At 46.2% G+C, this 60,948-nt stretch overlaps 3 protein-coding genes across 4 annotated transcripts; 1 reads left to right on the top strand and 2 right to left on the bottom strand.

Annotated features, from left to right (window-relative positions):
- Positions 1-2,694: 2,694 nt before the first annotated feature.
- On the bottom strand, positions 2,695-7,389 carry rgs7bpb (regulator of G protein signaling 7 binding protein b; the record flags this gene model as incomplete). Its single annotated transcript, XM_084324661.1, has 6 exons — positions 7,078-7,389; positions 6,297-6,469; positions 5,574-5,704; positions 3,483-3,627; positions 3,171-3,241; positions 2,695-2,786 (listed from the first exon to the last, which is right to left on the bottom strand). Exons 1-6 carry the CDS (start codon positions 7,204-7,206, stop codon positions 2,695-2,697), a joined length of 741 nt encoding a protein of 246 aa, XP_084180787.1. The 5' UTR covers positions 7,207-7,389.
- A 529-nt stretch (positions 7,390-7,918) lies between these two features.
- Positions 7,919-30,335, bottom strand: rnf180b (ring finger protein 180b). 2 transcript variants are annotated; one of them, XM_084324708.1, is made up of 6 exons: positions 30,247-30,335; positions 27,944-28,042; positions 24,435-25,424; positions 14,832-15,045; positions 12,515-12,640; positions 7,919-8,795 (listed from the first exon to the last, which is right to left on the bottom strand). In XM_084324708.1, exons 1-6 carry the CDS (start codon positions 30,325-30,327, stop codon positions 8,602-8,604), a joined length of 1,704 nt encoding a protein of 567 aa, XP_084180834.1. In that variant the 5' UTR covers positions 30,328-30,335; the 3' UTR covers positions 7,919-8,601. The 2 variants fall into 2 exon arrangements, with proteins under 2 accessions (XP_084180834.1, XP_084180835.1); XM_084324709.1 differs by having other exon boundaries at positions 27,944-28,039; positions 30,247-30,324.
- A 3,465-nt stretch (positions 30,336-33,800) lies between these two features.
- Positions 33,801-35,054, top strand: htr1ab (5-hydroxytryptamine (serotonin) receptor 1A b; the record flags this gene model as incomplete). Its single annotated transcript, XM_084324851.1, has 1 exon — positions 33,801-35,054. The coding sequence occupies one exon, from the start codon at positions 33,801-33,803 to the stop codon at positions 35,052-35,054; it is 1,254 nt and encodes a 417-aa protein (XP_084180977.1).
- Positions 35,055-60,948: the final 25,894 nt, after the last annotated feature.

Genomic DNA, 60,948 nt, shown 5'->3' with positions numbered 1-60,948 from the left:
AGTCAAAGTCAGCTTTATTGTCGCTTCTCAAGACATACAGAGAAATGAAATTGCGTTTCCCCCTTCCCACGGTGTGTATATATATGTTATATGTTATAGCCATACGTAATATATTTATGCATTGTATATGTAATATATTTAGGTTTCGTATCAGGTTGAAGGTTGGAGTAGTAGAGCATGACCGGGAGTAGAACTAACTATGCTTGTGGTGGTGTGTGTGTGGGGGGGGGGGGGGTAAGTGCACTCACCACTAGACCTCACCACTAGACCAAGCCAGATACAAACACAGTTTTTCCTGTGGTTGATAAGTACTTTATTTACGTATTTTAAGTGAGATTGGGCCGCAGAACAACAAGCAAGGGGGGGGGGGGGGGGGTGAAGCACAAAACATCAAAACCACAACGCAGGTCTTAGCATACAAAACTTTATTCACACTATAAAATGTCCCTTTACATGATGTTGATCAGCGGAGTCGCTACGTCGCAATATACACAACTAGACATGGCCTACTTCAAGCGATATTCATGCCACACACGCACTTTCTGCCAAAGACGATACAAAATAACTCAATGCAACAATTCTGACGTTCCACATTAGGGTTGTTCTAAAAGAAGAAGAAACTCCCTCTACGCACACTATTTGACCGATGCTTTTTATACATTGTACTTATATTCAATGAGGAAATAAATGGCTTTTTATATATACGGAGCGTCGTGAAGCCCTTGTGATGGAGAAACCGAAGTGGAGACATTTCCTTTGTCGTGGAAGACTGCAAACGAAGCGCGGCACAGTGAAGGAAAGAGGATGGCAGGAAGATCATCTAAAAAGGCCAAATCAAGACAAAGCTGTTGACTACCTTCATCTCGTCTGGCATAAAGATCTCATCTATATGCAAGGTTCTCCCTTTCTAAAAGAGTCCTGTATTGATTATAGGAACAGAATATGGTTATATAACATCATAGTTGGATTGCTTATTGTCGACAAGGAATTATACCACACAAAGTAAAGAGGCAAAGACTGACCAGTCATTCTAGCAAACCGAAAAGCCTCCCAAATGGCAGTAATAGACCATATTCACACGGCGGCCATTTTGCTCTTATGTCACGCTCCTGATCCCAACCCAGTAAGAGCAAAATGACCGCCGTGTGAATATGGTCAATATAGGTCGAAAGGAAATGGGTTGGAGAGAACTAAAATAGTTAGGACTGAACAATGACATGTACACACTCAAGAGACGAGACGCATATAGAAACAAAGCCACTCATTTGAGAGAGTTTGGACGTTGCCGTTTTCAGTGATAGTTCCATGATCCTGATCTATGGGTGTTGCTAAGCAACTGGTGAACGTGTTGACAGTTTCACTGGAATTGTGTTTCTAGGAATTGTGGTTTCCTCTTGCAGTGTTTGCCAATATCAACAGCTGGCAGAAAATCAAATGCAGCCCCTTTAGAATGTTCATGTTGTCAAGTTGAAACAGTCTATATGCCAGGACACTCCTACGCAGAGAGTTGGATGACTTTCCACTGTCAAACATCTCTGCCCAAAGAGGAAGTTATTCATACATTTTATTTCCCCATGACATATTGAATAAACAAGCTTATATTAATTGCCCCCCATATCTTTTTGAGTACTTTACAAATACGAACAAAACTCAGTTGAAAAGGATAATCAAATAAATTCATGGCGTTTGTACAAACATGTGTATTCACTTGTGACCATGGAAACGACAATGAACGCAAGCCATAAAGGTATGATTTTCCTTACGTAGAAAAGAAAAGTATTTTCTGATAACTAACTGAATTACTCTGTATATCACTGTTCAGACAGACAAGCTTAATATTTGGTTATTGGTGATACTTTGTATTCAAGCTATTCAAAATTACTGCCGCATTTCCTTTCAAACTAATTTGGTCGTGGTGATCAGTAAATTGTCCCGATTATGAGGAACTTGGGGCAGAGCCGTTTCAGTCTGTGTGTGACGTACAGGCGTGGTGGAGGCAGCTCTGCGTATGAGTGCCAGCTGATTTTTAGAATGTTGGTTATTTAAGTTTATGTTTATTATTTATTTATTTGTACCCAGGGATGATACACATTAATCAACATGTTCAGTTTCCACATCAATGTAAATGCGCTGGAGTTAGCCAACAAGCTATAGTTCTCACTTGTAGTCCCTGCCTAACATGCATGTTTTTATGGTGTGGGAGGAAACCGGAGTACCCGGAGGAAACCCACGCAGACACGGGGAGAACATGCAAACTCCACACAGAAAGGCCCCCTGCTGGGGTTTCAACCTGGGACCTTCTTGCTGTGAGGCAACAGTGCCACTAACCACTGTTCCACTGCACCATCCCTGTGACAGGGCCATGGAGATCATCGTTACATACTGGCAAGTAGCAGTAGGCTATTTCTTAATTCTATAGAAGGGACGGTGACACAGCATCCGTGTCACGACCCGGTCAAACTCTCTATGAATGGTTTTCTTTGACATGGGAGATGGAGCGCATACACAGTGACAAATCTAACTGATCTGGTCCATCTGGTTTTTTTTATACAGTGTATATAGGGTCTAGAAAATGCCACTGCACAGCCGTCATACCCCCAGACCAGTGTCTGTGTACATGCCATCATCCAGCTCTCTTCCGCTGGGCGGTGTGTGGGGCCGATGCGCTGCCCTTGCTGCTGCCTCAGACGGACCTCAGCCGGACACCACGCAGCAGAGGCCAGAGAACCGTCTCTTCCTTTGTATGGCCAGTGGGTACGGAGTCAGATTCAGTAGACTGCTGTCATCTGCATGCAACGGAGGGACAGGAAGAGGGCGTCAGGACTACGGCGTGGCGCCTTACTGCAATCCATCATCCCCACAGAATTCTCGGTTCAGGCAAACAACAGGCAAGTGCAATCAAACACCACAGGTGATTATAGTCAAATGACAACCATAAGCCAGTGAGCTTTGTCGTGGCATTGTGCCATTTTGGTGGGAAATGCACGACACGCACTATGAATATGCTACCCCTAGCTATGCGATACCATCTGGATTTCACAAGCTAATACTTAATATGCTGTAGGGGGGGGGGGGGGGGTGAGATTGCAGAATCACAAGGGTTATGCTAACTATTATATTAATTTGTCTGTGCATTAATATGCTCTAAAATCCATACAAACGTGACATACCTTGGTTTTTCAGCGGTAAAGGCATAGTGTCCCTGAGTTTGCTGAGTAGGTTTCTCATTTCACGCATATCTCTGTAGAGACAAAGAGAATCATTGATCACACTGATCATCCTGTGAATCCATCTGGAGTGGACAACATAGCCTATGGTGTCAGACAAACAGCTCTCATGAACAAATTATAGAAAAGGTGACATTCTATCAATAGAAAACAATACCTCAAGTGCGTGAATGATCAACTATGTCAATACAACTGTGCCAAAGATATGCAGGTCTAACAGCCAAGACGCTACAGTGTTGAGTGTAACTCCTTCACCTCTCAATGTTTGCAATATCGGTTGCCACCAGCCAGGCCTCCTGCGGGTCGTAGAGCGGCGAGGAGGAGTGCTCCTCCAGGATGGGGACGTCCGAGCTCTCGTCCAGCTTGAAGTCGACCTTGGGCTCTGGGAACGGCTCCTTTCCTGTGGAGGGCCACACGCAAACATGGACATTCAAATGTCCCCATCAACAAATGACTAGCGGTAAATAAATATTAGGGATGTCCGATATTATCGGCCTACCGATATTATCGGCCGATATTGGCATTCAAATGTAATATGGGAAATTATCGGTATCGGTTTTCAAAAAAAATAAATATATATATATATTTGTTTAAATTTATTTAGCAAGTAGGAACAAATTCGTATTTTATTTATTGTGAAAAGTATGCAAAATGTTGTGTTTTTTTGGGGGGGGGGGGGGGACCCTGCATATATCGGTATCGGTTGATATCGGTATCGGAAATTAAGAGTTGGACAATAATATTATATCGGATATCGGTAAAAAAGCCAATATCGAACATCCCTAATAAATATCAATATTTTCACGACATAATGGCTGAGAACAGAATTGAGACAAACACAAAATGACGATAACTTAAGGAAATTCCACAAGCCTGCACTTTATTTATTTTGAAGTTATTTAACCTTCATTTAACCAGATTCTTATTTACAATGATGGCCTGGCGAGAGGACAAAAGGTCCTCTCGAAGGGTAACAGGGAAAGGGGACAAAAAAATTATAAATAAAATAGAAAAGAAAATATGATAAAAAAACAGATGATACTACATACATCACAGAGGTAAGGGAAATAATTAAAACACACATAAAAAAAATTAAAAAAAATGACACAGTATTTGAAATAGAACAGTCAAGTTACAGTTAAAAGGCTGGGTGACTTAAATGGATAGTTCTGATTTCTGGAACCCTAGCCCTATTTGCTATACTTACAAATTATGTTGTTGATCGGTAGGGTCCTTTCTCAGCACAATCCATGCTATTCCTCGTACTTGCTCTTGCTAGTTAGCCAGTAGCCACACACCAAGGCAAAGTCAATGGCGTCAAGCTCATTCATTCATTCACAAGTGGATTGAACACAACCGAAATCTAACTCCGGCTAATATGAGAAACAGCGTGGGTTGTGCTGAGAAAGGACTCTACCGATCCAGGACATCATTGGTGAGTAGCAATAGGGCTAGAGTTTGGAAAAAACAGAACAATCCCTTTAATGGTAGAATCTGTAATGCTGCACTATAGGCAAAAGAGCCCCGCTTGGAATGGCGCTTCCTTTACATGTTTTGTTTTCATCTGATGTGTGGGTTTGAATTGAGTGGGCATAGATGATGGGTTGAGTGCAGGCTACAGCGCTGGGTCTGCCAACAGAGGTCTGGAGAAATCCATGCTATAATAAGTTACTAAACTCCAACCTACATATAATCAGACCAAAACAAAATGTGTAAACAAAGTGCAGTACCAAGCAGGGCTCTTTAGCCTAGAGGTCGCTGTTCGACAGCATTACAGATTCTACCTTTAAGGTTTGGAGATGCAAATCTATCGACACTGAACATTGTGTGTGGTGCACAACTGACCCGTCTCAAGCCCCACCCTCTGTTCTTGATCCTAAGAGGGCGGGGCTTGAGATAGGTCAATTCTATGGTCTGTCGGGAGAATTCCCCAAACACTAAAATCCAATACCAAGATGTGTAACATGTCATAAATCAAAGCAAAGCCACCTGACTGTAGTCTGCATTTTTTGGCACATAGAACGATGATAAATATAATTTAGAAATGAATATAGAAAATCTATTATATCTATATATTTTTGACCAATGACCCTCAAAATTATTTGGGGTCTAAGAAATCCTATACTGTTTAGAAACTCAGTAGTGTACTGCACAAAAACCTACTGAGAATCTGTATTGGAAGTGAGAAAGTGCTATTGGTGCATCCATAATTGATCTCATTACGCTGATGGCTAAGTGAGCCAAAACTCTGTTTGCATCGACCATCGTCTACCCTCCACCGCCCTCTGCTGGTACCATCATGTACGGTTATATTCTGGCTCCACTACAGTGGTGTCTGTATGGTACCTCTCCTGTGGAGCTGCAGCACCCCCAGCAGACACATGGACTTGAGCATCTCAGTGATGAACATCTCCAGGCAGCACTGCAGCTGGATGAAGAGCCTGCAGATCTCTGGGTGGATCTCTCCATCCTCTGGTCTATGATATGATATGATATTAGTGAGTGAGTGAAAAAATAGAAACAGAGAGAGAGAGAGAGAGAGAGAGAGAGAGAGAGAGAGAGAGAGAGAGAGAGAGAGAGAGAGAGAGAGAGATAGGGGTGCAGGTCAGGATTTGACAGTAGCATATACGATGTTAAAGCCCCCTTAGATTGTGTCATGAAATTAGATAACAGGAAACAAGTTACTATCAAACATAGCAAGTAGTCGAGTGTTTTTTCATAAATCAAACGTCTTCAGTTCCCAATGGCCAAATATCCAACAGGTGTTGCTTAAAAGTTCTATTTATCAATAATTATGTATCATCATTGCCTATAGAAATCTAAATGTACCATGCATAGCCTGTTTGATTGGAGTTGTCATAGACAGAGTTTATTAAACTAAAACAGCTTAACAACACTGCAGTCTTACAACACTTGCTGAATAGGGCGCAGACACAGCCAGTCTGACCGTCGACAGCACCGGACAGGTCTGATTATAGCAAACGTGATGAGTGACGTCAATTTGACAGCCATGCATGATCTCGTTATATATAGGCCTATATATATTCAGACTAGAATCATTATTATTACCCAGATCCAGATATCACGGCGAGGTCCTGGTGTGCCGCCAGTGCCATAGAGCATCCTTTGGTCCGTGTGTAGTGCATCTGAGCTCGTAAAGACGGGCAGTCGGCCGATATCTCCCCGACTGATATGACCTGTTCTCTGTACAGCGCGACGAGGGTGTTGAATTCCTGGACAGTCTGGAAACAAAATGGATCAGAGGTTTTAGGCCAGTATATGCTATAGTATAGATAGGCTATAGGTTAAGCTACGGCAGAATTTGTTTTGCAGTGAGAAATGTATGGGAACCCAACCTATAGCTTATACATGCTTGCAGCTAATGCAACGTGATTGATTGAAAACAATTGATTTATTAACAGATTGCAGAATGGGTACAATACAGTACGGCTCAATACACACAATTGTTAAGGGGATGCAGACCAGAGAAAGACTTTCGTCTTGTTTACATCAGGGTCCCCCATTTTCAATTCATCAGTAACCAGGCCATGATGGCATAGGTGAGATGAAAGATGCAGCTCCAAAACTAGGTTGCTGCAGTATATAACACCATTATGACGGGTGCTCCAAATTGTAATTATAAAAAAAAAAAAAAAAAAAAAAAAAAATGGGTAAATAGCCTTAGCACTTTTTTAGATTTATGGTGCATAATGTTCCATAAACAATGCACATTATAGTTCTACAGAGGAAGCTGTCTAAAAACACACAATTCCCCTAAGAATTAGACTACAGTAAGAACAGGTCTGCAGCAGCATGGGGGCCAGGAGGCTATAGCTGTTACTGTACTCACCATCCTGCTGTCCTCCACGGCCCCTTGAGCTTCCCGGCGCTCCGGGTCCGTCTGCGAGGGTTTACTGATCTGGAAAATGTTCGCTGCGGATCGGTGGCGTTTTTTACGCCCATACGGTGCAGAACACATGCATACACACCCGCCGCTGTACCCCTACTACTTTTAAACGCAGACTCCCTTGTTCTTTTGCGGTATCCTTTCTTCTATACCACCGAGGACGATGATGTCGAGGGACTGGTTGTTGATATGCCTGCTGCGGGGGGTTGGTCACCTTTGGGCGGCTGGGCAGCAGGAGAGCAACAGTGAGCACCGGGCTGGTCGGACTCCTCCTGCGGCTCTCTCTGCATCTCCTCCTCGGCGGCGGCGAGGCGAGTCACCTTCACCCCTGCTGAAGGCCAAGTCAACTGACTGGCTCAACGCGGTCTTCTTCCGTCGGTGAATTCACGGGGAGCCAGCAGCAAAACCATTCGTCATCCTCCGACAGCCCATTAACCGTTGAGGGGCACCAGTGGTCCAGAACCAAAGCTATCTATAGCAGCGCACCCCTTCTTCCAAAATAGCCAGTCCTCCTCTCTCCTAGCGCGCTTCTGTTCTCTCTATGCGACAGAAAAAGACCAAGCATCACACAGCCGCTGCACGCAGCGCCTGAAAACGGGTTTGAAATAATTAAAAGCTATTCATGATATTGATTCAAATATTATTGAATAGGATTTGCTTAAAAAGTAGGGACTCAAATATAATTTCCCTATCATTTCCGTGTATCAGATTTACCTGTATGGTGTGTATGTACCAACAAGATATTATGGATACGTTTATCAGTAATCAAACCAATTTATTGTCAGGGCTAGAAAACCTGAGGGCTCTCATAACATGAGATGCTGGTCAATCACAATGACAAGAGGAAAAGCACAACATCCAAATTATCATGTACGTTCAAAATAAAATTATGACATAAAAAAGAAATAATTATATATATTCTTTTGACATTTTTGCTTCCCCCCCCACAAAAGAGGGACATTCAACTACAGTTCTAATACGAACAGCAGCAAATCCTGTGGACAAAATAAACTTCAAAAGTGATCAAGTACAGATTCGGTCTTTATGACCATATGTTGTGAATATAATGCAATGAATACTGGCCTGAAGAACACAGTAGGCAAATACCTCGGCTTCCACAGGGCTTCAGTCATGTGTCGGCCTACTATTGATTCCAGTTTCAAGTTACTTGGTGCAGCCAGTAGGCACTAGCAAGCAAGGCACAGAACTCAACCACACGCAAACACCCTAATTATGCTACATGGCGACTGATAATGAGGGTATAATAGGGCACGACAGAGGGCACGACAGAGGGCACCAAACGCCAAACACAGTTGGAACATGGGTTGGAATACAGTTCGTGATACACGCTGTGGCATCCGTCTCCACTCGCAACTCCTCTCTCACTTCACCTGCTTCGTCAGAGGTGTGATAAACTCTCTACAACTCCTGGACACGCCGCCTCTCTCCGCTATTCAACCGTCTCTCTCAAGAGAAGAAGAAGTAGAGGAGAAAGCAGAGAAGCAGGAAGGCCAGGATCCAGTTGACAGAGTGGATGTAGATGATGACCAGGTCGATGTCGAAGAGCCAGCCGCGCATGTCGGCCAGGTCCAGGGCGTCCAGGGTGAAGCCAGCCGGGGCGAACTGCCAGCGTCTCCCCGCCGCCGCCTGCCTCTGGTAGCCTGTTGGGGCACACGGGCCAAGGCACGGGGTTAGGGTGCATACACGGTACATACTATATGTTTCATTATTATGTGATGCGGTCTGAAGAACCACCAGGGTGCTGATCCCACACATGACTATGGGATTACTGATTCAGCACCGCCAAGCAACACGGTCTCATCAGAAAACTTAAAATAAAGTACTAGTAATCGACCACAGGAAAAAATGGTACATCATGTATGTATCAAGTAATATATTTACGTCTTCTATAAGTAATATATTTACTATATAATATATATTTTATATATATTTTATGCATCGGCAAAAGTCCAAAACAAACAGCGCAACCGGGAGTCGAACCAACATTGATTGCGAGTACTCTCACCACTAGACTAAACCATCCTCCCACCCTGATACAAAGAAGATATAAAGTTAGGGTTAAGGTTAGGGTTTGGGAAAAGTATGTCTCAGTAGTCTTGAGGTAAAGGCACTTGCTTGCCCTGCGAGCGCCCACGTTTTCTGAAAATGTTAGAGATAAAAGAAAATAGAATATTATGTAATATATGTACTTAGTTATAATACGTACACATTGTACATTTTCGGAAATACGTCAATATATGACTTATGGCTATAACATAACGTACTATAACAATATGTACCTTTTTCCTGTGGCCAATTAGTACTTTATTTGCATATTTTAAGCAAGATCGGGCTGCACCAAGATACTGTCACTGCACCCAATTTCTTCAATATATGGTTATTCATAGAACGCCTGAGAGTGAAATGAGTAACCTCATTTCCTGCAGCTGCCAGCAGCTGCCAGCCTCTGTTATATTAAGAAAAAGGTAAGAGTTGTAACGGTAATTCAATTCAATACTTTATTAATATATCAACAAAGTTGATAGGAGTTTGCTTTGGTGCATCAGTGATTAAGTGATCAAGGTTAAAGACAACGATAAGACAAACAACCACACCACTATACTCATCATTCATACAGTGGGCCTCATTCATGAAACGTTCTTATGCACACATTTGTTCTTACACACTATAGGAGTTTTTTTTTGCCTTCAACGTAGTCTTACAGACGGAGAGAAAAGCCTGGTGGCGGTTTGTAACTCTGTGTCCATGACTTCTGTTGTGTTTCTCTTGTAACTGACAATCACCCAGTATCATTCTTTATAACCGGACACGAGGGTGGACAGGGTGAGAGAAGAATACCAGTCTACTCAACATTCAAACGGCACAACTACTCACATCCAACCCCTCCTATTATCACATCACCCCTTCACTCCATAACCTCCACAGGCTCCCTAAAGGGCTTTGTATGGGTCTGCTCCAACCTACCTCACTGAACTGCACCCCCTCTGTTGCATCTCAACGATGTCACAGAGACAAATGGTGTGAACAAAGTAAACAAGTGTTTCTGTATTTTGTTACAACTGTACCTATTCTCCAATTTGCCCAATTAACTATAACCAGCAAGTTACTACAATTTAGTCATTTAGCTGATACTTTTATCCAAAGCAACTTACTGATTGTGAACAACATTTCCCCAGGAGGGGTACATCTCTGGCAGCTAAGGGTCGGTGGTATTGTTCGTCAAATAGTATCGAACTTGAGTGTGCACTCTGCATGCATAGTAGTATAGACATACTAGCATAGGTAGTAGTATAATAATACGAATAGTAGCATAGTATTAGGGTACATAATGGTAAAAAGACAGTAAGTAGTAAGAGAGTTCGTTTTATTTATTTATTTTCTTCAGATATTATTTCAGATATTGTTTGGAAGTGGTGTGTCTTTAGTCGACGGCGGAAAATTGGCCGGGTTTCAGCTGTCCTGACTGTGGTGGTGAGTTCGTTCCACCCTTGTGTCATTTTTTATCCACAATTTAAATTCGACAGACAAGTGAACTCAGTGGTAAAGGCATGTTTTTTCCAACTATGCACCATTGCCAAACTCAAAGCCCTTCTCTCGCCTGCAGACCTTCAGAGAGTCATCCACGCCTTCATTTCATCTAGATTAGACTACTGCAACTCCCTCTATATAGGCATTAACCAGTCTTCCCTGTCCCGCTTACAACTGGTACAAAACGCTGCTGCCAGACTGTTGACCGGAACCCGCAAGAGAGACCACATCACCCCTGTCCTTGCCTCCCTTCATTGGCTTCCAGTACGCTACAGGATAGATTTTAAGGTTCTCCTATTTGTTTTTAAAGCCCTTAATGGTCACCCCCCCTCCTATTCCCCTATTCCAACACCAGGTCCCTCAGGTCAGCCGATCAGAGGCTCCTGACGGTCCGGAGGTCTAACCTCAAGCTCAGGGGGGGCCGTGCCTTTGCTATCGCAGCCCCTGAACTGTGGAACAGCATCCCCACCTCCATTAGGCTCCTCGCCCCCTGGATAGATGCCTTCAAATCGAGGCTCAAAACCCACTTCTACCTACTAGCCTTTCCCGTTCACTGACTCATGCCCTGTTTTCCTATGTGTTTGCCTGTGTGCCCTCCCATAAAACGGAGTGTGATTGTTGTCAATATGTATCTATGTGTATCTACCCTCTGTACAGCACTTTGGTTGACACGTGTCATGTTAAATGTGCTATATAAATAAATCTGATTGATTGATTGATTGATTGATTGATTGATTGTGCATTGGGTATGTGAAAGGCGCTATATAAATCCAAGCCATTATTATTATTATTATTATTATTATTATTATTATTATTATTATTATTATTATTATTATTATTATTATTATTATTATTATTATTATTATTATTATTATTATTATTATTATTATTATTATTATTATTGTGGAGCAAGGATAGGAGTGTGTCTGAGGCAGCCAGAAGATGCAGAACATAGGGCTCTTGAGGGTGGTACCATGGGGCACCATGTCCACTAGACTAAACAGCAGCATACAGGTTAATTTACCTTGGACTGAAGTGCTGGTTTCAAATACACCAGTGAAATGGCCAGAATGAGGACCTGCAGTCTCTTATTTATTTTATTTGCGCTGCATTGCCGTCACAACGCTGTTATGTTAGGAATAGGTGTGAGGCCTTGGTATACTTTAACTATAACAAAAACACATAACTGGCATGATGACTAAAACAAATCAGATGAAGAAAAGTTGTTATATTAGTTGTTGTTAGCTAGAGATCATAAAATAAAATGATTACTCCAAACACTGACATGGAAATGTACCTCTCTCTCTCTCTCTCTCTCTTAGGGCTAGATCCACAAAGAATGGATTGCATGTAGCAAGTTGCACCCTTACTTACAATTCACTATGAATTGAAAATGGGGGACCCTGATGTAAACAAGACAAACGTCTTTCTCTGGTCTGCATCCCCTTAACAATTGTGTGTATTGAGCCGTACTGTATTGTACCCATTCTGCAATCTGTTAAATAAAGTTTTCATTCATCTCAACGTTTTATACCTCATTTTCTGCATTGTACCTCACTGTTTACTCATTTTTACTCACTGTACTTAGACTGTCCCTAAACTGTACTTTAGATTGTATATTGTACTGTATATATATGTATATTGTATATTCCTCTTTACTTACTTTTTTACTTACTTTTTACTTACTTACTTTTTTTACTGTATGAAGCACACTCTCAGGGGCTCATACAGAACCAAGCATTTCACGGTAAAGTATGTGTGTTTTATTGTGATAATTAATAAACAAACTTGAACTTGAACTTGAAACTAAAAACACAAAACCACACCTCACCCCAGAAGATGCGGAAGCGTTTACGGCAGTTGGGCAGAGGCCATTTGGCGCAGCTGGCTCTCTGGAAGTTGGTCTTGCGGGTGTGGTAGACTTTGGGGAAGAACGTCTTTGCTGTCTGGTTGAGCTCTGGAAGGGAATGGAAACATTCTTTTGGTGTATATAAACACAGGGTTCAAATGGCTCCAAAATGGGACATCTTTGGTCCGTTCATTGCCGCCAACAACGATGCATTTTTCAACTCTGAAATACTAATGTTGGTATCTTATAGGGATGTGGCAGGTCATCCACAGCATTTTACAACCACAGTAATCAGTGATGACGTGATAATCATTGGTATCTGTACATTTATAAAGCTCTGCTCTGTAGACTACCATCCTATATCTCATCTATGTTGCACTGGAATACTGGTCCATGTATAACACACTCCAATGACTGTCTGGTTCTTGACACGCCTTATCCAACATGGAAAGACTGCTTTTTGTGTTGATCCAGCGGCATCATGGAATCATTATGACATACTCTTTATTGATTTATGAAAAGTGTTCGACATGGTTGGTTGACCATAATATTTTAATAAATAAGCATAAGCTTCCATATGATTGGATGAGCTTTCTCTTAACTGGTTTTATGATTTTTCTCTCAGGGAGAACTCAAGCTAGTGTTGCTGATGGTATAAAATCGAGCTCTCTTGAAATTAGTAAAGGTGTCCCACAAGGGTCTATTCTGGGTCCATTTTATTGACATTATATCTAAATAATGTGTTGTTCTCCGCATTGTGATGTACATTTATATGCAGATGATACAATCTTGTATGCCACTGGCTCCACTCTGGCCCCTACCAATTTACAGTCTGCTTTTGATGTCTGATAAAAACAAAATGTATGTTCTTTTCAAGGTCTCGTGTGAGTAATACTAATATTAGTATTCATACACTTCAGGGGTCTCAAATTGAAGGTGTAGAATCTCATGAATATGATTCTGGTTAGGTAACAGGCTCTCTTTATACCCATGCGGAACACCTTCCTAAAAAGTTTAAAGTAAAAATTTGATTCTTGTATAGAAACAAAATGTGCTTTTCTATTGACAGTCCGAAGACCATTGTACAATCACCAATTATGTCTGTATTTGATTATGGTGACATTCAGTACATGAATGCCTCTCCTTCCCAGTTTAAAGCCCCTCGGTGCTGTGTGTCATAGCATGCTGTGTTTTTTTTTTTATCACTGGAGATACATTTCTCACTCACCATTGTGTTTTATATGAAAAAGTGGGATGGCCTTCTTTAACTAAAAGAAGGGACTTGCATTGTATCTTATTCATCGATATGGCTCTGCTTATGAAACGTCCCTATTATCTCTGCTCCTTGATTGCTTTTAAATACAGCACATATGGTATCAAGTCACAGGATTACTTAGCTTTAGATACAACACATGTAAAAAAGAACGCTCCATAAAAATGGAATTAACTGCAGAAAACCTTGAAATAATCATTTCTAATTTCATTCCATTAGAAGATTTTAGTTTTGAAATCTAACATTTTAGAGGTTGGTTGTAATTGTTTCCTTTGATATACTTGTTTGTCTGTTGTTCAACTACTGTATGGTAAACCATGTCTGACCTGTACTTGTTTGTCCAATGTGTTTGTATATGTTTAATGTATACAGGGTCTCTTTTGAAAAGTAGATGTCAATCTCAATGAGACAACCTGTTTAAATAAAGGACAAATAATAATAATAATAATCAAACTAAACGCACCATAAGTATGTTTAGAGGAATGTAGTTAATTACATGCAGTCATCTAGGCTATCAATATTTAGGTGAAGGTGTTAGGTATTTGTATTAGGTAGTTCCATTTTTCTAATACCACTGTGCATGGTTTGTGGACTGAATGTCATGGAATTTGGTGGGATAACCCCCCCCCCCCCCCCCGCCCCAAATAATATTGTAGATACATTTCGGTAAGAACTTTCATGTTATGAGTTATGACCCCATAGTAGACCACTGCACTTCCGCGTTACATTGAGCTCATGGGAAAGAGAGCGGGGGGAGAAAATGTATGAATGTGGATGAGAGCCTTGACATTAAGTGGTTGTAGCTACAGCTGTGGGGGGGCTGGAGACATGACCCAATATACTTTTATACGCCCGAGTCTCTTGAACACGGAGAGACCAATCCCAAATCGATCGGCACTTTCTCGGCCAAGCTATAGTCACTTTTTCCGCACCTACTCCCCGAACTTCACATGCTCTCTCCCATGATTTCAGAATACCGGAAGTGTTGCGGTGGTCTATAATATCCTCCTGGCCTCAGAGGCTCACCTTTCTGGAAGAGTGTGTGTGTTATGAGGGTGCGGCACAGAGGGCAGGGGGTGTTGGCGGGCCGGTTCTTGGCCAGGGTGCGGAGGCAGGGCTCACAGAAGACGTGTCCACAGGGGTGGCAGCTGTAGGGGCTGTAGTAGACGTCCAGACACACGGCGCAGGTGTAGCCCTCTCTGTCCTCCTCCTCGCTGTCTGTCACAAAGCCACTCACACTCTGTATAGAGAGACACACACACATTAGAATTCACATACACTTTTAAGAGTGGGATGCAAATAATACAATGGCATTTGCAGACATCCTTACAATAGAGGTTCCAATTTATTATTATTATTATTTAATGTGTCACGTTACTGGCTAGTGGCTACAATGAGAAAGAAGTTATTTCAGAAAATTATCTCCACCAATTAAAAGGTGCTATAGATAAAGTTTGTATGTAAAAGATAATACATCCACAGAGCTATTAGAAAGGTGCAGAATAAAAGTATTGCCCCCCCCCCCCCCCCCCCCCCCCACAAAATGATTGAATAAAAAAAAATGTGCAGGTCCAAAATGAATGTTGTTTACATGTTGCACGCATGTATGCCCTCCCTACTTCCCCTTTCCTCACATGGAATACAGCCGATTGGATAAATGACATGCTGGTGCTCTAGTGCGATATCTAGTGGCTGAAGGTCATCTATACTAGCACCTTTAATACACAGTAGAGTGCCTAATAGGGATGCCCCGATAAAAAAAGATTTGCTGCCGATACCAATTGGCAATAGTCTATGAGGCATATCGGCCGATACACTGCCAGTACCAACAGTTTTATTTTGGTGAAGCTGGTAAAGAAGTATAATAAGTCAGTTTACATTGCAGGTGGAATTTGGTACATCTGTCTCAGACACTTGTGTGATGTAATAGTTCCACACCTCTAACATGCTTTAGGTGACATCAACTCCACTGGGAATTGGCTCACGTTTTTCTCCTTCACATTTTCACAATCGGCAGACGGCAACTACAAAGCATTAAACCCAGTGGGCCACGGCTGATCACTTTGAGAGACATACCAGGAAAGAAATGTAACATTCCGTGTGGGACAAGCACCCAGACCTACGCCGTTAGCCAGGTCTATGGTTATCAGTCACGGAGTGCATGGCATTTTGTTTATCCACACAGGGAGCAAGGAATCGTTCACCAGATCAGCTTCGGTGGGTGTATTGCTGAAGACCCAGGGAAGGGGGATCTGGTTTCAAATGTATTGCCACCGTCTGTCCTTTGCATATCTCGAGAGAAGTGTTCATCCAACCGACCCAGGGTGTGCAATGTTGAATCTGGTGCAATTTAGCCAGATGGTGGCGCTATAACAACAAACTTTACATTCATGTTTGATGGCTGTATTACCGAGGACCCAAGGGAGTGCAGTGTTGAGTGTGAAGTCGGATGAGCGGTTCTGGAGAACACTGCAAGCAGCTATACCGCGGGTATACAAGCGGTCGGCCCGCTCTGAACGGGCACTGTTCTAGCCAATTTATTACAACACATATATATATATGTATTTAGCATGTTCACCTTATCAGCCAGAGAGTTCTCTCTCATACACAGGCCTTTGTGTCCAAATATAGCATGCAAACACACATCTTCTTCCTGAGAGGCACTTCATTAAGATCATTAAGACGGTGTATTTTTATTTTATTTTTTTAAATCTTTACATGACAGACCAGACGGGTCAAAAGCTTCCATCTCAAATCTTCAAGGTCACCACACCAGCATATCTGGCCTTCTTCAGCGTTCCTCTTGCCAGACTGCTCTGTGTAACTGAATTGCTCCTACTGACCCAACAGCCTTGCAATAAACTCATAACCTGATGCCTAATACCATTCGTTTCAACCAAGACTCTTTCACTTTACGCTCCACCAGTCAGAAGAAGTGTGACCTGTAGGTTTAAAAGCCACCACAGCGTGCGTTCTGAACAGGCACGCATTCCCAATGGCCACATGCTCCAAATGGCCACGCACACCAACGGGCCATGCCACTGACACGGGGAGCGGGGAGTGGTGTGGAGAGGCTGCATGGGGCTGTGGAGAGGCTGCATGGGGCTGTGGAGAGGCAGCATGGGGCTGTGGAGAGGCTGTATGGGGCTGTGGAGAGGCTGTATGGGGCTGTGGAGAGGCAGCATGGGGCTGTGGAGAGGCAGCATGGGGCTGTGGAGAGGCTGCATGGGGCTGTGGAGAGGCAGCATGGGGCTGTGGAGAGGCTGCATGGGGCTGTGGAGAGGCTGCATGGGGCTGTGGAGACGCTGCATGGGGCTGTGGAGACGCTGCATGGGGCTGTGGAGAGGCTGCATGGGGCTGTGGAGACGCTGCATGGGGCTGTGGAGACGCTGCATGGGGCTGTGGAGAGGCTGCATGGGGCTGTGGAGAGGCTGCATGGGGCTGTGGAGAGGCAGCACGGGGCTGTGGAGAGGCAGCATGGGGCTGTGGAGAGGCAGCATGGGGCTGTGGAGAGGCTGCATGGGGCTGAGGAGAGGCTGCATGGGGCTGTGGAGAGGCAGCATGGGGCTGTGGAGAGGCAGCATGGGGCTGTGGAGAGGCTGCATGGGGCTGAGGAGAGGCTGCATGGGGCTGTGGAGAGGCTGCATGGGGCTGTGGAGAGGCTGCATGGGGCTGTGGAGAGGCTGCATGGGGCCATGCCACTGACACGGGGAGCGGGGAGTATTGTGGAGAGGCTGCATGGGGCCATGCAGGTCTGTCTGCAGGCAGTGCACCACGTATAGGGATGGGTACCGAATTAGGTACTTTTAAAGGTACCTACCGAATCACGTCGGTACTACCGAGTACCGATTCATGTGAGATCCGTCTGTGCCAGATTTCGGTATATATTTCTTTTGTAACTTTTTTTTAAAAATGTTGTAAAAAAAAATTCTTCATGTCAACGTTCACACGCACAATATACGCTTACCTAGGATTTAACTTGATTCAACAACAAAGCAGTCGGGGCAATGGCAAGCTGAAAACGGTTGAAGTTTGGACTTTTTTTTTCACAACTGAGGTAGGTAGATAACATTTTTTTTTTTACTAAAGTACAGAAAAAAGGTACCGTTGGGTACCGGTATCGATTCACAGGTACCGGTACCGTATCGGTTCAAATGTGAACGGTACCCATCCCTAACCACGTATACTGTCTGAAAAGCCCCTTAGCCAAACCTCTCTCATTTTACATCCAACTATAAAGGAAGGATTCTCTGACTGTGTGTGTGCATGTCTGCCCTCCGCATATCTAAGGGACATTCGTTCAATTGGCTCCATGCTCAGCAGGTGTGGTGCTAAGGACCCAGGGGGTTTGGTGTCGAACTGGGTGCCATTTGACCAGACGGTGGCGATATTGTGTGTGTGTCTATTAAGTCCTTCGTATAGCCTCAGAACCATTCATCTGATCAGCTTCACGCTCTGTGGGTGTATTGCTGAGAACCCCGGAGGGTGGGTGGGGGAGGGGGGGGGGGTTCGTATTGGGTGCCATTTGGCCAGATGGTGGCCCTACAGGATAGTGCGTGTCTGTACTTTGCATTTCTCGAGAACTGTTCATTTGATCAACTCCATGTTCGGCCCACTCTGAACTGGGCACGTGTTCCGAATTGGCCACACACTCCGAACTCTGCAAATCACACCGAAACTCTGGGTATAAGCACTCTGGGTAAGACAATTTTTATTTTTGATTTTGGGTGAACTGCCCCTTTAATAGAAAGTTAAAGATGAACTCGTAATCTCAACTAGGCCCTCAGCTGTTAAGAGCTTTGTGTATCATTGGAAACACATCATAACGGTAACACCCCAGAGTCTGGAGACGCAGAGATCAAAGCTGTAAACTGTAGAGATGCAGATGATGTAGCGTAATGCAAGAGGGAGTACATGTCGATATACAGCTAAATAAACCTACGTGTAGATATCATACATAACATACACTGGATACAGAAAACGGCACCTTCCTTAATGTACCAAACTCAACCGTCAATAGTCAACAGTCAACACAGAAAACAAAAGCAACCGTTAAAGCTGCCGCTGTTATTCCTGACAAACACGGTGGCTTATGTACACCCCCCTGAACCACTTGAAAAGGCCAAACCTTTGAACAGGGCATTTATTTGATTGCGCAAAAAGGACGCCTAGTTAAGATTCTGGTGTCGCTTTGAGGGTTTTAGGTCATCTACCCACGGTTCCCTTCAAGACATAACCAATGAGAACACAGCACTCCAATCAGCTCGTCGAGTGCCATTGTGAGAGAGCGCTCACGGGAGACGGTCCCTCGGTTTGAACCGAGCGGAGGGCTTTTTATGACACCCTCTGCTCTCGATTCAAATCAGCTCACCCGAGAGGCCAGGCGGCTGCGAGCGGGGCAGCGCACGGAGTACTTGGACAGTACTTCACAGCAATCAACTGAAAACCTTTCAACTCGTGTCGTCGCCCGGCGTCTGTGTGGCCGCGGCGCCACACGCACTGCGAATATCAACCGTGAACTTAAAAAGGGCCACTTCACCAAAAGACAACGCTGATTTATAATCTCTCACACGTCCAAAACCTCCAAAACAGCTTTGCACACATTCATTGTAGTTTGACGGTTATTGAGAGTAAAGGAGTTTGAGTATGGCCACCAGTGATGCCATCTGACAGGGACAATGGGTCTCATTCTCCCAACGGACTTTTTTGGGATTCCCCAACCGTCCCTAAACTTGGATTCGGCCCTGACTAAGAGCAGGATTTAGGAGCGCTGAAGAGCAGTCTTAACTTGACAGACTGTTGTACTCAGTGTTTGATGTCGGAAAAATAAATAATATGGATTCATCTGATCACAGGGCAGCTGGATTAACCATATCTGAACCAGCTATTTTGGACAAATGTATAATTACTTAATTACTCAGATATTCAAACACAATTATTGTGAAATGATTAAAAATAATGCCTTCTGTGGCATTTGTATTTCTTATTTGTTAAATATCTGTTTTATTGATTAATTATACATTTGAAAGAATGCAGGTTATAGCTAACATGCAATATATCCCATTGATTGGTACAATGGGACAGACATTTGTCATTTTATATAGCTATAACCTGCATTCTTTCAAATATATCATTCGTCAATAAAACAGATATTGAAATACACTATGTAGCCTACTACACCAACACTGTAAATGACAGTGGATAAATAAATAAGAACTAAAGCTAATCGCGTGGATATATCTATAGTGAGACTGCATTAATATTCCATAAGTCTTGTTGCGCCACGCACACTGTATAGCCTACGTGTCTAATGAATGAACAGTAGGCTTATATTATTCTAATTACTTGTTTCATTAGGATTTAGTAGATACTATATGCTCTGCCCTATACGTACAGTAAGTACAGTACACATATTAAGGCCGCCAGAGTCTGGCTTACCATGAGCGGACTGCATGGTGGACTGTACTACTATAGGCCGGGCAGCGCAGTATCTGTGATCTCCTAATAAAACAAGTCATTAGAATAATATAAGCCTATACAGCATTCGTTCATTACGCACGTAGACTATCTCGAACTCGTTTTGATTACATACTTTTTGCGATTCCATTTGCACACGGCCCTATTGGCTGGCTTATAAGGAGCCGTCGGAGGCATGTCTGTATGCAAATTACCTAGACGAGAACGCGCGTTAATGTTTGTCAATGAGTGACATTCCTCATTGCCGGCATCCCAGCTGGGATCGTTTGGGCCACTTAAGACAGCTTCCCCACGCGTTGGTGTATATCAGGGTGTAGTTGTCGGGCGATTCTGTCTCAGTCGGTTCCAAGATGGTTGCCCTAAGAGAAGTCTTTGGGAAATGTTGGTGAATGAGACCCATTGAATCTTTGTGTTACACCATGATAAGATGATGGATGAAAAGATAGCAATACTTTGTCTTATAAGTTATAGAGACTGCTACCTCAACATTTCATTGAGCTGTAATGTAATGAATGTGTGTAATTATGTGTATCTCAGTGTGTGTGAGATTATGCAAAATAAATCAGCATTGTTTTTATTAGAGAACTTAAAAGTGATATATTTCTGTTAAAATGAAAGTGTTAAATAGCTCTACATTCCGACAGCCACCACTGACTGGTCTCCTAGTCCATCCTGCTCTGCAGTAAACAGAAAATACATGTTCTGTTATCACTTCCCACTTTATCCAATCAGGAGAGAGAACCATAGATATGTTTGACTTATTTCAAGAAATCTTGCCAAGCCAAAATTTGCTTATTGCACTGGTAGATTATAGGACATATTTACTTAAAACTAGTTTCTATTTGTCAGACCATTTTTGCAGTGTGCTGTTTATTGCAGAGCGGCGAGACTGGGAGACCCACGTTACTGACCAGACAATCTATATCAGTGATGTGATGTCGCAGTGTAAAGCTATTATTTTAACATGTAGATTTACAGCACTTTTAACTATTCAAACATTTCAATTCAAAACAAGATTCAGGTCAAATGAAACCGCTACTGCAGGTACTGTACCAACAAAACAGAGACTAACCTCCAGAGCAGTCGACACAGCCTCCATCTGAGATGGGTTGTAACCACAGTAGTAGAGAAAATACCCAGATAACAATGGATATTGACTCGATTGCCTAAACCCTAGGGCCCTAGGCTCTGTTACTGCTAGAAGGTCCTTTGTTCCTGCTGCGGTTCAATTCTTTAACGAATACCGCTAACTCTGTGTTGAGAGGCTCTCTCTTCTCACTGTGTTATGTAATTGGTACTGTATGTAATTGTTTCTTGTTTGTGTATTTGTATTCACTCTGGTGGCAAACCATGTTTCCCCTCTGGGATTAAGAATAAAACCATAACCATACCCATACTGTACGACTCTGAACTCTGTTGCCTACTCAATTTATACCTACCAAGTGCTTTCACTGTCTACAACTGTCCTACACACTGTAATCATAATAATCGTAACTACCCGCCTCTCTATAGTCTACCCATATACTCTGTATGATAGCATGTACAACAGTGCTGTATATACCGCATATATATTTACTGCAAAAATATATATACATATCTATCTGAATATACCTGCATATAATCCTCCTATATACCTACTTATACACCTGCATATAACCCATATAACTCTGTATGATAGCAAGTACTATGCTGTATATACTGTATATATATATTAAGGCTGTCAAAGTTAACACGTTAACGCACAATTCTTTTAACGCAAACACATTTATATAAATAAAAATACTTTTACTAGACTTCACTCGGGTGTATTATTGATACTCTCATTGATACTATGTTTGTTTCTGACTCAAAGTGTGTGTGTGAGAGAGAGAGAGAGAGAGAGAGAGAGAGAGAGAGAGAGAGAGAGAGAGAGAGAGAGAGAGAGAGAGAGAGAGAGAGAGAGAGAGAGAGATGAGGAAGGGGCAAGAGAGAAAGAAATCTGGGAGAGTGTGTATACCTGTATCACTGTACATATTAATACTACAACTCTATACATACATCCAATTAGCACTACACTCAGTAGTCCTAATTTATAGATTTTATACCCAGTTTAATCACCTGTACATTGTATATTGCTGTTGCACTTTACTGTTACCTTTGCACTCTGGTTGGATGCCAAACTTATTTTTTGTTGTACTGTACCTGTGCTGTATAATAACAATACATTTTAATCTAATCTAATCTAATTTCTGGCTTGGCGATGTGTGCATTCTTGCCAATGATGGTTGCCAGAGCAGCCCTGTTCAGATGCAGCAGAAATGTGTTTTCTGTTGGGGCCCGTAGCTTTAAGAGCGTTAATCTCTTGTTCAGGAACTTGTATGCTCTCAGTTTGTGGTCCAGTTATGCTGGTTCTGAAATCCTCTTGAAATTGACAGGCTTCAAATGTGAAAGTATATAATCTTCATACATTTTGCCATGTTTTCTATGCAAAATCCTGTTCTTCAAAGTAACTAGTAACTGATGGGTTCAGAAAAATGTAGTGGAGTAAAAATTACAATATTTCCTTTCAAATGTAGTGCAGTAAAAGTATAAAATCCCCTAAAATGAAAATACCCACATAAAGTACAAGTAGCAGCTCAAAGTAGTATGTGAGTAAAAATACTTAGTTACTTTCCACCACTGTGTAATGTAATGAATGTGTGCAATTATGTGTGTCTCAATGTGTGTGAGATTATGTGCAAAATAAAATCAGCATTGTTTTGTTGGTGAACTTAACTATTGAAATTTAACTAGTCAAAGGCTGCGAGGGCCCTGGTTACAGGCCAGTCGTTCCTATGCCTCAGTCAGAACTTGAAGCACAGCATTGCAATACAAAAACAAGAATCAGATCAACTGAAACTGCCACTGCATTGCAGGCACCAACAAAACAGAGACTAACCTCCAGAGTGGCCGGCACAGCCACGGCCACCACCGGAGATGGGTTGTAACAGCCGTTCAGGAGGGCCCGAACCTGCGCATTGCCAAAGAAGACCATGGTCTCACGGTCTCTCGGGTCAGGGACAAGCACCGGAAATGGCCACCTCCACAATACAGCGAGTCTCCTCGACTGTATACGGGCTGCCCTGGCCACAAGCTTAGCTACGCACCACGAGACTCAACGGGCACCTTCCCACGTTCCAGTCACAACACTGGGAAGTGTTGGCCAGTATCCATCAACGGGGGGGAAGGGGGCAATGTCCAAGTCACTAATCTTTCCCCCTGGACTGAGTTGGAATACATCCAAAAGACTTCTGGCTAACGTCCAACCGCGTCCTCATTGTAAATGCAGGGTGAAGGTGTTTCAGAGACACAAGACGGGGATATAAACAGCTCTCGAGAGACGTTCTTCGCACACACACACACACACACACACACACACACACACACACACACACACACACACACACACACACACACACACACACACACACACACACACACACACACACACACACACACACACACACACACACACACACACACACACACACACACACACACACACACACACATGCTGATATCTCTGTGAAAAAGTTCTGATTATCCTAAGACTGGTCAAATAGATTCCTTACCTCAGATCAGATGTTCTCCAAAAAGATTATTCCAATTCCTGATCGCCATTCCAAATATCGATCGCGTTTATTGATCCAGTGCTGGGTACTGGAAATATGTATTCCACGCTGTTTTGCGGCTCTGCAATGACTTGGATCCCCTCGGGTGGCTTGCCCGAGAAGTAAAACGAGGATGCTGGATTCCCCCCCCCCCACCATGTGTTTCATTCAGTCTAATCCAATGGGGTGCAGTACAACAGGGAGAGACGATAGGGGGCGGTATTTTCCCAATGGAGCTCAGAGAGAGTTTGCAGCACTAACGTGAGACTAGATTGATGAAATATGAATTCAAATCGCTAATAAAAAATAAACGACAAAAAGACGATATTTATCGTCGCTGGCACTCAACGGTCGGCATGAACTAACGACATATCTCGTCGCTGGCACTCAAAGTGTTAAGGGTTATGAAAATGGACAGCTTTGAGTTAACGTTTAAAAAATACTTTATAATGCACTGAAACTGGCCCCAGATCAGCACCCCTGGTTTAAAATAAGTAACAAATACAGGCCCCCGGACTCTCACCTGCTCCAGCTCCAGCTGACTGGTGATCCAGCGCTCTCTCCTCTTCTGCTTCCTCCTCTGGCTCTTCAGCCGGTTCTTCTCCCTCTTGCTCAGCCTGTTTGGGGCTGGGGAGGCACTCGAGGGCTGGGGCTGAAGACGGGCCTGGGGCTCATGTGAGGGGCCCCACACCACCATCACCTCCTCACCCTGCTGCTCCTCCTCCTCCTCCTCCTCTTCCTCCTCCTCCTCCTCCTCCTCATCCTCGCGCTCACCAATGCTATCAGAGATGGTGCTCCCTCTCAGGAACATGGGGGAGTCAGAGACGTCTTCAGGCCCAGCTGAGGCCACTGCCGAGGACCCAAAGCCCTCCATGTTAGACCTCTCTGGTGGAGGCGCGGCTGAGCGGCAGGCCCGTCTGTCGCATGCACCACCGGCACCGGTGCCAAGCTGATGATGAGTGGTGTGACACAGCGGCGCCGTGGACGAATGGGCAGACCGGTCCGTCCCGGTCCTCGTGACCTCGCCGGTGCGAAACTTTTCCACAGAGGTTGTCGTCGGGCAGAGAACTGCAGAGTCACCAGAGGCTTCGCCCTCTAATCGGCACCTCTTCCTACGGGCGCTACGACGAGGCGGGCTGCGGGCAGGCGGCAGGACAGCTCTGCCGTCAATCGACCGGCGCGAGGCCTCCGGGCGGGACGGGGCGGGGTGCGTTTCGGGGTCAGCGGCTTGGGACATAACGGTATAGCAGAACTGTGAACCACCGGCCAGCGGGTCTCTGCCGAGCGCCGGCCCGTCCCGCTCGCTCCGAGAGGTGCCTCGCCCCGCGGCACTCGCCCCCCTCCTCTGTCGGGCCGTGTGCAAAGAGCATCTGTGGTCGCGGTCGACGCGACTTTTGCTGAGGTGGACGGTGATGTCCTGACCGCAGGGACACTCGGCGCGGTTGATGAAGTTGAAGCCGCCGAGACGAGCGCCACAACTCTGGCAGTTAAGCTTCCCTACCGTCCAATGGGCCTGTGGGGGGGGGGGAGGGGGGAGAGAGAGAGAGAGAGAGGGGTTACACCAACTCTGGCAGTTAAGCTTCCCTACCGTCCAATGGGCCTGCAGAGAGAGAGAGACAAGAGGAGGTTACACCAGTTAAGCTTCCCTACCGTAATAACATATGCTGGGTAATGTTTTCAGATCATTTGAGTAATAGCATATGCTGGGTAATGGTTAAAAAATACCCTAATTTAACAATGAGTCGAGTAATTTCCCCCTCACCCGGAGTGCAAACTATCCATCCAGATCGCTTCAGTGTGATTCGCCTATTTCTGGAGATATCTGCCGTAGAGTAAGGCTGCTGCACACTACATCATATATTATTTACCTTCATCGCGGTAAGAAAGTTCCCTCCCTTTCGCTGTCTCTGTTTCTCCCTTTCTCTACCCCTTTCTCTACCCCCTACTCTCTATATTAACAACTAAAAGGGGCACTTCACCAAAGAACAATGCTTATTAATGTTGCACATAATCTCACACACATCCAAAACAGTTTTGCACACATTAATTTAGTTTGAGAGTTTATCCAGAGTAAATGAGTCTGAATATGGCCACCAGTGATGTCATCGGGGGCATTGAATCCTTGTGTTGTGTTCATTACAGCTCAATGAAATGACAAGGTAGCAGTCCCTATAAGACAAGGTGATGCTATTTTTTCGTCTACATAATTTCATGGAGCTGTAATTACAATGATTCAATGTTCCCGATGACGCGACTGGTGGACATAAGAACTCATTTACTCTCAATAACTGTCAAACTAAATGAATGTGTTGGATGAATGTGGATGCGTGAGAGATTATATGCAAAATAAATCTGCATTGTTTTTTGGTTAAGTGCTTTTCTTCTTGTTTTTTAAGGTTTGACCAATCAGTGTAGAGAATCGGCGCATAAGGCCCTCCCACTTACCACTTGTGCTCAGGCAACTGGGGAGGAAAATACCTCAACAGCTGTGAACTTTACTTTTTAGTGTATTATTTCCCCATTTTCTGATTTCTTGAAGTTAAATGTGTAGCCCAAAACATAAGTCATAATTATTCCATAGCTGTTATGGATCGTAATGCTTTTCTATCTGCTGAAATGTTACATTGTAACGACTGTGTTACAATGTAACATTTGCTTGATCGAGAGAGATTAGTCACCCATTGCGTTGATAAATATGGCTGTGTTTTTAGTCCACTGTTGATGGAGGTGTGGATGGTTTATACAGCCATATGTTCATATTTGGATCGTAGAACCTTCTAGCAACTATGCATAAGCGCTGTGGAGACAGACAGGTGCCAGTAGCAACGTGGAGCCAGGTGATTAGCTATTAAAGGTGCAGATCACCATTTTGCTCTGTAATGGATTGTAATGAGTTGTAATTGGTGTCGTTAATTCTCAGTTTGTCTTAATGTGCATGTTACCATGCATCTATGCCAAGTTGTCACATTAATCTTTAAGAAACATTATTGCCATGCAATTATGTTGGTGGCATTTTGTTCTCAATACAGCTGCTGTTTAGGTGCAATGTGTTCAATAAAAGTTGGAAATATATAAACAAAGCATGTTGGAAATAATGTATTTCATTGTTTTATTCAGTGAGCATAGGTTATTCATTATCTGGAGTCTATGTTAGCAGCAAACCTAAAGGAGAAAGACATTAAAACTGTATAGTTTAATATTTGTTTATTTATCGTAAGTCGTATCATCATCGTAATATTCAAGAGCGTTATCGAATATTTTGCCCATATTGTGCAGCCCTACTTTCCTATTTTAATTAGGGATGTCTGATATTATCGGCCGATATCGGCATTAAAATGTGATATCGGAAAATATCGGTATCGGTTTTCAAAAAAGATTTTCTTTTTCTTTTTACATTTCTATAACCTTTATTTACCCAGGCATGCAAGTAAGAACAAATTCTGATTATACTTATTGTCAAAAGTATGCATAATGTTATGTTAATTCCACAACAAGATATATGTAATGTTAAGTACCTGAAATTATTCCTTTTTTGGGGGGGGGGGGGGTTGATATCGGTTGATATCGGTATCGGAAATTAAGGGTTGGACAATATCGGTAAATCGATATCGGTAAAAAAGCCAATATCGAGCATCCCTAATTTTAATGAATGGAGGTGTAGTAAATAGTTCCTAGAATAGAATAGATATAGAAGTACTTTATTGATCCTACATGAAACTGTTCACCGGGTCATGATTTCTGGAAAGAGACGTCGCTTTTGAGTTTTTCACATGTATTTTCTTTGCCGCTTTGAGCACCACCAAATAGAGTGCCATTCAGCTCCATTGTACTGGAGTGACGGCAGACATCTCCACACAGCAGATATAAAACTAGGAAAATCACACTGGAACTATCTGGACAGAAAAGGGGGAAAATATAATTTTTGGGTGAAGTTTACATAAAACATAAATTAATCGTATAAACGCAAAATAATACAATTACACACCCCGGTGAGTCACTTGAGAAAAATAAATAAAGAACACACACATTTACCTGGTGGACTGAAGTCAGTATCCATTCTGGCAGCATGTCAACGTTCACATGCCAAATGTTGCATGCAGCGGCTGCACTATCGTCCACGTCCGTTATCTGCTTCAAGATAAAGAAAACCATGAGTTTCTTACAATAAAAACAGGTAATCTCCAGGTCCCCAAAGTACTGTCTGTACCTTTGAGCAACTTGTACTTTTTAGTTTTATTTTATGTTTTTTAAATGAAAATACTTTAGAGTATTTTTATTTTAGGGAACTTTATACTTTTACACCACTACATTTATCTGAACCCATCAGTTACTAGTTACTTGGATTTTTTTTTTTTTTTTTTTTTTTTTAGATTTTGCATAGAAGACATGCCAAAAATGTATGAAGATTATACATTTGAAGCCTTCAAGGGGATGTAATCAGAGCAGCATAACTGGACCACATACCACTTTAACATAACCTTTAATCAGAGCAGCATAACTGGACCACATACCACTTTAACATAACCTATAGAGGTCAATTGATTGAGGATGGAATGCTCCTAAGCACTGGCATACCTCATATAGAATGCACGTTTACTTTAGATACTTAAGTACTGTACATTCACAGACTTTTACCAGAGTACTCATTTATCTGGGTATTTCTATTTTTACTTCAGTAAAGGAACTGTGTACTTCTTCCACCACTGTCTCCCACACAACACATGCCAATTTTTTTACTTGTGAGTTTTTGTAATTATTGTTCTTTTATAATTATGACAATTGTATTGTTGTTTTTATTTCATTTCTCTTCCCTCTTTTGTTTAAGATCTTCTGTGTGACAACTAATTTCTCTTTTCTTTCCCCTAGGGGAGGTCCTCGTACAAGTCCTCTAGTTTTTTTTTGTATCTCTCCTACACAATTCCCGTCACTCACTGTGATTATTTTTAATTGTAAACATCTATTTTGCATGCAAATTAATAAACTAAAATGAATAAATTAACTAAAAGCTGTTGGTCCTCAATCGTCCAGTTCCCACCACTGATATGATCAGATGTACTGTACTTGACCCACAATATGATCCGTTTTATTACAGCAAGTGAGTTCATAAGTTCACTGCTGCTTCAGAGGCAGGTGGGGAACTCTACTGGGTCACATTATTGATAAGATAAGAGAAGTAGGTTAAAGCTGCAGTAGGCAACTTCTGAGAAATTAACAAGAGTGAGTTTACCTGCCCAGAAATACAGCGAGCTCCGGATCACTTTTCAAGCCCATGTACGCGCATCAAAGGTTGTCCACAGACTCCCAGAGACACCAGCAGCTTTAAGCTTAATTACAAAATAATAAATAATAATAATATTTCCCAGCCTCAGATCGGTAGCCGATTTTGCACATCCTGTGGTACTTTTTGACGAGGAACGCAATAGTGGTCTTAAGTTTTCCGATTTGGCAGGCCAAAAACATTTGATTGGTTGCTGATGGAGGGAGCTGATATTTTTTGCCAATCGAAAGCTCTTGGGACTGTCAAGTAGCGTTCCAGAGGTCGCATCAGAAGACTAAGACCACCATCGCGTTCCTTGTCAAAAGGACATTGTACCACCTGCCGATCAGAGGCTGGGAAATATTTTTTATTACATTTTGAAAGAATTAACGTCAAAGCTGCTTGTGCCTCGGGAGTCTTTGTTGACGTGTAGATCTATTTTTTTTTATTTATTTTACCGTTATTTAACCAGGTAAGTCATTAGGAACAAATTCTTATTTACAATGGCGACCTGGCAAAGGCACTGCCTTTTTCGGGATAGGGGGGCAGGGGGTAAAAGAAATACAAAGTTAAAACAGAACAAGATTAAAACAAGATAGGCAGCGAGAGCCAGCAAATCACCAGGGTTATCAAGTGGGCACCTCCCTTCACTGGCGTTTCATCAAGTTAGGCCCACGACACCTTAGGAACAGTTAGTTCCAGCGTCCCAGAACCACCCCACTCTGATAATCAGACACGAGCTAAACATGCACTCAAACGAAATGCCACGATGTACACAAATGAGCTCCGCTTGGTGAAAAGGGAAAAGGGGCACAACAAGGTACAATTCCAAAAAACCTTTGTTGCGCGTGCATGGGCTTGAAAAGGGATGCAGACAGACTATATTTCCACAAGTCAGGTAAACTCACTCTTGCTAATTTCTCTACCACTTGGGAGACTGCAGCTTTAAGGATAGTTTATGGCACGGCCGGGCAAGTCCTGGAGCTTTCCCCTCATGTTTACAAAGATAGTATAATAAAACCCATCTTGCCAGGCACACGTCAGATGGCCTGTTCTCCATCCAGAACGTCTCACCCACCGGATGCAGGCAGGTAGAGTTCATGAAGCCTTTGCGACACTTCCTGCAGCGTAACATGGTTACTTCCCCTTGGCTCTCCATGTGGGAACGTCTTGAGTCTTGATCCTAATGGATGAAAAGCATAAAGTAACCGTCACACAGGAACGTAGACGTATGGGTCTAATATAACAAATAACATATCCAGTTCGGGTTACTCTGTCCCCCACAGATGTTTTTCCAAGTGTTCAATTTATAGTTGCCCCAATTTGATTTTTGATTTTGATTTTATTAGGGATCCCCATTAGCTGGTGCGATAGCAACCAGCTAGTCTTCCTGGGGTCCACACACAAAAAAACATACAAAAACAATCACTATTGCAAAAACAAAATTATTAAATTGCACGTCATTATTACAGTTTAAAGGCCGGGGAACACCAACCATTTAAAGAATAAAAATATATGTTCTTCCTGTGCACCAGGGGATTTCAATCAGTATTTGTGGACACGCACCACTCTCTCCTTTAAGCTAGAAATCAACCTTTCTGATCCAACCAAACTAGGATATAACATGAATTCTGGTTATAGACGAAGTTCAAGTGGTATATGCCCATTCATAATAGCTATTCCATCGCAAAAATATTGGTCGAGAACAACAAGATTGATTGTAATCCAATATAGCAGGAGGTTATCATTAATGACGTGGCCAATGGCAAACACGCCACGAGAATGCTATGAACACCACCACAAATCCGGGGTGCTGGGGCGTTTTATTGGGGGTCGTCAGTACAGTCTCCTCCCCATCATGTGTATATACTCTCTGTCAGGATCTATGGGCAACAGTACTGTATATTTGCATATCATATGTCACAAATGTAACAGTACTATATACCTGTATGTCATGTATGTCCCTGTGCCATAAATGTCATGATGTCATGTATGTTGTGTATGTCACCCTGATGTAAACAAGACAAACGTCTTAATCTGGTCTGCATCCCCTTAACAATTGTATTGATTGATTGATTGATTGAAAACTTTATTAACAGGTTGCAGAATGGGTACAATACAGTACAGCTCAATACACACAGTTGTTAAGGGGATGCAGACCAGAGAAAGACTTTCGTCTTGTTTACATCAGGGTCCCCCATTTTCAATTCATCAGGTATTGAGCTGGACTGTATTGTACCCATTTTGCAATCTGTTAAATAAAGTTTTCATTCATTCCTAACCTTAACCACTCCCACTACCTAAAATAAATGTAAACAGTTTACATCGTCCGATCTAGCACGTTACCAACGTACTCATTCAAAAGGGGAATTGTTTTGCCGTCATGGTACTTTAATATAAACGTAGCTGAATGTATCAAGTCACTGTACAGTACAGGTAATGAAGCAAGACAAGCGAGCACGTTATTCGCGTTATCAAATACAGCAACAGAAATGAGAAAATGTAGCTCCTCTTAGGGATCTATTAGAGCTAACGTTAGCTCATTTGGCTAACAACAACAACAACAACAACTCCAACTCTCGTGTCGACTTTAAAAAAAGCGATTAGAGAGCTGGAACTCTTGCTTTAAAATATGACAACTGGTACAATCTCGTCATCATATAGATATATAAATGCCTACCTGGTATTTATAAATAATATTTGACTTTGAGGAATAGAGACAGCGCTTTATAACAGGAAAAGTTGCTTATTAACGCTGGACAGCTGTGGCTTTATTATGCTAAAGCCGACTACGGAAAGCCAGCTGGTCAAAAATATTCTGCATTTTGTCTAAAAGCCTTCTGGGTTTACTACGACAAATTGAGCGTGCGTTTGTGTATGTTTTTGTCACTAAGGGGAGAAATAACGTTGGGTTAGAGTGCGCGAATTACTGACAGATAATGAATGCTGATCTTTTCTCTCGTTGCAGGATACATTTTGAGCCGGGAAGTACCACCAGACAACGCCAGGTGGCAGCATCATACATCATACCTGACTCTCACATTGCGCTGACCATGGTCCTGAACATAATTGATTGATTGATTGAAAACTTTATTAACAGATTGCAAAATGGGTACAGTACAGTACAGCTCATACAATTGTTAAGGGGATGCAGACCAGATAAAGACTTTAGTCTTGTTAACATCAGGGCCCCCCATTTTCAATTCATCATATGACACACAAGACATACAGATAGACAGTACTGCTATACATCTATACATTTATGACATACCATATTTGCAAATACAGTACTGTTTATGATACAAAAAGAGTCCAGAAAAGAGATTATATACATTTGACGTAGAAACTGTACATTGGAGGAGGTTGGGTAGGTGGGGTGGGGTCATGGGTGGGGGGGGGGGGACTTTACATTGGAGGTGGTTGGGTGGGTGGGTTGGGGGGGGGGGGGGGGGGTTGGGTAGGAGGGGTGGGTGGGGGACACTGTACAACTGTACAAGCAAAACTGTACATTGGAATATTGACAAAACCATTCTTGGTCGTTTACTGTACATTGGAGGGTTAGGACATTTACAGGGGCCAGTTTCAAATTGCAGTCTCCCGTATAGGTAATACATGATGATAACCCGCCCGGTGTCTTAAAGTCTTTGTAGATACAATAATATGGACATCTGAGACTGGCTCGAGAGGTAGAGCAGACGTCTGGCAATCCGGAGGTTCCCGGTTCGATTCCCGCTCCTTCCGGACAGCGTGTCGATGTGTTCTTGAGCAAGACACTTAACCCCTAATTGCTCCCGATGAGCAGGTTGGCACCTTGCATGGTCACCTCCGCCGTCGGTGTGTGAATGTGTGAGTGAATGGGTAAAAAATTTGAGTAACAAATTGTAAAGCGCTTTGGAAAAAAGCAGCCATTTATATATATATATATATATTAGTTTTGATCATGCAACATATAACTACGTCTAAGATATGTGCAGGGCGACAGTGGCCCGGGAGGTAGAGCAGTCGTATAGTAATCCGGTTCGATTCCCACTTCTCCCGGGCAACTTGTCGAAGTGTCCGACTCCTTGACCAAGACACTTAACCCTAACTGCTCCCGATGAGCAAGTTGGCACTCACTCAATCAAATGTGAGGAACAAATTGTAAAGCGCTTTGGATAAAAGCGCTATATAAATGCACCATTTACCATTTTAGGTTGTAACTTGTATATCAATAGTATATTAAATACATAATGACACTATTAAACATAATTGTAAAACAATGAAAAATATTAAATATGAATAAAGGTGGATACCATCGAGAACAAAATATTACAAGATTTGTTTCCATGTCCATACATACAACCTCATTGCGCGCTCGGGGCCAACTGCTGGCGCGCACAGGACGAGCCAAACTCCGCTACAGAATCTTCACAGCGATTTGACGTATTTTCCATCACCAGTATAAATACACTGCCCCACTCCTCGTCACCAGCTGACACACCGAGTGTAGGTACTCTCTCTCTCTCTCCTGCGCGGAGACCTGCCCAATTCACCATGAGCTCTCCAAGGGATGGATGGGCGTTGCGCATTGGGGTGCCAAATAATACCAAGCAACTGAACGGGTTCTAGCCCCCTTCGCGGTTTACCGACAACATGGAGGGAACAAACGATTCGACAGCAACCACCTGGTCTCTGTTTGACAACCATACCAACGAAACGTCAATGGGCAACGAGGAAGAAGTGAAACTAAGTTACCAAATAGTCACGTCCTTCATTCTCGCCGCGCTCATCCTGTGCGCCATATTCGGGAACGCCTGTGTCGTCGCCGCCATCGCCTTGGAGAGGTCTCTCCAGAATGTTGCCAACTACCTGATCGGTTCCCTGGCCGTCACCGATCTGATGGTGTCTGTGTTGGTGCTGCCCATGGCGGCGCTTTACCAAGTCTTAAACCGGTGGACTCTCGGGCAAGTACCGTGTGACATTTTCATCTCTTTAGACGTGTTGTGTTGCACATCGTCCATACTGCACCTGTGCGCCATCGCCCTGGACAGATACTGGGCGATAACCGAGCCGATAGAGTACATGAAGAAGAGGACTCCGAGACGCGCGGCCGTCTTGATCAGCGTCACCTGGCTGGTCGGCTTCTCCATCTCGGTGCCTCCGATGCTGATCATGCGCTCGCAACCCAGAAGCATGGCAGAGGACAAGGCGAACCTCAACCAGTGCAAGATCATACAAGACCCCTGGTACACGATATACTCTACGTTCGGGGCTTTCTACATCCCACTCATTCTAATGTTGGTTTTATACGGGAGGATATTCAAAGCGGCCAGGTTTCGGATCAGAAGAACCGTGCGTAAAACGGAGAAGAAGAAGGTGTCAGACTCATGCTTGGCACTGTCGCCCGCACTGTTTCTCAAAAAGAGTCCAGGGGACGTGGCGGGCAAAACCTGGAAACGGAGCGTGGAGCCCAAGCCGCTGGCGTGCGTAAATGGCGCGGTGAAGCACGCGGAGGACGGCGAGTCACTTGAAATAATCGAAGTCCACAGTAATTCAAAACATCTGCCGTTACCCAATACTCCGAATTCCGCGCCCCTCTTCGAGAGCAGACACGAGAAGGCGACCGAGGCGAAGAGGAAGATAGCCATGGCGCGGGAGCGCAAGACGGTGAAGACACTGGGTATCATTATGGGGACGTTCATCCTCTGCTGGCTGCCCTTCTTTATCGTGGCCCTCGTGATGCCCTTTTGCCAGCATTCATGCTTCATGCCTCGGTGGCTCGAAGATGTGATCAACTGGTTGGGGTATTCCAACTCCCTGCTGAATCCCATTATTTACGCATACTTCAACAAAGACTTCCAAAGCGCTTTTAAGAAAATATTAAAATGTCATTTCTGTAGACCATGAGCCCAAATTATACCGTTGTGCTGTGTGGTGCGGACTTTCTTTTCTTTTAAATGACATTCACTGGGCATTTTCGACCATATAGAGTACATTACCAGTGCAATCCTGAGTGAAATAGATTGTATTAAAAGAAAGAAAAAAGTTTGATTGTAAAGGACTATCATAATCACTATGATATCATTGTATTATTTCCGGAGATGTATATGCAGATATAAAGCTGTGGATTGAACAGTTCCCCACCCTGCTTTGTAAAGTTCAATAAATCATGTATTTTTCTCAAGTTGTGAATCTTAATTTTTGTAACAAAAGTGTTTTCAGCTTTTGATTTGTGTCCATGGTGTAATGGAAAAAATAAAAGTCTTTAGAGTTATTAAAAAAGAAAAAGGAAAAAACGTTTTTTCAAGCAAAAATTATTTAAGCTAAACGTTCTTCTTTATTCATCACTGCCTCTCTATATAATGTCTTATCATATTTTGCTTTCTCACCAGAAGATAAACGGACCTTAAAAAAAAATAAAAAAAAATTGATTTATCATAAATTTGACAAATAAGAAAATTAGCTACATTCCAAGCCCTACCATATGAGTGATTCCATATTGAATATTTAATTGAGGTCTGATTCTATCTTGCAACTTGAATAAGCTATAATGTCATTCAAGGCAGGGTTTGGAGGAGGAAGCGCATATTAATCAGAAATAAGCTGTATGACGTAGGATACGCTTGGAAAGTTTTCAAGGGATTAAAATACACAGCACACTATAACTTTATTATGGTGGGACTTCAAAGTTTGTTCTCATAAAAATTTCTAAATCAATGTGTTCCCTCATTCACCTTGAGGCTTGAGCCATATGGCGACATTGGCATAGAGATGAACGCAGAAATATCATTGAGAAACTCATCTTGGGGGAGATGGGGTAAAGAAAGATGGATCAACTGACACACACAGACAGATGGATAAACAGACACACAAACAGAGACCTGGATAAACAGACACACAAACAGAGAGATGGATAAACAGACACACAAACAGAGATCTGGATAAACAGACACACAAACAGAGATATGGATAAACAGACACACAACCAGAGAGATGGATAAACAGACACACAAAGAGATGCGTCCCCAAGACACACAACCAGAGAGATGGATAAACAGACACACAAATAGATGGGTCCCCAAGACACACAAACAGAGAGATGGATAAACAGACACACAAATAGAGAGATGGATAAACAGACACACAAATGCAGAGATGGATCAACAGACACACACACACACACACACACATAGTGATGGATAAACAGACACACAAACAGAGAGATGTATCAACAGACACACACAAACAGAGATGGATCAACATACACACACAAAGAGAGAGATGGATCAATAGACACACACAAACAAACGGATCAACATACACACACAAACAGAGACGGATCATCACACATATACAAACAGAGCTGGATAAACAGACACAGGTAGAAGATAAGATAGACAGTGAGTTTACTGGCAAAAACACAGTTTGGTTCAGTGGGTCTCTCCATTAAGTGAGCATGTCTTCAGTTAGGCTCTATCTTCTGACAGCTCCTGGAGTGCTGTGTGATTTAGTACTCCTAGGTCCTGGGTTGGTAAAACATATTCCACATAAAAAAAAGTGGTGGGTGTGTGTGTGTGTCAACACGAGCACATGTGTGTATTTGGGCTGGGTGATATGAATACCTGCACATGTTATAGATAATTATAGTGAAGTAAAAAGTAGGATATTTCCTATGAAATGCAGTGGAGTAAAAGTAAAAAAAGTCCCCTACAATGAAATGTATTCAGTATGTATTCAATTAAAAAGAAGAAAAGTGAGATGATGGACACAAATAGCATTTCACACAACTGGAAATAAATTCCAGTGGATTCTGTTACTGATTACATATTGAATCAGGTAATCAGTCATCTATAGCTGATTACAATTTGAAAGTAATCCCTTCCAACCCTGTGTAGGAGAGACTTCCTGTTTAGCCTCTCAGTTGAAGAAACATACTGTCAGTGTCAGGCAAACACACAAACAGGCATCTCCATTTTACTTGATGTGGTGGTCCTTCACACTTCTGCTTCCACGCCACTTCATGGCCCTAAAGGTGACTCACTCACTCACTCACTCACTCACTCACTCACTCACTCACTCACTCACTCACTCACTCACTCACTCACTCACTCACTCACTCACTCACTCACTCACTCGCTCACTCACTCACTCACTCACTCACTCACTCACGTGCACTCACTCACTCACTCACTCACTCACTCACTCACTCACTCACTCCCTCACTCACTCACTCACTCACTCACTCACTCACTCACTCACTCTCTCACTCACTCTCTCACTCACTCTCTCTCCTGAGCCCCCCCCCCCCCCCCACACACACACACACACACACATTTGCGCATACTGTATGTGCCGAGTAGTTGGTCCAACGAGAACTGTTGAAGTGATAGATACGTTTTACATGACGTTAGCGTCTCCATCCAGTTTTCTCTGCGGCGATGACCCTCGTCATACTGGCCTCTCCACGGAGAGCTGGAGGACCGGTCGCCATAGTGACACACAGGGGCCCGCACACTCCGGGGGTCTGAGGGAGGCAATTATCTGATCAAAGGCCTTATATAATTCTGGAATACAGAAGAGCCATATAGTCGGAGGCCCACAGCTGGCAAACTGTCATACTCAACCAACACTCGGGACCCAAGCTTTTGGGTTTTCAAATGACCTAACTTTGGGTCCAGCACCACACATTGAAAGCAGGAGACAACTCCGGGCCTCAGTCACCAACACCCTCTCCACAGCACCTCCCCTCCCTGGCCCCCCAGACAAGGAGGGCCCATTGGCTATATTTCTGTAAAAAAAAAGAATAATTAAAAACATAATTTCACAGAACAATGTTATACAGTAGGGAAAATACAGAATGAGATGTCTTTCTGCTCATTGCCTGCTTCATCTCCTGAGACTACACACAGAGAGCACTTGGCAGTAAATTAGTGTGCATATTGGAGGAGGTGGAGGAGAGAGAGCCAATGCTGGATTTTCAACCATTTTACACATGAGCTGCTCACTCACGCTCCCTAGCCGACCAGCCCGAGGTGTTCTGCTGCCAGAGGCGTTCTGTTCTGGGTTTTCAAGAAGCCTGTGGGACCCAGAGATGTCTTTGTGGATAGAAGATCCGAGGGCAACCAACTCAAAATAACATGTAGCAGAGCTGGAGAAATGTTTTCACTCATGTTTCTTTCATCAGATAACTTTATCGTCGTGTCTTTGCATCGTGCGGTTCCAAATCATTGTTTGGATCAAATTGTCAAATTGAAGGGCGGCTAGGTGGCGCAGTGGGCAAGGCGCTCGCCACCAATGCAGGAGATGCTGGGTTCGAGCCCAGCTCTCGGCATTGCTACCAGCTTGGCTGGTCGTTCATACTAATACAATTGGCAGTATTAGGGGGTGGGAAGCTGGTGGGTGGGGATCGGACGTTGTGGACAGCGACTCCTACAGGTCGGTTGGTGCACCTGCACAGTAGAATCAGGAAGCGGCGGGGGCGGCGTGTCCCTCCCACGCAGACCCTCGCCGCTGAGAGATCGCGCTGTGCAGGTGAAAAGATGCGACGGCTGCCTCCTCGAGTACCGGAGGGGACACGTGATGCAAGGCTTCGTCCACATTGCAGCCGGCTTGTGGGAGGCATGGCCTAACAGCGTTCGAGACAGGGAAGGGTAGAATTGGAAAATACAAAATTTGGGGAAGGGAGAAAAATAGAAAAATGGGGAGAAAAAGTAGATAAAAAAATAAAACAAAAATTGTCAAATTGTTTGCCCAACTCTCCTCATCCATTTATCTCAAAAAGGGTCATCATCCAATGCAACAAAGCAGGAATGTTAATATAAATCATTGTTGAAAGACAACACATCTCAATTTAAAGCTGCATGCACTGCAGATTTTATTTTATTTATACATATATTTTTTTCTTCTATCAAACTCAATTTACAGATGTTGTAAAAGTGTTTGAGTTGGAGATGGAACAATAAACTCTTCAGCACTTTCTCAACACATAACAATTGGCAAAATGCAGGTCTGTTTTTACTCCAGTGTTGTTTACAAATATACAAAAGTTGACAAATGTTTATAGACTCCAAAAACAATGCAACAACTCATCGTTGTCGGTATGTAAACCAAGCCAGTGTTGTTTGGCACAGTGTTTCAACTGAAGGTGACACCAACATCTTTATTCGTATAGCCGTGGGCATTCTAATTAGTTTGTGATAATTCCCAAGTCTCTCCCAAAGCTATAGGATCCAGCAGACCAAGACCTATCTGTCATACCAATATGCAGCATGGCAATACATAAGTATTAGCAATGAATAAGTCATTTTGTGGACTGTGATGTCACAGTCACTGTTTCCATCTTTTCCAATTGTTCAGGGATGTGTACATAAACACACCTACATTGTTCAAGGATGCAGTAAAGAATACTCATTAATACAGACTGAGCTGCCTATAGGGAAAAATAGCAACACATCTAAGCTAGAACTCAATGATTTAGCCTTTTACAGTCTATCGTATAATTAACTCTCTAATAATTACGTTTACACAGGTACCAATCTAGCTCTAATACTATCTGCACCTGAATTATTAAAGGTGCTGTAAATGGTATTTCTTTGTTAAGATATGTTGTCAAATATCTCTACATTCCAACAGCCATCACTGATATAGAGTGTTTGGTCAGCGACATGGGTCTCCCAGTCCCTCCTAAACACAAAATAAATGTTCTGATAACCCTTCCCACTTTATCCAAGAGAGAGAACCCTAGATATTTGTACTTATTTCAAGAAATATTGCAGTGTGGAGTTCTCTCTCTTCATTGGATAAAGTGGGACCGGGATACCAGGCAATCTATTGGGACTGGGAGACCCATGTTACTGACCAAACACTCTATATCAGTGATAGCTGTTGGTGTGTAGAGCTATTATTTTAACATGTAGACAACTTATTTGAACAAACAAACCCAAAAAACACATACAGTACAGCACCTTTAACTACATCCAAAGGTAATAATTTCTTCTTGCTCATGTACATGACTTTTTCTTCTTTTGCCATTTCTTCCCCCGTTTCTGCTCTCTATCCTCCTGCTGCGTCTTCACTCCACCTACGCCCCCCACCCCCCCAATTTGCCTACTGACGCAGGTGCCAGAGCTGTCACTTGACTCGGTTGCGCAGGAAGCTGATGGAAGTATGTGGGACTTCAAACACAGGCACATTGTTCATTGTGTTGGAGTGTTTGTACCTTCTGCAGGTGCTACTCCTCTCCCCAGGCAGCCCCCGCTCACCTGTGATCCCTGCAGAGGAAGATTAAAGATGACACCACCGTACGAGACGAGGGAGCCGGTACAAAGACAAGTGGGAGAGAAGAGCACGGATAGAAACATGAATGGAGGTGGTTTTCTGTGTGATATAAATATAACCCATGTGTGAATCTCTGGTTTATTTAAGAAGTAGATGCTAAACTGAAGGATTTAACTAAATTTATGTAATTTGCTCAAGTGTAATTCGATAGAATATGGGGAGAAAAATGGAAAGACACAGAAGAATGCTTTTCATAAATATTTTAAACAACATACATGTCTTCCCAGGGAACAAACATGTCTTCCATTTTTCTTTCTCAAAGAGGAGCACCTGCATGAGCGTGCACACGCACGCACGCACGCACGCACGCGCACGCACGCACACACACACACACACACACACACACACACACACACACACACACACACACACACACACACACACACACACACACACACACACACACACACACACACACACACACACACACACACACACACACACACACACACACAAGCTTAACCCCTCTGTGAAGGTGAACACAAGTATGTTAACTATAGACTTTCCCTGACAAGACACCAACCCACCAACCACTGATGCCATGACATGAAGAAACCTTAAGTTTCACAGGCTTTTATTCTTCTAATCCCACTGTCCATAATCATATTTTCTCTTGTGTCATGATCGTGTTGGGATTCCTTTCCACCCACCTTGCTCATAATGAGAGAATAATTGCCACCAGCTGTCTCTAATTACATTCCAGCCTAATTACAGTATGTAGCATGCCTTGCCATCCGTTCACACATGTTATTAAGTTTGACATCATGACATCATGTTATTAAGCTTTTTGTACAAATAAACATCCGTTTGGCATTCTTTCTCTTTTTTTATTTTAATTTTTGTACTTACTGTGAGCAACAGTAGCACCTCTTCTCTTCAATGTATGGATGTGAGACAAATTCTGACAGCCAGAGACACTGTTCAGGAAATGGTTGTGTTGTTGATTGATTGATTGATTGATTGATTGAAAACTTTATTAACAGATTGCAGAATGGGTAGAATACAGTACAGCTCAATACAACAACTGCTAAGAGGATGTAGACCAGAAAAATACTTTCGTCTTGTTTACACTCGCCTTTGAACGTCCCTATAGTTGGAGTATGTAGCTGACAGCAGGCACGGTCACAGATAGGACCCAAAGGGCGCTTGAGCACCTGCCCCTTTTCCCTCAGAGTCAAATAGTGCCCTTTTTGGCTGGTGTTAACCCTTTCACTACCCCACTGTAGAAGGTTAACCTTTTCACTACCACACTGTAGAAGGTTAACCCTTTCACTACTGTTGTGTACACTGACGTACCACGCTGTTACGTGGTTACGTCATAGGAGCTGACGCTGTGCGTGCACTCCAGAGAATGCAGGCGGAGAGCAAGTCGAGTGCGGGAGCACTAGAACGGAGAATGCAAATAAAGACTATTGTTTAAATACTGAGTCGATTATTAAGTGAACTACTACTTAATATCTAACAATGGCGACGAGGATAAACTCCGAAGTTGAATCTGCATAGATGTTATCACGTTGTTGAGACGAGAACATGGACAACTTGCCGAAGTTTGAATGCTACAATGAGCCAGCTACACTGGGACCAAGGTGGACCAGGTGGCTAATGGTGTTTGAGCTTTACGCTGACGGGAAAGGGATGATTCTGTCTGTCGGTGTGGACGCCACAGTGAGACAGAGAAGAAGGGCTATGCTCTTACATCATGCAGGTACGGACGTACAAGATGTATTCTCTACACTGCCCTGTTAAAGGGGAACTATTTTACTATTTCTTTCACTATTTGGGCACTTTTACACAATTCCTGTGAGATTATGGAACACCTCTGTAATTGTATATATTTTTTAATTCATTGTTTTGTATTTCTAATCAAGTCCTCAAAAACAGCATTTTTCTACCTGAAGATCTTAAGCTGTTTTGAGGCTGGGCTCCTAAACCACTGTGTGGCCTTCGCGGCATCTGGGACATTATCATGCAGCGGTGTCTCTCTGACATCACAAATCATCACATTTTCAGATGACTCAGTTCAGTGAGGGTGAATATTGTGAGAGGAGAATTGGAAGAATGCGCCAATATGAGAATTAGAGACATAGATCATATTAATATAAGTCCACATAGCTAGGAAACCATGCTAAACACTGAAAAAGGCCATTTATAAGATAGTTCCCCTTTAAGGCGCTAAATGACTACTTTGTGCCGCAGGTAAACACTGCGTTTGCGCGCCAAGCTTTCTACCAAGTATCACAGAAACCGGGTGAAACTGTACAGCAGTTTGTGACGAGGCTTCGTCAGGCTGCCAGAGACTGTGCGTTTGCCGCGGACATTAGCAATCAAATAAGAGATGCGGTGCTGAGCAGGTGCACGTCAGACTATGTACGGAGAAAGTTGCTGGAGGAACCACAACTTATGCTGCCGCGCGCTTTGGAAATAGCGTCGCAGTGTGAACGAGTGGAGCTGCAAATGGCGGCGATGAAGACGAGTGACGGCGCTGAGGGGAGAGAGACGGTGAACCGTGTCTTCAAGAAGGAGGGCCAATTCCAGAAGTGGAAACCATCGCCTCGTGGAGATCGTGGAGAAGGAAAAGAGAAATCCAAATCCGACAAAGTGTGCTACAGATGTGGACACGGGGATCATCTGGCCCATGATTCTGCATGCCCAGCAAAAGGACAAACATGCAGGAAGTGTAATGGAAAGGGCCATTATGCCAAAGTCTGTAAATCCAAAGGTAAATAAATAAGAACAACATTCTATTTGTTCACTTGCTTTAATAGGCGAAATGACAATAATCAAACAAGTCATGAGCCGGGGGAAACGTGTGTCTGTTTACATCATAGCAGTAGTCTAACTACTTCCCTTTCCGGTGCGTGCACCAATATGTAACCGGAGTGCAATATTCCCTATCTCCTCCCGAGTCTTTAACACGACAATAAAGGCTAAAATAAAACAATCCTAGAATAGTAACACTGCAACAGCAAACAGTAAACAGCAGTCAAGTGCACCAGTTGCGAACCAACAAGTATAGCATACAACATGAGCACCACCCACGTAAAGTCAGTCCATAGAAAAGTCACTGTGCCAGGCGGGCACGCAGGTCGCCCTGGCAGACCGGCGTAATCCCAATGCCAGCGGCGGCGGCGACGCGACAACGTCCGGCGGCGGAGACAGAGCCACCGGGGCCACGGGGGCCGGCAACGGGTCCCGAGCCGGTGTTACCGGCGGGCCAGAGGTGGGCCGTGTCCAGCGCTGAGGAGAGCTTGCCGACGGCGGTGCAGGTGGCAGGCCGGACCGAGGCCCCGTCACGGGCAACCCAGAGCTGCGTGTGAGGCCAGGCAGCCGAGGAATGACGACGGGGACTGGCGCGGCGACGCGGATTGGCAAATCATCATAGATCGATCGGGGCGGAAGCCGGTCATCGCGAACCGGGCAGAACTTGCGCAGGAATCTCCTGTTCCGAAGCGTGACCCTGCCGGAGCCGTCAATCTTGACCACATACTGATCGTGCTGACGCACCTCCACGACGCAGCCCGTCCTGTCCCACTTGTTGGGGTGGAGCCCTGTCTGGTTCTGCACACGGACCAAGTCCCCCACTACGAGCGGAGGGAGGCGTTTAGTGTGCTCTGCCCAGGTGCTCGCTGTGCGGATGTGGCGTTTGCGGAGGGCCTCCTCCCTCGCTGTCAGCGTCTCGCGCCAAGTCTCATGCGGCCTGTATTTTCCGGGGGCAATCGGGATGAAATCACGTATCGGGCGGCCGAACACGCACATGGCCGGGGAAATCTTCGTGTCTGGGTCAGGCGTATTGCGGTATTGCAGAATCGCCCTCTGCACAGCATCGGTGTCGAGGTCGCCCTTCGGGCCAGTGTTGTCGGTGATCAGCCGTTTCATGGTCTTCACCCCAATCTCCGCACGGCAGTTGCTGTGGGGGAACGCCACTGATGAGAGGCGGTGGTGGACGCCCCATCTTCGCAGGAAAGACCTGGTCTCGGCAGAGGTGAACTCAGGCCCCCCGTCTGACGAGAGCTCTTCAGGCGTCCCGTATGTCGCAAAGGCGCGACGTAAGTGGCATATGAGGTCTGGAGCGCCGCCTGATGTCCTTGAGACAATCGGCCAGTTCGAGTAACGGTCCACCGTCACGAGGTAGTGTACCCCCCTGTGCATGAAAAAGTCAGAACACACCGCCTGAAATGGGTAAACGGCGGGGATGGGCGGGGTCGGTGGGGCCCCAGGTTGCGAGGGCGCCATTCGGTGGCACTGCTCGCAGCTGTTCCGAGCGGCGCTGATGTCGGCTGACATGCCCGGCCAGAACACAGAGGATTCCGCGCGAGCCGTCATCATCGAGACGCCCTGGTGTGCAGCATGGAGGGCGTTCAGTACCTCACCTCGTAGTGAAGGCGGTATGATCACCCTGTCCTTGAACAGGACCACCCCGTCAGTGGATGTGATGTCCTCACGGTACTGGTGGAAGCCGCGAATCGCCTCCGGCATCCCGACCCTTGACTCAGGAAAGCCATCAGCCACCATCTCCTCCAACGCGCGCATATCGTCGTCGCTGCTAGTGGCATCCCTGACACGATCCCATGTCACAGACCGTAATGACTCCAGCCCCGCGGCGCACCACGTCAGGTCACCATCCTCAATGTCGCTGTCGTCCTCCGGCTCAGCTCGGCGCAGGAGAGACAGCACGTCGGTGTGCATGCTGGGCGAGAGGTGGGTCACCTCGGCGGCGCTGTCGTCTGGAAGGTTCATGAGTGACGGCCGCGAGGTGCCGACCGGCCTGCGAGACATGGCATCTGCCGCCTTGTTCTTCATGCCCGGGACATGGACGATGCGGAAGCGATACCGCAGGGTCTTCTCCTTGAGGTTCCTGAGGCGGGGGTTGGGTATGTCGTCAAGTGCTCTGTCCGCAAGGAGTTTCAGTAGCGGCTTGTGATCGACTGCCACAATCAAGTTCTCGCAGCCCAGTACGAAGTAGCGCGCCTTGTCTAGGGCGTCTGCAACCGCGAGGGCCTCGCCCTCCACAGGCGCGTATCTGGACTCCGCTGCGTGCGTGAACCTGCTGCCGACTAGGGTGATCTTCCACCCGTCGGTGCAGCAGAAAGGTCTAACTGGTGTGCACAGGCAGTGCTTCTGAAACAACCAAAATCCGATGCCTTCCTTCGACCAGTCTGTGGCAAGGCATGTCGGCCTGGCCTTGTCGAAGATGCGGACACCGCGCTCGATCTCCTGGACAATCATGTCCTTCGACTCGCAGAATATCTCCTCCAACTCTGGGGACCACTCGAAGCGCGCTCCGCTCTGCAGGAGTGTCCGGAACGGCAGCATACGTTTGGCCATACTGAAGGCGTAGGCCACTTGGTTGACAAGCCCAAACCATGATCTGACGTCAGTGATGTTGCGTGGACGTGGAAAGTCGTGGATCGCCTCCAGGTAGCGGCCGCACGGTCGTACACTGTCCATGGTGATCGTGAAGCCCGCAAAGTCTACCGTGGACGCGCCGAAGACGAACTTCTCCGGGTTGAGGATGATCCCGTTCCTGCCGCACACATCCAGCCATTCTATCGCCTGGAAGTAACTCTCCTCGATCGTGTCAGCCCACAGCAGTGTGTCATCCACGCATTTGGTTTTGTTACCAATGTCCGCAACCACCTCGTCGTACCGTCGTGAGTAACCATCCCCCGATGCCATGTACCCCTGCGGGGCCGAGAGGTATCGGTAGCGCCCCCACGGAGTGATGAACGTTGTCTTGTGGCGGTCATCTCTGTGCAGTGGGACGCTGTGATAGCCGTTCCACGCGTCGAACACGGTTTTCCGTTTCCCGCTCGGCACGCGTCTTGCTTGGTGGAATGGGGACTGCGTGTGGTGGGTTTCGCGGAACGCATGCTTGTTGAGTGCCTGGAAATCAACTGTGCGTCGCGGTTTGCCGTTCTTCTTCGCACAGATCACCATGCGGTGACACCACGTCACCGGTGTACCAACAGGTACCTCTTCCAACACCCCAAGGCGAACGTCCTGGTCGAGGGCCGCCTTCACCTCATCCTGCCAGTGTATGGCTACGGGGATGGGGGTGTGATGGGCGACCGGCGTCGCGTTCTCGTCGAGCATGAGACGGAGCGGCGGGCCAGACATTCTTGGTAGGGGCTGGTGGGGGCATGTATTGAATGTGCTTTGAGCGTATGCCTTGAGTAGGTGCTCGCGTAGGGCCTCCCTGTTAGCTTCCGTCGCCGGCATGGGGAGCGTGGTCGACCTAGTTGGCGGCTCCGCACGCTGCGGGCAGTCGCATAGTCCTGAGGTCGCCAGATTCACCTCCCCAAGTGTTGGGAAACTGTCGGAGATCATACCCAGATCCACGCAGGCTGAGCGGGAGAGGAATATGCGATCGGACGAGTCCGTCACATACGCGATTTGGCGCGTCTCCAACCTCCGAGCATCGTTGCTGTCACCGGAGAATCTGACCACCGCGGCGCCGAGTATCCGAATGCCTTCGTTGTTCGCTGCCTTCATGGTCATGGACACGGGAATGAGGTCTTCCGTACTCAGGCCCATTCGTTGTGCTACCTTTATCCCGATCAGGCAGCTCTGGCACCCCGTGTCGGCCATGGCGGGCAGGGTTACCGTGCGGGTGCGTTTCGGGAGGTCGAAGCCCAGTGCTCTGTAATCCTCACGCTTGGCAGTGAGGGAGAGGTTAATGTAGGGCTGCGGGTTGGATGTGCGCTTCATCCACTTGTCACACATATCGTCGTATAGGTGGTGAGCGAGGGGGAGCGTGTGTAGCTGGTCGCCCGCGCTGGCCACGGTGAGCGTGCATAGCTCGACAAAGGCTGCCGTCTGCTCGTCGGACACCTCGTTTGTCCTCTCGAACGGGGGCTTATCCGACCGACCACCCAGGCAGACCTTCTCAAGGTGGTTTTGGCGGCCACATTTCCGGCACGTCTTGCCATATCCGGGGCACTCGTCGCGCCTGGCGCGCCACGGGGGCGTTTTGCCGTGGCCCATCCCGCCACAGTAAACGCACGTTCCTTCAGGCTTGGCCTTCGGTGTCTCAGGCCTGGTAGCCCCTCTGGTGCGGAGATCCTGCTGTTTCCCCCGACGGTATGAGCTACTGACCATATCCGTGCTCTGGGGGTCGAGAAGCGCTGAGCGCTTCCCAGACTCCTTTGCTTCAATGTATTCTATCATGTCCCTTAACGGAATATTCTGGTTCCTTTCACCAAGCAGGTCGAGCTGTATTTCCTGGTCCGCGATGCCGCGGGCGATCACGTCACGTAGTATTTCCTCTGTGAAGTCGTTGACTTGATTGCACCCTGTACAGTTCATCTCGTATTTGCATGTGTCCGCCTGCCCTTTCAAGCGGGCGTGGAACGACCGGATGGGCTCCTCGTGTCCCTGTCGCATGTTAGACAGGGCCACTCGGGCTACCATGATATTCTCCGCGCGGACGGCGAGCGTCTTCATGGCCGCGAGGACATCTCTCTCATCACTGTCCACCAGGCTCCTGCCCGCCGAGCGAGTGAGGTCCTTCCTCAGATCCTCCTCGCAGCACTCTAGAAGCTGTGTGACAACATCGGGTCCGACGAGTTTGGTGCCCCTCTTGTACTCGCCCCAGCGGGTTATAAAGTATGACCAAGTCTCTGCTGTCCCGGCAAGCGCTATAGAGGGGCGCCTGAGCTTCTCCATTTTGGTATTAGCCCTCGGCGTCCTGGAGGCTGCAGCATGTTCCGTTGCATGTAGGTTTAGCATAGCCACTACCACTGCTACCTCCTCATGTTCAGCTACATATTCACAACCCTCGACAGGGCATTCAACTTGCACAGACGTCATTGGCACTGTATTCCCAGTAGCTCCACGAAATTAGCAAAGTAGATTTATCTACCAGTTTTGTCCTGCAGGTGGCACCGTTTGTATACAGATTCCCGGGTGGCGTTAGTTGCCGACTTCTCCGTGATCTGTTTGTGTATATACAGATTCCCGGGTGGCATTATTTACTGCCGTCTCCGTCCGTGATCTGTTCGTGTACAATACATGTGTCCTCCTTCTTGCTGGCAGTCTTCACTTGGCTGAGCTAATTTGTTTGATTATAAATAAGAACAACATTCTATTTGTTCACTTGCTTTAATAGGCGAAATGACAATAATCAAACAAGTCATGAGCCGGGGGAAACGTGTGTCTGTTTACATCATAGCAGTAGTCTAACTACTTCCCTTTCCGGTGCGTGCACCAATATGTAACCGGAGTGCAATATTCCCTAGTAAAGAAAGACAGAAAGTCTGTAAATCCAAAGGTAAAGAAAGACAGACTGTGAGATGTGTTGAAACTGAAGACCAGAACACTGGGAACAGAAACTATGCATTTGTGGTTGAAGATGATTCAAATACTGAGAGGGTCACGTTTGGTGTTGGGGGAGTAGATCTACTTATGCTAATTGATTCAGGTGCATCAAGTAACATTGTAGATGAGAACACATGGGAAATGCTTAAGAGTAAAAATATTAAATGTGTTTCTACCAAGGCAGCTAACAAACCGCTGTATACATACTCTTCCAAGGTGCCTCTTCCAGTAATGGGTGTATTCAAATGTCATGTTAAGGTGGGAAAGTGTGACACTGAAGCAGAGTTCACTGTAATACAGGGACGGGGGGAGCCACTGCTAGGCAGGAAGACTGCTATTGAGCTAGGTGTACTGAGGGTGGGCACAAACATAGCAGCAGTGACAGATGCTAAATCTGAAATACAGAGGCAGTACCCCAAACTGTTTAAAGGTGTTGGTAAACTAAACACAAAGCAAATCAGTTTGCATATTGATGAGAGTGTAACACCAGTGGCACAACCCCTGAGGAGGGTGCCATATCACCTAAGGGAAGCAGTAGAGAAGAAAGCAAACCAGCTGCTGGACATGGACATTATTGAGAAGGTTGAGGGACCTACACCGTGGGTGAACCCTGTTGTAGTTGCACCAAAAGCAAATGAGGACGACATCAGGATGTGTCTAGACATGAGAAGAGCTAATGCAGCTATTATCAGAGGGAGATATCCAATACCCACAGTGGCTGAGCTCTTACAGGGAATGAACGGGTCTGTCATTTTCAGTAAACTAGATTTGAAATGGGGATACCACCAATTAGAGCTCACACCAGAGTCCAGAGGTATCACTACGTTTGCAGTACACACAGGTACATACAGGTACAAGAGACTCATATTTGGAGTGTCATCAGCTAGTGAACAGTATCAACATGAGATTGCCACAGCTACAGCGGGCATTGAGGGGGTAGAAAATATCTCCGATGACATAATTGTTCATGCCCCAGATCAGGAGACTCATGAAAAACTACTCCCATGCAGTTCTGAAGAGATTAGAGGACTGTGGGCTGACTCTAAACAAAGAAAAGTGTCAGTTTAACATGGACAAGTTGATTTTCATGGGCATGTTACTCTCACAGAAGGGCATAGGCCCCACCACAGAAAGGGTGAGAGCAGTAGCAGAGGCACGAGAGCCTGAGAACGCCTCTGAGACCCGTAGTTTTCTGGGCCTAGCAGGGTATAGTAGCCGTTTTATACCACAGTTTGCTAGCATATCAGAGCCACTGCGGAGGCTGACCAAGAAAGACACAGCTTTCATATTCGGCCCAGAGCAAAAACAGGCATTTAGAACGCTGAAAGAAAAGCTAGCTGAGGCCGGCACTCTGGCATATTTTGACAAAGATGCTCCTACTAAAGTCATAGCAGACGCAGGACCAGTAGGAATAGGAGCAGTCTTAGTACAACAACAGCAGCAGGAAATGGTGCCCATATGTTATGTGATTAGGAGCCTGACTGATTGTGAAACAAGATATTCACAAACTGAACGAGAAGCTCTCACCTTAGTTTGGGGCGTGCGAGAGGCTGCACCGATACATATATGGTAAAAGGTTTGACCTAGTAACAGACCACAAGGCTCTGGAGGCCATCTACAGTCCGACCTCTAAGCCATGTGCCCGTATTGAGCGGTGGGTGCTGCGGCTCCAACCGTATGAGTTCAGAGTAATCCACATACCTGGAAAGGACAACATTGCAGATCCCCTGTCGCGACTGCTGGGAGAAAGCACGACAGACGGAAACCACAAGCACGGAGCGGAGGAATACGTGTGGTTTGTAGCCACACGCTACGCCACGAGCACTGACTACCAGAGAGGTAGAGGAAGCCTCTGCAACCGATGAGGAACTCAGTGACCTGAGAAGTGCAATACAGAGTGGATGTTTTGACAAATGCCAAGTGTATGCATGCACAGGCACATGCACACATAGAGGCCAAGGGGTGCTTGAGCACCTGCCTTTTTGAGCCTCATCAAAAAAGTGCCCTTTTTGAAAGAAATTCAAAATAAAAAAAGATTTATTTTTTTATTTATTTTTTTACCGTTAAGCATATAGACTGCCCTTCCAACTGAAAAATGTCAGGATAGAATCAAAATATTAGGTAAAGAGAGAGAGATGCCCCATATTCCATTGCAGTTTGCACGGCCTCCTCAGCGTGCCTCTCCGCGGACCTATATTTTATGCATAGCGTGGGTGGTGATGATGATGATGATAGAAACCGCTCTTGCGCATACAGTTGAATGCTGGTATTACACTCATTGAGGGACACGAAGAAGTCAAGTCCGATGGGATTTGGGAATCTCAAATACAAATCGGGATTGGAATAAAAAATGCATTTATATTAAACAATACAGAATATACAGCACTTCTTGGGGTCTGTAGGGTAAGCACTTATTCCCTCCCCCCTGAACATTTATGGAGATGTATGGGCCTTTTAAGTCAGTGATAAAAGTGTCTTTCAAGGATAAGTGAGCTCCTGCACTGATTATTATAGTTCAATATTCAATATTTGATCACCAAAACCCCCTAAAAAGCATAAAAAGGGGGCCCCCCGCCCGAAAAGGGCCCTTAAAAATCGTGCTTGCGCGCTACGTGCGCTCGGTTAATATATACACACAAGTGTAGTGCCCTTTTCAGCCTTTGAGCACCTGCCCCTCTAAAGTCCTGTACACGTCCCTGTGCATGCATTGCATATGAACTGTGTGTAATTGGACAGTTGGTGTTGAGAGGGACACGCATTGTACTGCCACATGCACTCAGAGACAGAGCCCTGGAGTTGGCTCATGAGGGACACTTGGGGGTTGTAGGTACGAAGCAGCACCTCAGGAGTAAAGTGTGGTGGCCAGGTATAGATAAGGCAGCAGAGAAGTATGTGAGGTCATGTCACGGATGCCAAATAGTGTCGAGGCCTGATGTGCCTGAACCTTTGAGACCTACAACACTTCCAGATGGGCCGTGGCAGGACTTAGCCACTGACCTACTTGGCCCATTACCGACAGGACACTCGATATTAGTTGTAATAGACTACTACAGCCGGTATTACGAGTACGATATCCTGCAGTCGACCACTGCTGAAAAGGTCATTAACAGCCTGGAGAATATCTTCAGCAGACATGGACTACCTATTTCCATACGGTCAGACTGTGGACCACAGTATATGTCTGCCCAGTTTCAAGCATTCTGCCAGGAGAACGGAATTGAGCATGTGAAAACCACACCCAAGTGGGCACAAGCCAATGGGGAGGTGGAGAGACAAAACGCTTCACTGATGAAGAGGATTCGCATCGCACAGTCTGAGGGGCTGGACTGGAAGAAGGAGCTACGCAAGTATGTGACCATCTGCCGGTCTATTGATCACTCCACAACAGGGAAAAGTCCTGCAGAGCTCCTGTTAAAGAGAAAGATCAGAGGAAAGCTCCCGGACATCATGACACCACAAAGAGACCTGGAGGTCAGAGACACTGACGCCGAGAGAAAAGGAAAGTCAAAACTGTACACAGACAACAAGAACAGAGCAAAATACTCTGATGTGTCAGTGGGAGACCAAGTCTTACTCAAACAAGACAAAACAGACAAGTTTACAACAGCCATTGACAAGACACCACACAAGGTTATCAGTAAAGATGGGAACAATGTGGTTGTTTAATCACCAAGTGGAGCAACCTATTCTAGGAACACCACATTCGTCAAGAGATACTACACAGTGGATCCCGCTCCACAATCATCCAGCAAGACGCAATTAACATGGACTGAGGGTGAGGAGAAAGAAAACACACCTGACACAGAGTCCGATGCAGAGACTCACACTAGGGTGTCCACACCCAAAGCCACACCGCCTATGGCTAGGTATGAGAGACCCCACAGGCAGACCAAAATGCCTCAGAGATTGATGGATTTTGTCATTAAGTAAAATGAGCCTGTCTGGCAAAAAAAAAAAAAAAAAAAAAAAAAAAAAAAGAGTGAGTGCCAGATATTGTTATGCATTATTATTCATGTTCAATGATGTTTACATGCATTTACGATAGGTTATGTAGATAACCTAGTTATATTAGTATTGGCTGAGCGTCCCGCTCTGAGCCTTACGAGATACTTCTATCTCCTGTGATACTTAATGTATCTCCCACGAATAAAAAACACATGCACCCCACCTGTATGGGGCCCCGCCCCTTATGGTGGCACCACCCATATAACCATGACTCTGGTCATGAAACACCCTTCCTCGCCAAAAACCCGTCCCAGGAAAAGATCCCTCAAGAGGGAACTCAGGGCGCGCAGAGCGGGACGCTCAGCCAATACTAATATAACTAGGTTATCTACATAACCTATCGTTATATATCGTATTTGCATCGCGTCCCGCTCTGAGCCTTACGAGATAATGGGGAAGAGCGGGCGCGAGACCCGACAGATGTACCCCCTGAGGACCCGTAAGCCCACATCAAGGGGTGCGGGGAGCCCTGTCACCCCATCCTTCCTAACGAAGGGGGGGCGCAGTCAACTCCACCTGAATGCGAACAAGAGGGAGCTAGAACCCCTTGAACACACCGTACAGGCGGAACCACGTGTGACTCAACACACTGTGGCCCATACCCATATACCCCTGCTACCCGACCAAAGGACGGGAAGCAGGAAAGGCCACAGACCCCAGAACCGCCTGGGAGACAGAACCCCCGGTCATGTCCATGAGGTAAAACCTTACAAAGGGGCCCGGTGAGGACCATGAAGCCGCAGCACAGATGTCCTCCACCGAGGCCCCACCCAGGAGAGCGGCAGAAGCAGCCACCCCACGAGTGGAGTGCGCCCTGACGCCCCCAGGGGGATCCAGCCCAGCCAACGTGTAGCAGAGGGCAATACCCTCGCACAACCAATGGGACAGGCGCTGCGTCGACAGTGCCTTACCAGCACGAGCCCCACCGTAACAGACAAAAAGCTGGTCGGTAACCCTGAAATCCTGAGTACGGCTGAGGTAAATCCCCAAAACACGGACCGGACATGACAGGTGAAGGCCCGCATCAAACTCACTAGCGTGAGGCGGAGGACGAAAAGCCTGAACCACAATATCCCGGGAGCGGAAAGAACTCCGGATATTCTTAGGCACGAAAGCAGGATTAGGTCGCAGAGTGGCACCGCAATCGGTCCGAAAAGACAGGCACTCTGGACGTACCGAGAGAGCACAGAGCTCACCCACGCGTTTAGCGGAAGTGACAGCCAGCAGGAACGCGGTCTTGAAAGACAGCCGTCCCAACGGCGCCTGCTCGAGCGGCTCAAACGGGGCCAAGGACAACCGACCGAGGACCAATTGAAGATCCCAAGTCGGAGCCAAGGAGCGATGCACCGGCTTAACGCGTCGAGCGCCAAGCAGGAAACGCTTCACAAGAGGGTGGCGGAACAAAACAGTCCCCTCAAAACCCTCATGATAGGAGGATATAGCCGCCGCATATACCCTCACTGTCGAAGCCGACAGCCTACCAAGAAGAGACTAGAAATAACCCAGAACAGCATCCAGGGGGCAGGAGACTGGGTCCCAGCCCCCCCCCTTACACCACTCTTGGAACGCATGCCACCTGCCCGCGTAAACCGCGACAGTGGAAGGAGCATGCGCACACCGGATGGTATCAACTACCGCGGGATCCATCCTCTCCAGACTCACCCTCCCACCAGCCACACCACCAGGCGTTGACCCAACACCGGAGGCTGGACAAGCACACCGTTGTGCTGCGAGAGGGCCGTCGCTGACCACGGAATGACCCAAGGAGGAGCGACCAGAAGCTGGATTAAGACCGGGAACCACACTGACGTGCCCCGGTCCGGCGCGACCAGGATCACCGTCCTGCGCTCCCTCCGTATCCGCTCCAACAGCTGACTCAACAGCTGTACAGGAGGGAAGGCGTACAGAAGACCGGGCGGCCACGGAAAGGTCGAGAAGGCATCCACCCCCAAGGGGGGATGATCCGCTCGACTGAGCGAGAACCACAAGGGGCACTTGTGAGAACGTCGGCACACAAACAGATCTACCGAGGCCTCCCCGAACCGATCCCAGATCTGTCTGACTATGTCGGGGCGGAGTTCCCACTCGTCGCGACGAGGACCGCCCCGAGACATTAAATCCGCCGCCACATTTTCCGTACCAGGAACGTGGAGCGCCCGCAGACTGCGCAGCCTGCGGGATGCCCATAGCAACAGTTCGCGCGCCACCCCGAGCAGGCGGGCGGAACGAGTCCCACCCTGCCTGTTGATATACGCCGCCGCCGTCCCATTGTCCGTCCTGACCAAAACGTGTTTGCCTACCACCAGGTGGCCGAGCCGTTTGAGGACCAGGAGAACCGCCTTCAATTCCAACACATTGATATGCAGGACAGCTGGGTCGGCATGACCCGTCCAGCTGCCCCCCACAGCATGGAACCGCAACGCCCCTCCCCAACCTGTGTGAGAGGCGTCGGTGAAAACCGTGACGTGGGAGCCACTGCCGCCCATGGGGACCCCAGCAGAGAGGATACCCAGCCTCCCCCAGTGGGCGAGATCCCCCCATATCGACAAAGGAACCGTCAACCGTCTCCCTTTGCCCCACACCGGATCTATTCTCAAAGAGAGAAACCACCTCTGTATCCGCCTCATAAAAAGGAGGCCAAGAGGAACCACCGTGTGGGCCGCCGACATAAGGCCCAGCAGACGCATCACCTGCCGCGCCGTAACCGTCCCTCCCAGACGGAAACCCCCGAGCGCGTGACGGAGAACCCCCCGACGCTGCTCCGAGAGGGTCGCAAGCATGGGCTTCGACCTCAATGTCAAGCCCAAGTACTCCACCCGTTGACTGGGAAGAGGGGTACTCTTCTTCCAATTCACAGCAAAACCCAGGTTGGTGAGGAATTCCACCACCAGTCGAGTATGAGACCTGGCAACCTCCTCTGAACGGCTGAGGAGCAGAATGTCGTCGAGATAGAACAGGACTCGTATCCCCCGACGACGTAAAGGCCCCAGAGCAGCCGCCACGCACTTGGTGAATGTGCGGGGAGCCAGAGAATAACACCGGCATTCTGTGGTACTCGTACGCTACGCCCTGAAACAGGAACCGTAGGAACTTCCTGTGAGGAGGGAAAATGGGTATGTGAAAATACGCATCCTTCAGGTCTATGGAGGTGAACCAGTCCCCCCTCCTGACAGCAAGCAGAAGGAGTCGGACGGTCAACATCCTGAACGGTCTCGCTACAATCAACCGATTGAACACGGACAGATTCAGTATAGGTCTGACCCCCCCAGTTTTCTTGGGCACCAGAAAATAACGGGAGTAGACGCCTGACATTGCGTCCTCTCTCGGGACCACAACGATGGCCTGCTTCGCCAACAGAGATTGGATCTCGTCGGCCAGGGCTGTCACCGCGCCCGACCCTAACAATAGGGTCGGCACCAAACCTGAGAACGGAGGATGGGGCCTCGCAAATTGCAAAACCAGCCCCGCCTCTAACGTTCTCCTCATCCACCGATTCAAGGGACATTCCCGTCGCCATATGTGAATATAATCCCACAGCGCCCCCGCCGTCAACTGACGCTGGGCCGCAAGGAACAGCAGATAATTGGCCCGGTCCCCCCCGTCGTGCAAAGCACCCAAGGGGGGACCCCGACAGAAAGGGCCGGTTTGATACGGGAGGAGCGGTCATCAAACTTGTGGACACACACTCACCCCTGAACACCCCTCCAGCACACGCTGAGGAGTCGTTCCGCAGCCAGACACGCAAGGCCTGAGGACCCCATGGGCTCCTACACGCCGAAGCCCTGCAGCGATATTGCTACCACTCAAATCACGCCAGCCTCTCCTTTGCAGACCACTGCCGGTTTGACGGGAGTGGGAGGCAACAGCACGATACCCCGCCTGGCGAGGGCGAAGCCGGGGTAACCCCTGCTGAGCATTCAACAGAAGAGGCACCGAGTCCCCCTGCTGACCACTGGAGCTAGTGGCAGCTGTAACACCAGGTTCCACCCACCCACAACCTGCGGTGTAGGAACCACGCGACGACGGAACATTCTCACGGACAGACCCAGGCTCAGCCATCAACTGGGTGTCAGCCTCTGTCTTCATGAGAAGTGAATAATGGGGCCGCATACGCTTCAAAGAAGGTTCGCGGCCCGCAGCCAAAGGAGAACACTCAGAGCCCCGCTTCTGAGGGTAACAGAAAGCGGACTGAACGGGGAGCGGGCTGCTCGCGGCAAAATGACGACGGGTTGGTTTACCAACCCCGAAATCACCCAAAATGGCCGATCCCTCGGCCGCCAAGACTGTCGGCCTTGCAATACCCTGTCGATTCTCCAACCAGGGCACCACTGGCGGGGGAAACATGGCCGCCTGTCGAGGATCTCGCCACAGTCGTTGACGAGATCGTGCTCCCACCCCTGGCTGCACAGCGTGAGGTGGCGTAGGACCCGAATCAAAAACCGCCTGTGCCTCCACAGAACGCCCAAAAAGACTATCTGTGGAAAAAGGAGTCGTGAGGAGAGAAAACCTATCCTCTTCCCCAAGAGGAGACTGCTCCAACCAAACATGCCTAACAACCAAAGTCGATAGCATCCGAATCCTCCCCGCAGTTATAGCTTGCGACTGAGTCAAGATCTCTATAACACCACAAACATGAATCACGTTCATAGTGTCGGTCGGACCCAAAGACCTACAACCCGACGCCATCTTGGATAGGAAAGTAGCCAGCTGAGCCACAACACTGGCCGCCGCTAAATGCCATCCTGCAGCAGTATACCACTCATTCGTCCATACTGCCACCCTCCGAGCCGACATGCTATCAAGCAACGGCCGGGCGGAACGTCGTTCATCCCCGCCTGGGCACAAAAAAGAAGCTACCTGGCTACTTAGCCAAGGTACCCCCGGGCTGCACCCCGTCGTCAGCCCCTTTACCCGCAAAAAAGGTAAATAGAACTCAGCGAACCCCCCCCACCCACCACCGACTGACCTTCATCAATGAAGCTGGCAATAGGAGGGAAAAGCGGAATCCCGCGGCGGGGATTATTAGACATTCCAGCGTCAACATCAGCGTTAGCAGAAGAAGCAGTAGTAGCATTAGTGTTACAAAGGATCAGATTAAACCGAATATATATATTTATTGATTGATATATATTGCATAGTATTTGTATATCGTTTGATATCCCTTGTATATTCCTTGTACATATACACGGAATATCCCTTTAGCCTACTACAGACCATAATATTTCATTCTCCTATTGGACAGCGGTCCACAGGCACCAGAGCCATGCCTCCGGAGTCAGGTTCAAAGTCACCGTCAAGACATGTCTGTGCATGCCCGGCATTGCCCAGGGATACGAGACAGAAATGTCGTTGGCACTAGTTTGTTCACCGTGCATATAAATATGGCTCAGGTGAATACAGAAGCGCTTAGTCTAAGAGTTACCCAATAAGTTGAAGCCTCACCCACGATACTCCGTGCGGTGAAGTATGGCCTGTTTGGCCCCAGAATAGAGCATTGAGACCGCGTGCGAATTAATAACTGAATTGTCAGAGTTTGGCGCTATACCGTCGAGTGCGACATATTTCTATTAAGTCAGTAATAGTCTATTGGTGTATAGTGTATCGTGCGGCTAAAGTTCTACAGTGACCAGCATCACCAACGCTTCCTCGTACCAGCTAGAGTTCTTATCCAGGCTGGGCTGCTTTCATGGCGCTTTCACCCGAGGAGACCTAGACGAGAACCGTGTGGACATGTACACTGGATTAATCTACCCGACGACTACATAGCCCTTTGCGGCTGGATTATATTTGTTTTGGTCCTGTGATTTATGGAGCGGAGAATCGCCGACGCCTGCACGTGTTGGATTTACCCTGTGAGGAGCCAAGTCGAGTCCGCGCCTCAGAGAGCCTGAGGCCGGCTAGCTTTCTTCACTGTGGAGCTACAGTCTACGGAGAACAGCTGTATTCGTCTGTGGATCAAGAGGCTATTGCACCGTCTCCTGTACTTGGAGTCTCCTTAGTCATCGTTGACCAGACTCTCTACTACCGACAGATCCTCTACCCCTGCTGGCTTACAACCAGGGGGACCCTTCCAGTATCTCCCGCTATATATTACTAGTGTACCATAGATATAATTCCCTAAGATTCAGGTTGTATAATTACCTCCTGCGTAACCAGAGAATGGACATTCATTGTTGATTTGCCTACGCACATTCCTTTGCCTTACAAGTGCATTCAAAGTATAATAGAGAAGTATTATGTACCTTTTGCTGCAATAAATACTTAAAGACAACTTTGTGTAGAACCGGTTCATTGTGGGAAGTGTTCATTATATTTATATATCATGTACTGTATGGCCAGTAATTAAAGTACATAAAGCGGTAGTGGTTTAATGATACCATACTTATCAATACAGTCAGGGAATTGTACCCCTCAGTTACAATTGGTCCTTCGAGCCGGAGGGTAACTAGTGTAATATTAATATAGTGGTATTAATATTGACATGGCCTATGATGAACACTCCACAAAACGGTTCTCCTAAAGTAGATCGCCCGCAGCGTAGATGGCAGACACCTCAGTACTTAGAGGATTACGTTGCCAATATACTACCTAGCCTTCTACAGACGGTAAACGCGGAAAAAGTAGATAGTAAAATTATGTCCGACCCTATCGCCCAGGCTACCCCGCCAATAGAGGCCCTAGTGGGTTCTAACGTAACTGACCAAGCTCACGGTAGGGACCAGGAGGGACCTGACACGACTTTACCCCCCGCCAAGACCGAAGAAGTAGTCCCCGGAGAGCTCCAGGATAAAGACAGCCCTCCAGGGATGGAACTCTACCCGCTACAAGAAGAGGAGAGCACCCCGGAGATGGATCTCCAGGACTCGCCACAGGAGAACAGATCTCCAACGAGTACTGCCAGGAGCGGATCACCTCAACCAGCGTCTTCCCCCAGCGAGGCGGACAAGATGCTGGCACAGGCATTCCTCGCCAGCCTAGCAGCCTCAACAGAGCGCGATCGACTCCAAGCACAGACGCTTAGTGAGCGCGAACATTCTTCCATGTCCGACATCTCCGCCTGGATGACGACCAACCACCTCAAACTGAACCTAAGCAAAACAGAATTGCTCCACCTGCCGGCCAAATCCTCCCCCCTGACCGACCTCTCCATCACAGTCGAGAATGCAGCTGTGACCGCGTCGCCGACCACCAAGAACCTTGGTGTTGTCCTCGACGACCAGTTGAACTTCTCTGCTCACATCGCAGCGACAACCAGAACCTGCAGATTCCTCCTGAGCAACGTCAGAAGGATACGCCCCTTCCTGACAAAAGAAGCCACCCAACTCCTCGTCCAATCAACAGTCATCTCCCGCCTCGACTACTGCAACGCACTGCTAGCTGGCCTCCCGGCCACTGCCACCAAGCCTCTTCAACTCATTCAAAATGCAGCGGCCCGCCTGATCTCAAACCTACCGAAGTCAGCCCATGTCACCCCACTTCTTAGGGACCTGCACTGGCTCCCCATTGCTGCACGTATCCGCTTCAAGGCCCTCGACCTAGCATACCGTGCGGCAAAGGGAACCGCTCCCGCCTACCTCCGGTCAATGGTCTCTAACTACACACCCTCAAGACCCCTACGCTCTGCGTCTTCTGGCCGCCTCAGATCTACTCCTATCCAAGCTCCCGGAGGGTCATCAAAGAGAAGCCGCCTATTCTCAGTCCTTGCCCCACAATGGTGGAATGAACTACCCATCCCAGTTAGGACAGCCGAATCCCGTCCAATCTTTCGCCGTCGACTAAAGACTCACTTCTTCAACCATTATCTGAAATGATAAAAAAAAAAAAAAATCTAACCCTGACTAACCTTAATGTCATGCACTTGTCCTAATAAACTAACCTACACTGTAACACGCAACACTTTGATGAACATTGTTACTCAGCTGATAGAGTTATACCCTTCTTGCTGTCTTGTCGCACAGAACTTGTAAGTCGCTTTGGATAAAAGCGTCAGCTAAATGACTAAATGTAAATGTAAATGTAAAGAGAACGCCTTCAGGCGCAGCAACGGAGCGAAGAAGATCGTATACGTCTAGAGATTAGACGCCTTCAGACGGAAGAGAATATGGTAAGGGACCGGGCCGAAGCCCAGCGCGCCGCCGCCGAA

The sequence above is a fragment of the Notolepis coatsorum genome, assembly GCF_963971535.1.
Source record: "Notolepis coatsorum genome assembly, chromosome: 11".
In the NCBI taxonomy this organism is placed as follows: domain Eukaryota; kingdom Metazoa; phylum Chordata; class Actinopteri; order Aulopiformes; family Paralepididae; genus Notolepis; species Notolepis coatsorum.
Note: the sequence above shows the minus strand (reverse complement) of the source record. Positions and strands in the feature narration are given on the sequence as shown.

Excerpts from the sequence above, each read along its gene's own strand:
- rnf180b (XM_084324708.1), bottom strand. The coding sequence starts at position 30,327 with ATGGAGAGCCAAGGGGAAGTAACCATGTTACGCTGCAGGAAGTGTCGC. Across the intron at positions 15,046-24,434 it reads GTCAGCTGGAGCTGGAGCAG|AGTGTGAGTGGCTTTGTGAC; the intron begins GTGAGAGTCCGG and ends CTCTCTATACAG. Across the intron at positions 12,641-14,831 it reads ACACACACTCTTCCAGAAAG|AGCTCAACCAGACAGCAAAG; the intron begins GTGAGCCTCTGA and ends ATTCCCTTCCAG.